This window comes from Elaeis guineensis, chromosome 3 (genome assembly GCF_000442705.2).
Source record: "Elaeis guineensis isolate ETL-2024a chromosome 3, EG11, whole genome shotgun sequence".
In the NCBI taxonomy this organism is placed as follows: domain Eukaryota; kingdom Viridiplantae; phylum Streptophyta; class Magnoliopsida; order Arecales; family Arecaceae; genus Elaeis; species Elaeis guineensis.
In genome coordinates, this window is record NC_025995.2 from 109,496,365 (window position 1) to 109,568,453 (window position 72,089).

Consider the following 72,089-nt stretch of genomic DNA (forward strand, 5'->3'; position numbering starts at 1 on the left):
AGATCTTGAGACCCAAGTAGAGCCTTCATTTGCAAGCATCAATTTTCATAGTTTATTTTGGTGACGCGAGAAAAAGAGGATTGGAGGAGACTATTGATGGATATTATAGCTCTGATACCACTTTGAAGTTGTCAATAGAAGAATGATGGGCTCAGAATAAAATAATATTATAATTTTTTGAAGGTACTCAGAGGTTCAAATGCTCATTGTTGCATTACAAAATGACCCCATGGGTATTTATAGCCACTAGAAAAACATACTAGACACAATACATCACTAAATAAGTATTTATAACATTTTTTTCCAAGGATCACATTCATATTCCGAGATTATTAACTCATAATTATTCATGCATCTTCTAGATAATGAGAGTTTCTATATGACTCTTAGACTCTCAAAACTCTTAGACTTTCAACACTAATAATAGTACAATTAAGTTTATTTACTAACAGGTCAACGGCGGAAACAGTGGTAGGGGAGGCGGAGGGAGGGTGTTCAGGGTTTGGGCTGGGGTGGAGATTTGGGGAAAGAGAGGGGAAATGTGAATTGGCTGAGGCGGCAGAAATGGACGACACAGTGGTCATACCCATTGGCCAAGTATACCACGGTCCCACGGATGATGTCCCTGGAGGTTGGTGGATGGCACAGGCTACCTTTTTGGTAGCTGGGACAGGATGAGTCGTGGCCAGACAACGCCCAGCAAAGACTGTCGCCATCCACTCCTCATTTTATAATTCCACCCAGAGGGGTATATGTATGGGAGCCAAGGGCATGACGCTCCTCACTCCTTGGTCTTCTTCCCTAAACAATTAAATCTTTAGTAACAGGTGCCCATCTCTCCATCTCCCTTCAACTTAGAATGGCCAGCATCCAGTCCATTCGCATGGCACAGAGGGCCAACGGCCCGGCCACGATCATGGCCATCAAAACCGCCAACCCTCCTCATGCCGTCGACCAGAGCACCTACCCCGACTTCTACTTCCGAATCACCAAAAATGAGCACAAGCTCGAGCTGAAAGAGAAGTTCAAGCGCATATGTAAGAGCTTAATTTTTGCATGCCTTGCTTCCTCGTATATTTTTGCTTATAATACATAAAACCAGTACTCGGGGACGTTCGCCTATCCCAGCATTCCTGCTTAGAATGCATGCATGATATGGAGGGAGCCGGAGCCTTCCCTAGTTCCCATCTTTCTTCTCAAAAGAAAAACGAAAAAAAAGAAGGGAATCTGGAGGGAGCTGTTCGTATATAATACATTTGTATCCCAATCATGCATGCATTCATATCCATACCCTCTCAGGCTGTTCCAGATTATCTGTCATAATTCCAGTATTTCTTCATCTTCCCGTTAGTGCTTGGCATCATCCAAGCTACGGCAAGACTTCGATTCTCTCTCTTAAACTAACCCCTATGTGCTCCTTGATGAGGAACAAAACGATCGATATTATTATTATTATCTAAATTAATGAATAAAAGATATTACACGAGTCTCCCATTTCTTGATGCTAGTTAATCTGTTGCATCGTTTTGAAGGGGAGAAATCTATGATCAAGAAGCTGTACATGTACCTCACCGAAGATGTCCTCGAGTAGAACCCGAACATGTGCGCCTACATGGCGTCCTCTCTGGATGCTCGACAGGACATCTTGATGGAGGAGATGCCGAAGCCAGGGAAGGAAGCCGCCATGAAGGCCATCAAGGAGTGGGGCCGCCACGAGTCCAACATCACCCACCTTGTTGTCTGCTCCACCAGTGGCGTCGACATGCTTGGGGCGACTACCAGCTTATCAGACTCCTCGATCTCAACCCATTCGTCAAGCGAGTCATGCTCTACCACCAGGGCTGCTTCGCTGGAGGGACCGTACTCCACATTGCCAAGGAACCTCACCGAGAACAACAAGGGTGCTCGTGTGCTTGTCGTATGCTCCGAGATCACTGCCGTTACCTTCCGAGGCACCAAGGACATTCACTTCGATAATCTCGTAGGACAGGCTCTCTTCACTGACGGTGCAGCGGCACTTATCATCGGAGCAGATCCAATGCAAGGTGTTGAGAGGCCGCTCTTTGAAATGGCTTCGGCAGCGTAGTTGATATTGCCAGACAGTGAGGGGGCCATCGAAGGGCACCTCAGAGAAGTAGGCCTCACCTTCCACCTCCTCAACCAAGTCCCCACCATTATCTCCAAGAACATCGAGAAAAGCTTGGAGGAGGCATTCCAACAGTTAGGTATCTCTGACTGGAATTCATTATTCTGAATTGCACACCCCGATGGCCCGACCATACTTGATGCGATTGAGTCGAAGCTAAAGTTTACGATAAAAATTAAATTCATTGCTAATAATAAAATATTTACGATAAAAATTATTTTTCATCGTCAATAGCTCCATATTTGCGATAAAAATTTTTTATTATAAATATTTATTATTTATGACAAAAATAATCATCGTAAATAATATAATATTTATTTTAATTTTATATTTTTAAATATTCATGATGAAAATAGTTTCATCATAAATTATATAAATATTTACGATAAAAACTCATTTTTTGTCACAAATACTTGTTAATTACGATAAAAAATTTTCATCACTAATATTTCAAAAAAAATTTAAAAATTTAAAAATTATAGATTATTTATGACGAAAATATTACGTCATAAATAATGGAGTATTGATGACAAAAACTAAACTTTCATCACAAATACCACATTATTTACGATGAAAATTTTTTATCACTAATATTTAAAAAATAAAAATATTAAAAATTTAAAAATTATAGATTATTTACGATGAAAATATTATGTCGTAAATACTTGAGTATTGATAATGAAAAATAATTTTTCATTATAAATACCTAATTATTTACGATAAAAATCTTTCATCGCTAATGCATGAAAAAAATTGAAACATATTAAAAATTCAAAAATTATAGATTATTAGCGATAAAAATTTTACGTTACAAATACTTGAGTATTTATGATAGAAAGTCATTTTCCATCACAAATACTCAACTATTTACGATAAAAACTTTTTATCGCTAATATTTCAAAAAAATAAAAAATTTTAAAAATTTAAAAATTATAAATTATTCATGATTAAAATATTACATCATAAATAGTGGAGTATTTATGATGAAAAATGACTTTGCATTGCTAATACGCAAGTATTTATGATGAAATATTTTCATCGCTAATAGATAAAAAATATTAAAAAATTTTAAAAATTTAAAAATTATAGATTATTAGCGATGAAAATATTACATCGTAAATACTTGAGTATTAGCGATGCAAAGTAATTTTTCATCGTCAATACTCTAGTATTTACGATGAAAAATTATCATCGCTAATATTTGAAAAAAAATAAAAAATTTTAAAAATTTAAAAATTATAAATTTTTTATGATTAAAATATTACATCATAAATACTAGAGTATTAGTGACATATAATAATTTTTCATCTTAAATATCTAATTATTTATGAGAAAAATTTTTCATTGCTCATATATGAAAAGAATTAAAAAATTTAAAAAATTTAAAAACTACAGATTATTAGCGATGAAAATGTTACATCACAAATACTTAATTATTTGCAATGAAAAGTCATTTTTCGTCGCAAATACTCTACTATTTACGATGAAAAATTTTCATCGCTAATATTTAAAAAAATAAAAAAATTTAAAAATTATAGATTATTTATGATGAAAATATTACATCGTAAATAATCAAATTTTTATGACGGATAAAGACTTTTCATCGCAAATACCTAATTATTTATGATAAAAATTTTTCTTCGCTAATAGATGAAAAAAATTAAAAAATTTTAAGAATTCAAAAACTATAGATTATTAGCAATAAAAATTTTTTTCCATCGTAAATAGTCAATTATTTATGACGAAAATATTTTCGTAGTCAATATTTTTAAAAAAATAAAAAATTTAAAAAATATAAAAAATTATAGATTATTTACGATAAAAATATTGCATCGTAAATAACTTAGTATTTACGATGAAAACATATTTTTTATCGTAAGTAGTCTATTATTTATAATAAAAAAATCAAAAGTTGATCATTATTTGCGATAATACTTTTCGTCTCTAAGTTGATCTGAATCTGTCTCATTGCTCAATTTTGCATAGGTTATTGGTTCTATGGACTGAGCAAAGGTCACAAAGTACAAATACCTTGTATCTGCCTAAAAATATAGAAAGGAGATGATACTGAATCTTTATTCGTTAAAACATGATCTACAAAAAATTTATTCACATAGTACTTGATCTTTATAAAGAACAAAATATTATCAACTTCCAATTATATAAAGAACAAAATTTTATCAACTGTTCGATGAACTAAATTGTATTATATACTTCTAAACTGTATGCGGAAGGCCTTTGCTGGGTCTTTCAGTATTATTTTTCTAGAGCACATTCATGGTCTTAATTAGTATGCGATGATTGTTTGTCGTAGATACTCTCTAACTAGTTGAACTCTTATTATTGCTATCCAATTCAAGATTTATCCTAAGATTGACATACCTTGAGCTGGTATTATTTTTTCTACTATGCTCTTTTTGCGTCGGATCTCAAGAGTTTTAACTACTCGCAGATTAAATTTGAGTTCAGATATCCATTCAAACCTTTTGATCAACACATAGCAGTGTTACCATCAAAAAAGTAAATCTAATTAGTTAGATTTTTTTAATTATAAATTAAGTTTGATTGTTAGTTAACATTTACAATGTATCAGTAGAAAAATGATTCTCATCCGATGGTACATGATTACGTAATTTTTTTATGTACGTAATTTTTTTTGAAGAAAAAATTATAAATTAACTATTTATATATATTTTTTATTAATATTTTATTTTTCATCATGAATATTTTTTTTGCTGTCATTTTTTATTGTTAAATTTTTTAGATTGAAAATTTTCTTAGTGAGAATCTAAAATTAAATTTTTATGAAATTAATATTGAAAATTTTTTTTATAGAAATTATTTTTGACGAAAACTATATTTACATTGCTAATAAGATTATTAACCACTACAATTTAGTTTTCATCACAAATAATTTTTTTTACAAAATTTTTTAAGGAAAAATTTTTTAGTGAAATTTTTTTTATTTTTTTGATAGAATTATTGACGATAAAATTTTAATTTTCGTTACTAATAACATTATTGATGATAAATTTTTTTCATTGTAAATAATTTTTTTATTTTTTGACAGAAATTATTAGCGATAAAAAATATTTTTCATTGCTAATAAGATAATTAATGATGAAATATTTCATTTTTATCGCAAATAATTTTTTAAAAAATGGGGATAATTTTTTTTAATAGAAATTATTAGCGATGAAAATTATTTTTTCGTTGCTAATAACTTACTTAACGATGAAATTTTTTTTTCATCGTAAATAATTTTTTTGGTAGGAAAAAATTTTTTTAGCTGAAAAATGGGAGAAATTTTTTTTTGACGAGAATTATTAGTGACGAAAATTATTTTTCCATCGCTAATAAGGTTATTAGTGATGAAATTTTTAACGACGAAATTTTTTTCATCGTAAAATTTTTTTTTATAATTTTTTTTTAAATTATTAACTATGAAAATTAATTTTCATCGCTAATAATATTATTAGCAAAGAAAAAATACATCGCTAATACTCCTGTATTCAATCAATATCAAATCAACGTCTCTTCGTGCGAAACCACGCGAAATCCTTATTTCCCCCTCTCCTCTTCTTTCCATGATCTCTCTCGCTCTCCTTAAGCTCTCCTCTCTCCGTGCTCTCCCCTCCACCACCGTCGTCCGCCATCCGACCGCATAGCCCACCGTTTGTCGTTCGCCGAAGGTAAAGTTTTCAACTTTTTTTTTTGTGTTGATCGGGCCACCGGGGGGCGGAGTCATCCGTCGGGGGGGGGGGGTTTCGTGGGCTGCCGACGGTGCCATGGGATCGGGGAGGGGTCGATCGGCGAGGAGGGGGTGGGATCCAAATGGGGGTGGGGCAGGATGGTGCCAGAGGGGGGATGGGGTCGGAAAGGGGGCGGTCGGTGGCGACGAGGTTGGGGAGGGGGTCGGCCGGCGGGGAGGTTGTCGGTCGGCGGGGAGGGTGTTTGGGGCATAGGCACGTGGGATGGGGTGGGAGGAGGGATGGGGCCGGGGATGGGCGGCCGACGGCGACGGGGATAGGGTCGGGGAGGGGGCGGTCGGCGGTCGGGGGAGACGAGGCCAGGGAGGGGGCGGCAGCGGGGCGGGGTTTGCACGGTGGGGAGGGAGGAAGGGAAGAGAGAGAGGAGGGGGAAAAAAAGAAAAAAAATTAAAAATAAAGAAAAAATAGAAAAAAATAAAAAAATAAAATATTAATCAAATATTTTATTATTTAATTAATAAAAATAAAATCTGAATCACGATCCGAATTGGATCGATGTCAGAATCCAGGTTGAGACCTCGATTCAGATTGAGATCCAGATCAAGATCTGATCCGGATGGTGCAGAGTCTGTGACAGTGTCAGCACCGAGGGAGTGGGGGCTGTGGGAGGCCAAGTTCGGGCGGCGCAAAGTGTGTGACGGCACCAGCACCAGTGCCGTGGGAGCGGGGGTCACGAGGGCCGAGTCCAAGCAGTACGGGGTGTGTGACGACGCCGGCATCATAGTAGGGACCATGGGAGGCCGAGTCCGAAGCTCGTTCAGAAAAAAAATTATTTTAAAAAAAAATATTTTTAAATAAAAAATATTTTAGAAAAAAATAAAAAATTTAAAAATAAAATTTAGATAAAAATATTTAAAAAAAATCATCGAGTCCTTGGGATTAGGTTTTATGTTATTATTTTACGTTAATATTATTTTGCATGCTCAACTACTTATAGTTTATTTTATATTTGTTGTATAAATTTATTTTATATTTATTGCTTGCTCAACTACTTATAGTTTTCATTATTATTATTTAATATTATATTCATTTATATATCAAAAGTTATAGGTATGGCACTAGGAGACAGACGATGATGTTCGTGTTTGCTGCCTACCTCGGAGGCTGAGGTACCTTCACCGATTTCTACTGCTGCACCAGTTCCATCATCAGAAGGTCCTGCACTAGTGGGTCCCAGTGAGGCAGGTCCGAGTGAGACGGATTCGAATGGTATTATTATATTTTTTATATAATAAAATTTAATTCTTTTATGCGGATAGCTATCATACTAATGATTTATTTATTATTGTTTCAGGCCAGTCTTCATCGGTAGTGAGGTGAGGGTGAGGTCCATCGAAGAACTTCGCTCTAGAGCATTAGAGATGCGAGCACCTGAAACAGCATCTCCGTATCGAGATACCACCCGACTACACCAGGCCCATTAGGAGATAGTGCGAGCCGTGGCAGACTAAGCTGGGCATTATATGCCGCAGCTATGCCCCCATGACGCTTTTCGATTGACACCATGTTCTACCGGCTCAGAGAGAGATTTTCTATACCCACTTATAGATAAAATAAATTATATTGTGAATATTTAATTTACATAATATTCTTCTAATATTTGTTATTGGCAGGGTGTATTCGACATCATTGATTTTTAGGAGGATCGTGTGCAGCGAGCCATGGACACTTATTTATCGTTGCATTTCAAGGATTATCGCCATCACATACATCAGCATTAGTACCATATGGTGTAGGATCGTGGAGAGGAGGCAGTGTGGCAGCAGCCCTATGGTAGCATCACTATGGATGATTGGACTGTCATATGCCGGCATTACGATGATTGGACATATCAGATTACACATCTAAACTTTTTCTTTTTTTTGAGTTTAATGATTGAATCATTTATTCTTAAATTAAATTTATTATTTACTAATTTGACTGATAACTATACAGAGAAGATGTGCTTAGAATGCTGTGAATCGGACGAGACAGACCGTACTGCATTGTGGGGGTTCGAGATTGTTTGCTCGTCATATGGAGCACATGGCAGGTAATTTTTAATTTTCAATTAACATATAATTCTCTAGTTATTTAAAAATTTTTTAATTAATTGTTCTCAAATTACAGAGAGATGCTGAGAGTGACGAGCTTCTTGGTAGGATCGATATCTACTAGTGGATCTACCAGCGACGATCAGGAGAGTGGACGACAGAGAGCCAGGAGCTCTTTATAAGTTTTTTCAATTATTTTTTCATTCGCAGTCTGATTTTTATTACAAAATTAAAATAGCTATAACTTTAATTTTCAGGACTGTATGACAGACATGAGATCCCAGCCTATCCCTGAGGATTCAACCACACCCACAGATGATGAGATCTGTGATCAGGTGCTTGGTACGAGATCCTGTTATATTAAGAATCTAGGGTATGAGATCACTACTCCTTCATCCTCACGCTCATCTAGGGCTAACATCCATTTTGTCTGTGAGGCTCGATTGACGGAGGTATAGAGACAGACTGTCGAGGATTGACAACGGACTGAGTAGCGAGCTCAAGAGTTGGGTGCATGCATCGACGAGTATCAGCAGTTTCAGATCCAGATGATGGAGTGGATGGCACAGATGGAACAGACGATACAGCTGATGAGGCAGCAGTAGGCCGATCCGAACTCTTTCAAGCGCTCTCTTTCCCCAGCTTGTTCTCCAAATGCCGATGCTTGACGGCTTCTTCATATAGTTTTTTATTTTTATTTCAAATCTCTTGTAATTTTAATTTAATATAATAAAATAATAAAATTTATTTATGAATTTATTATGTAAATTTTTTATTTTTATTTTTTTATTTTTAATTTATAAAAAATATTATAAATATAAATTAAAAATATATATTCATAAATTATTTTTTAAAAAAAATATATTTAAATTATTAGCGATGGAACTATTTTCGATGAAATATTGGTTGTCAAAAATATTTTAGTATGATAATTTAATTTTTTAATAAATATAAAATTATTAAAATTTTATATAAAATTAATAGCGACGAAAATTTATTCGTCGTAAATAATTATTAGCGACAAAAATTTTTGTCAAAAATTGTTGTATTTATGACGTAAATTTTATGTCACTAATATTATTTAAATTTGATTTTTAAAAAATTTATTATTAAATTAATAGTGATGAAAAATTTTTATTGCAAAAAATATTATTTGCGATGCAAAATTTTTCGTCGCTAAAAATTTTTAAAAATTTTATTTTAAAAAAATTTTAATTAAATTAATAACGATAAAAATATTTTCATCACTATTAATTTTTTATTTATTTACGACGTTATAATTCGTAGCAAATATTTTTTTTCTGATTAAAATTTTTTATCAAAAATTTTTTAACAATGAAAATTATTCATCGCAAATAACTGTTATTAGCGATGAAATATTTTTTTTATCGTAAAATAGTATCAACGATACGATTATTTATAACTAAATATTAATGATGAAATTTTTATCATTAATAATTATTAACAATAAAAATATATTATTGTCAGTCCATTTATTTTCACAGGAACTTTTTCTCTAATATCCTCCGAGCACTGTATATTACAGAGCGCTGAATCCGTAGGTTGTATCTGTATATGGGTGGAATTACCTAGCCAGCCATTATACGCAATCATGCAGGCAGGCCCCAATTGCTGCCTACACATAGATGGCAGGATTTACACTATTCCTTAAAATGGATCGAAGTTTCATGTCAAATCAGCAAATTGCAACATCATGGTCTTTCTCACCGGTGCCCAAACCCCAAGCTACAAGTTTCAATAGGTTCTGATTCAGTTGTTAATTTCCAACATCATATTCACCATTTATAAAGTTATCCATAGGATTAAATTACTTGAAATAATTGAGCATGCCTTTTGGATGATCATTTATATAATTTGTTTGGAAAAATATAATTTTACTGGCTAACATTTCATTTTGTAGATTACAGTAAATCCACAAAATAAACTTAACTGTTTCTTTAATTTACCTTTTATTTCCTTTGATTTTTTCCTAGCATATTGCAATTTTTTTAGTCATATGTACATATATTCCTATTTTAATCTATTTTTCAACATAATTCATCTAGAAACCGACACTTTACTAATTTTATGCAGTCCTCTGAGCATCTATGTATTGCAGTTGCCTGCTAAAACACTTTCATCACATAGTTACAACGTCAAATTACAAGTTACATTCACAAATAGCTAACACATATTGAGTGCACAGAACGTGGGGTTCACTGCACTAAAATAAAAATAACATCTAATAGCTTGAAAGCACCTAGTTTTTGCGAAAATGAGCTCTATGATGCTTAGTCCACAGAACTGAAAAAGCAATACGAAGCACTTAAACTAATTGAAAATTTGGTCTTTCTTTGCCTATTTTAGTTTTCTGAGAACAAAAGCAAATACCTTTCTTACTCTCTCTAGATATTCTTTTCTAATCCTTCAGGATATCTTTAATGACTTGACCAAACAAAATATTAAAATGAGAGACCGTCCATTTATCTAAACTTTTGATCACAATAGTTGATATCGGATCGGTTAATAAAATTCTAAAAGGTTGTTAAACAATTAATAATTGTTGCTACCCTTCTATGTAATTAATTCGGGGGATACAGAACTAAGCATGAGAACTTCGGGAAATAAATTAAAATGGTGAGACTCTGAGAGATAAATTTAGCCCCTATCAGTAGTGTATTTAGTTATCCAAGATTGGTGCAAAAATTATTTAACATCAATATCACAAAGAAAAGAGCCAGTATCTTTTAGTTGTCTTTATTGTTTCGGGAGAAATATCTCCTTGTGATTCACATATTTTCGGAAAAAGATAATTTTAACAGATGGGGAAATTTTCAAATGAACCAGTATGCTACATTGTAAGGTGTACCATTCTAAGTACTGGAAGAAGCACTGAAATGTGTAAAAGATACTAACTTGACAAAGCAGTCATGTACAGACAAAAGATATGTTGCATTATGTTAAACATTGTCAGATAAAAATAAAAATGAAGAGTTTTTTTGCACTAAAACAGTAAGGCAGCTTTGCTCGCTAGGTTGTTGATGATGAACCAACAGACGTTGAAGGCATCACTTTTGAAACATCAGTTCTTTGGTTCGCTATCTTTGGCAACTCAGTTAGCTCTTTATTTCTCTCTCTTTCAGCATCCTTTCTGATATCTTCCACAGTCTTCCCAGCAAGAAACAAAGGAACATGAAGTTCATAAGTTGCAATACCATAAAAAAGGGGGGGAAAAATGAAAATTGTACCCCACCAGAAAAGGCTCTCAAGAACCAATAGAGCTGTGATAGCTGATGACATGACTATCATGTGCTAAAGAGAACTTTTTGAGTGGGAGCTATAAAAAGATTTACCATAAATGAAAGAACAAGAAATCATCGAGAATCTTTTTTTCAAAAAGCTTTTCTGTACTATTATGTTAATAAGCAAGCCAATGGTTATTTGATCTAACTGAAATTTGGTTTGAGATCATGCTGAAGATGCTCATAAGTAGCAGCTAAAATTTCAGATTAAGTGGATCAATTTCATTAAAATCTTTGTCACATCTTATGTGCCTTTTACTTGATCTAACAGCAAATAGAGTCCTGTTGGAACAGATGGTACATTTCTCATGCTAGTGTTCTTTTTATTTGATCAGTTTGAATGATCACATTCCCCAATGAAGTGGAATGAAATTAAAAGAACATAATGAGACAGGTGATCTGTCCATCTTTAGCATGATGGTACCCAGTCATATGATCACGGACTGAACTACACAAGCAAGGTTTGTGGAACCGGTATCAGCGGCTAGATCGATCGGCCGGCGGTACGGTTCGGCACGCCTCCGTTCCGTTCTGAACCGAGACGAATCGACGAAGAAAAACGAGACCGAACCAGAGAAGAAAAAGAGAGAAAGAGAGAGAAATAGAGAAAGAGGGGGGAAAAAAGAAAAGGAGGGAGGGGCTTTTGCCGGAGGGGCTGTCGGAGGGCCTCCGGCGGACCACCGTGGCCCGCAGGCGGCGTTTACGCCCCCTGCAGCTCCGTGGTGTGAAACAGGGGCGATCCACCCCTATTTCTATTTTTTTTTAAATATTTATTTAAATGAAGCAGGTACTGGATTTGCCGGCATCACTTAAGTAAAGCCGGCAAACCCCATGCCGGCTTCATTTAAAAAAATATTTTTTAAAAAAAATATGAAAAATCGGGGCAGATCGTCCCTGTTTCACGTCGTGGAGCTATGGGAGGTGTTTATGCCACTCGACGGCCACAACGACCCATCGGAGGCCCTCCGACGGCCCTTCGGCGGACACCCTCCCTCTTTTTCTTCCTCTCTTTCTCTTCCTCTCTTTTCCTCTTTTTCTCTCTTTTCTTCCCCAGCACCGGCATGTGCCATTTTCCATGCTCGAACTGTCTCGGTTCTCCGCCGGTACGGTTCGGCATGCCCCGTACCGGGCGGTTCGGCATGGTACGGCATTCCTTATATACAAAATTTTTGATCTTATCCCTAATCTTGATTTGAATCCCACTTTGATTCTTGTTGGTGCAAAAATCCACCTACGTCGGAGAAGCTGGAGTCGAGGGAGTCGCGATCGCCGCCGGGACCTACAAAAGAAGTCTAAACCGGAGTTGGGGTTGCTCCGACAAGATCCTCCGATGCTCAAGTCAGTTCTCTGCCTCAACAAGAATGGAGTGCTCGAATGAAAATTTTAGCAGTTTTGGGATGGAAATTAGAGCTTCGTCGTTCGCCTGAGGATGGGCTACGGACGTGAAGTTGTGGGAGATATTTAGGTCCTCACAAAATTCGGCGAATCTCGCTCCCGCGAATTGCCGTCCATTATCAGTTATTAGGTTCTCGGCAGGCCGAACCTGCAGACGATTGACTTCCAGACGAAGTCTTGTACTTTAGCTTCTGTGATTTTCGCCAGCGGTTCGGCCTCGACCCACTTGGTGAAATAGTCAATCGCTACCAGGAGGAACTTCCTCTGCCCCGACGCCACGGGAAAGGGTCAAAGGATGTCCATCCCCCATTGCGCAAACGGCCATGGGGCACTCAAGGGTGTAAGCTCGGTGGCGGGCTGTCTCTAGATGTTGGCATATCTCTGACATCGATCGCACTTTCTGACGTATTCAATTGAGTCACGATGCATAGTCGGCCAGTAATATCCTTGACGGAGCAACTTGTGGGACAAGGATCTAGCCCCCAGATGGCTTCCGCAGATTCCTTCATGCACCTCCCACAAGGCGTAGTCAGCTTCCGAAGGTCGGAGACATTTTAAAAGGGACAAAGAGTATGATCTCTTGTACAACTTGCCCTCATAAAGGATGTATCGGGAGGCTTGATTTCTGAGCTTCCGAGCTTCTTTTGCATCATGAGGGAGAACCCCGTCTCTGAGGTATGCTATCAGTGGGTCGATCCAACTGGGCTCGTGGTCAATTTCCATCACGGGCCGCGATTCTTCCGTATTCGGGCACTTCCGAACTTCAAAGAGAACATCCTTGGGCAATTCGGCCGGGGCCAGCGTAGCTAGTTTGGAAAGAAGATCGGCCCTGGTATTTTTCATCCTTGGAATCTGCCTGATGTTGAAGCTACTGAAGGCGGGGACGAGCTCCTTTACCTTTTCAAGATACTTAGCCATGCTGTCTTCCCGTGCTTCGTAGTTTCCGCTGACTTGTCCCACTACCAGTTGGGAGTCGCTGTGAACTTGGAGCCGATCTACTCCCAACTCTTTGGCGATCTTCAATCCTGCGATCAGAGCTTCATATTCTGCTCCATTGTTTGTCATAGGAAACTCGAAGCGCAGAGCGTATTCCGCGACGATTCCCTCTGGACTGATCAAGATCAGGCCCGTGCCTGCTCCCGACACGTTGGAAGACCCGTCCACGTAGAGGGCCCAAAAGCAACCAGAGGGGTCTGCTTCTTCTTTGGGGGAGTTCGATCGGGGTTCCAGGCCGTCAATTTCGCCCTGTTCAGATTCGGCCTCCTCCGGGATAGTGCACTCCACTATAAAATCTGCCAATATCTGGGCTTTCACTGCTGGTCTAGGTCGATAGTTGATATCGAATTCTGTGAGCTCGATCGTCCATTTCGCCATCCTCCCGGAGGCATCCGCCCGGTGTAGAATCGCCTTGATCGATTGGTCGGTGAGCAGCGTTACGGTGTGCTCTTGAAAGTAGGGTCGGAGCCTCCGGGCTGCAATTAACAGGGCGTAAGTTAGTTTCTCTAATTTAGTATACCTAGTTTCGGCGTCTCTCAACATGCGACTGATGTAGTAGATCGGCCGCTGGACTTTTTCTTCTTCCTTGACAAGGACTGCTGCGAGAGCCATGGGGGAGATCGCCAGGTACAAAAATAGTTCCTCTTCAGGCTCGGGCTTCGCCAACAACGGAGGCGAGCCGAGGTAGCTCCTTAGCTCTTCAAACGTCTGTTGGCACTCAGCGGTCCAACAGAAGTTCTTCGGCCGCTTGAAGGTTTGGAAGAAGGGCAAGCACCGTTCGGCCGACCTCGCAACGAAGCGATTCAGGGCTGCCACCCTCCCTGTAAGGCACTGAACCTCTTTTATCGACTTCGGGGCGGCCATCTCCTGGATGGCGCGAATTTTCTCTGGGTTGGCTTCAATTCCACGTCCCGATACCATGAAGCCCAGGAACTTCCCCGAGGTTACTCCGAAAGCACATTTAGTCGGGTTCAGCTTCATCTTATATTTTCGGAGGGCGTCGAAGGTCTCCTCGAGGTCGGCGACATGGTTCATGGAAGATTTGCTTTTCACGAGCATGTCGTCCACGTAGACCTCTATATTGCGGCCGATCTGCTCCTTGAAGATTTTGTTCACCAGCCGTTGGTAGGTTGCGCTTGCATTTTTTAGGCCGAAAGGTATGACCCTGTAACAGTAAAGGCCACGGTTAGTGATGAAAGCAGTCTTTTCTTCGTCTTCCGGTGCCATCCTGATTTGGTTATAGCCGGAGAATGCATCCATAAAAGTGAGGAGCTCATGGCCCGAGGTTGCATCCACCAGTTGATCAATTCTGGACAGAGGATAGCTGTCCTTTGGGCAGGCTTTATTCAGCTTTTTGAAGTCTATACACATCCTCCACTTGCCGTTTACCTTTTTGACTAGGACGACGTTGGAAATCCAGTCAAGATACTTGACTTCTCTAATGAATCCGACTTTCAGGAGTTTGTCCACTTCCTCGGCTATCGCTTTCTGCCTCTCCGGTGCGTGACCCCGGATTTTTTCTTTCATCGGTCGATGCTTTAGATCAACGGCCAGACGGTGTTCCATGACTTCTGTGTCAATCCCTGGCATGTCTGCTGGAACCCAAGCGAAAACGTCCGCATTCTTTCGTAGAAAATCGATGAGACGCGTCCGCACCTCTTCCCCCAGGTTGGAGCCGATCTTCACCACATGCTCCGCATTCCCGTCGTTCAAAGGGATCGAAACCAGATCTTCGATTGGGCCGCCCCTCTCCTCAGCGAAGTCGTCGCGGGCGTCCAGCCCATCAACTAGACAGAGGTCGGATTGGTCACTTCTTTGCAAGGCTATGTTGTGGCAGTGTCTGGCCAGGGCTTGGTCTCCCCTGACTTCTCCGACCCTCTGATTGGTAGGAAATTTCAATTTCAAATGGTAGGTTGACACGACGGCTCGAAGAGCGTTGAGGCCAGGTCGGCCGAGGATTGCGTTGTAGGCTGACGGCGCCTTCACCACCAGGAAATTCACCAGAGCTCTGGATTGTTTTGGATATCGACCCGCAGCTACAGTTAAAGTTATTACTCCCTCCACCGGGACCGCATCGCCGGTAAACCCTACCAGAGGGGAGCTAATCGGCCCCAAATGGCCGTCAAGGATGGACATTCTTGAGAAGGCGTCGTAAAACAAAATGTCGGCCGAACTTTCATTGTCGACTAGAATGCGACGGACATCGTAATTAGCTATATTCAAGGAAACCACAACTACGTCGTTATGAGGAAATTGAACTCCCCGAGCATCTTCTTCAGTGAAAGTTATGGATTCCTCGATCTTTTGCCGCTTGGGAGGTCCGGCCAATACGCCGGCCGCTCCCTGCCGGGATTCTTCCGAGATAGTGTTGGCGAAATCCGTCGGAGGCCGATTGTCTGACCGCTCCATGCCGGCGGCCGTTGCCGGAGGAGCCTGAGAAACTGGAGGCGAGGTCGGAGCCTGAGATCTGACCGCAGAGGCCGTGGGTCGCTGTGCGGATGCTTTGCGGAGAGGCATCGGGCGAAGATCTGTGGGGGAAGGAGCGGAAAAGATGGCCGGAGGCGGTCCCGTTGAGCGCTCCTTTAAGAACAAGGGTACTGCGAAGACACAGCCCTTCCTCTAGCGCCAATCCTGTTGGTGCAAAAATCCGTCTGCGTCGGAGAAGCTGGAGTCGAGGGAGTCGCGGTCGCCGCCGGGACCTGCAAAAGAAGTCTAAACCGAAGTTGGGATTGCTCCGACAAGACCCTCCGATGCTCAAGTCAGTTCTCTGCCTCAACAAGAATGGAGTGCTCGAACGAAAATTTTAGCATAATTTTGGGATGGAAATTAGAGCTTAGAGAATAACGTATCTGGGATCCTCTTTTTATAGACGGAAGGAGCGACGGATTGATAGCGACGTTTATAACCGCCTAGTCGTGGGCCGCTCGTGGCCAGGACGAGTTTATTATGAAGAGTAATGGGGTGGAGTCGTGGCGGTCATCATGGCTCGCCACGTGGAGTCTGTTGCGGAAAGTGGAACGGCGTGGGATCCGTCGCAGGAAGTGGAGCAGAGTCGTGGCTGTTACTGAAGCCTGCCAGGGAGTGATGGAGCCGCGTGGGATCCGTCGCAGGAGGTGGAGCAGAGTCATGGCCGTTACTGGGGCCTGCCAGAGGATCCAGACCTTTCGGCCGAAGTTCGATTGGAGTCCGATCTCCGCAGAAGCTCGGATGGGGATCATTTGTCGAGGAATCTCGGCCAAGACCTGCAACAGGAGTTCAGGATGGAAGTCCGGCTCCCGTGGGAGTCCGGACGAAGTCTTCCTACAGTTGAAGTGGGGGACGAAGTCCGGCTCCCGTAGGAGTCCGGACGAAGTTTACCTGCAATCGGAGTCCGGGACGAAGTCCGGCTCCCGTAGGAGTACGGATGAAGTCTTCCTACAGTTGAAGTGGGGGACGAAGTCCGGCTCCCGTAGGAGTCCGGACGAAGTCTTCCTGCCGCTGAAGTCGGGGACGCAGTCCGGCTCCCGTAAGAGTCCGGACGAAGTCTTCCTGCCGCTGAAGTCGGAGACGCAGTCCGGCTCCCGTAGGAGTCCGGACGAAGTCTTCTTACCGCTGAAGTCAGGGACGAAGTCCGGCTCCCGTGGGAGTCCGGACGAAGTCTTCCTGCCGCTGAAGTCGGGGACGAAGTCCGGCTCCCGTGGGAGTCCGGACGAAGTCTTCCTGCCGCTGAAGTCGGGGACGAAGTCCGGCTCCCGTGGGAGCCCGGACGAAGTCTTCCTGCAGCCGAAACTGGGGACGGAGTCCGGCTCCCGTAGGAGTCCGAGTGGAGTCTTCTTGCTGCTGAAGTCGGGGACGAAGTCCAGCTCCCGTAGGAGTCCGGACGAAGTCTTCCTGCCGCTGAAGTCGGGGACGAAGTCCAGCTCCCGTAGGAGTCCGGACGAAGTCTTCCTGCCGCCGCAGATCGGACGCCGGTAGAATCTCCGAGGGGTCACTCCTGACACGAACTTCGGCTGGGGGGGTGTTTTATACCCAACAATTCTGATTTCATTCAAGATATTAACAATGATCTCAAATATTTACCAATTTCATTATGATCAAATGTATACACATTTATGTGCATATATCATTATGAATTATACAGGGTGTTGAAATGGTTAAAAGGAATCCATTGAAATAAAAATTATAGATGGAAGGTATGAAGAAATGATTTGTATCCAGTATTCCAAGTTTCTAGATGATAAATCATTTATTTCGAAGCAATATATACCTTGCATTAGAAGCAGTATTCATGCAGAATCCGTAGGATTAGACTTTGTTTAGCATAAAAATGTCTCTAATTTATATAGAAAGTACAATGAAATCTTCTAGGAAAAGTTAGATAAATCAGCATTGGTAGAAAAAAATTCAAGTGTTAAGCTTGCCAAAGCATATCAGATCACAAATAGAAGTCAACCTAAAGCACATTTCTCTCTCTCTCTCTCTCTCTCACTGTTGTATCAATTGATGTACATGTGCAGGTGTCTATATATGTAATTTTGTATGATGCGCACATATGACGTAGCATCTAGCTACTAAACCATTAGCGCATACAAGTGTGGAGGGTAAGAAAAGCATTCAGAAAAGGAAAAAGAAAAGAACAGAGGAAGTTCTTAGAAAGCAAGATTTCAGAGAGGAGGGCATCTTAGGTAAAGATTCCAGCTAGCAAGTTATAACTAAGAAAGTTTATTTTCATGCTATTTACAAAAACATATCATTTTAAAAGAAGGCCATTTTACAATATGAGCATAATAGATAGAAAATACTTAAAAAATTTCTATGTATTTTTAACCCATAATCAGTATGAGATGATGGTATTCCTAAACAAGAAATAATGCAGTATTGGATACGAATAAAATACATCTTATGGATTGGACAGACCTTACGATATGGCCACCTTATAATACCATTTTCACGGCATATCCTCTTCAATGCACTAGTACAAACACCTGCAAAAAGCACATTATTCAAACTCCATTATATATATGACACAGATGTCAACATTTAACATAACACAACAAGTCTCCTTCCCACCATTTTGGAATCTACAGTTAAATTACAGCATTTTGGAAAGAGAAATTTGCACAAAGAAATTCTACAACTTATTGTTGATTACCTACTAAACAAGTCCAGCAAGTTTCAAGAGACAAGGAAATTTGGCCAATTAACAGAATAGCATATTCAAATTTTTGATCCAGTAGCCACAAATTTCAGTCGTTTCAATTTGGCACTAAAAACTAATGAATATTTTTTTGCTCTTCTAAATTAGGATATTCACAAACAACATTTGAGTGGAGGGGCATTTTGACCTTATTAAGTTTCAGTTGCAAAATAGAGTCCATTCCTTCTATTCTCTATTTTATTTTTACATCCAACAATGGCACCCTCTTTGAATTCCATCTGACTTTAAGTTGGATCACTTCCCCTTCCAGAAACTTGCAAAACTCATTTTGCTTGGCCTTCCACACCTCTGGCTCCATCTAGGAGCATCCGACCAGTTTCCAGTCAACTTCTGGCCTTCCACATCTCCTTCCCCTCCACCCCCAACTTCCTCCTATCCCTCCCTGCCTCTCACTCCATCCTCTACCACACCAATCCATTCTCCTTCTCCCTTCCACTTCTGCTTCTTCTACCTACATACGGTCAATGTGATATGCAGTAACCTAAAGAACCATTTTTTTTTTAATAGCATCTGTCCTTCTATTTTGAATTCAGCATATTTCTGGAAGGGCATACTATAGTACCACATCATAGATGCCTAACCCTGAGCATACCTTCCCTACCTAAAAACAATCATCTAACGTGGATATCATTGATCAAGACGACAATAACCATGACCATTGGAACTGCAATAAATAACAATTTCAATCACATAAAAAGTCTAAGTAATTTATTATAATTTTTTTTTTTACGCCTTTTCATGACTATGCAAATGTTCTACAGTCAGCGTGATATGTCATTAAGGTTGTTTAACAAGAATAACAATTGGCTGTGTTACACAATTCTGAATTGCAGTTGAAGGTTCTATAATTCTGAATTGTAATTGAGGGATAACTTCCTCAGCTTCACATACCAGAAGTTTTCAAAAATACATCTATGACTAAGTTTTTCAATTATATAGCTATCATAATGGGCAGTGTTAAGTGAGGTAGCTTAGAAAATTAAACTGAGGCTCCACACTACTATATGACTTGAGAATCCATCTGATTATCCATCTGACTGACCATAGAATGGGAAGAATTGAAAATTTGTGGCCCGAGTTCCTATGTAAACATCAAAGCAATAAACGTGTCTCCTCTTCAACTTCTGCTCCCCCTTTATTAATTTGAGTTAATTCATAAATGTTATGAAACTAGTCTGATCTAAAACATATATTAAAAATCCTATTTTCAACTCTTATATGCATTCAAATCATTCCTCAATATGTCAAAAGATTCAAACTGATTTCCAACACATGAAAACCACAAAGCCCAAAAATTGCCTCCTTCCTTTTTCAGTTATTGATTTGTGGTCAATTTTGTTCTGAAAATGATGGGATAGCAAACCTTCAAAAAGTCTCAAACATAACAAAAGCTTGTCTCAACTAGAGTTGCACGAAGCACGAGCAGGAACGAAGTGTGAACCTAGAAAGTGAGAGGAAGCAAGATGGAGCATTTGAAATAATTAGGATCATACTTATTAAAAACAAAGAAACCTGAAAACAGCAATTTTTAAACAAAATAAAAATGATGTAGATCAAATCAGGCACTCAAAAAGGGAAACAAAAGATTAATCCAAAATCTACATAGTTCTAAGATGGTTCTGCTTAGTTTTCCTCCTTTCTCTTTCCTATTCATTTCTGGGCATTAATCGAGAAGCAATGAGGTTAAAATTTTCATTTGTTTAATATGTTTCTATCTCTCAGCCAACTGAAAAACCATACAATAGAGAATCTAATAAAAAGAATAAACGAGACTTTAAAAAAAAAAAGATATTCGAATCAAAGAAAAAAGATAAATTAAAATAGCATCCTATGCCCTAGAACATAATGGGGGCAAATATGATTTGGTATCTCTATGGTGGAAAACAAATTCTTAGGACTCGTTTGGTTCATGGGAAGAGACGGGGAAAATATGGTCAACAAGAAAATGAAGGAACCCCTCTTGTTTGGTTGGAGTTTTCGGAAGAGACAGAGAGATTAGAAAGTGGCATTCCCATGGGTTTATACTTCTCATATTTCGCAGGAAAGAAAAACCCATGTCCACAAGAAGAAAATTCGGATCCTTTTTTTACCAAACGTGCCCTTAAAACCATGAATAGAATCGGGTAAGATTTTTTCTTTTATTAAGGATATAATATGTATTTTATATAGCTTTTCTAAGAACATAGATGCTCAACCAAATATAAGGCACTTTGCAATGTGCCACTTTCCAATGGTCAATCAAGCATGCCAAAACCACTTTCCTAGACATCATATTCCTAGAAATCAGCTTTCTAGGAAAAACATTCTAGTGAGGAATAATTCTCCCCACGAACCAAACAAGCCCTTAAGTTTAACTCTTAGGACTAAGCTAAATAGGTCAATGGACCTTAGTCACAGTTAAGATCTGAACCATGTGAGTAACTTTGAAGTCATACATATCATCCATAGCAATATCATATTTGCACTTTAACATGTCATTTAATGAATACCAGGATGCTTTCAGCCTTTCACGATGTTCTCTTGACAAAAGTGGCATTTCACTAGTATGACTAAAAACATGCTCTTGAACACTACAATCAGTTATCATCATTAACAATCTTGCCTATGATTTAAATAGAAATCTCATATATTTAATTGGGTCTAAGAAAAACAAGAAACCGTCTTTAACATTGCCAAGCACAAATGTTTCGCTTTCCTCCAGCAAAAGAACAATGAAGCATTCTGACAACAATGATAATGAAAGCAAACAGAATGGAGCAAGAAAAGGGGGGAAATCAAGTTGTACACCTTCAATTTTTAGTTCAAGAAATGCCTCAAGCCATCTCCCACAACAAGAAGGAATTTTGAAGCTAATGATCTGCCAAAGATCAAATAAAACAGATCTGAGAAATTCTAGAAGACAAAAAAAAGGACATAAGCAAGCCATTACATGCCAATGGAAGAAAAATCCAAGTTTGTCCACCTCAGAAGATTAGATCTTTCGTCAGCCAAAGAATCAAGAAAAACCAATCCAAGAACTTCTCGAAGACAAAAAAGACATGATCAGGACACTACATGTCAACACGAGAAAAATCCAAGCTTCTCAACGTCAAAAGAAGAGATCTTCGCTCGAACACATCAAACCAAAAAAGAAACACCCTAAAATTGAATTCTTGCAACAGAAATCATGAGGCAAAATAGGAAGAAAGAAGTACCGAGGCTAGATGCGGCCTCCGCGATGGGGAGAGAGAAGTACTTGGAGATCTCCTCAAAGGAGAGCTTCCCGCTGGGCGGCGGTGGGGCAGCAACCGGCGACGCGGTGGCGCTTCCGCCCGGCTGCAGATGGTGATCGATCTGCTGCTGTTGTTGGGGGTTTTCTGACTGGGACGCGGACGTCATTTACAAACATCCAATCGTAATCCAACAGATACTAAATCCAGCGTGAGGAGCGTGTCGGAGGAGCAGCAGCCGCAAGAAGGGTTGGATACCGTTTCTTTGGCTGGATTTGGGATTTCGTAGCAAAGGGGCTTAAATCGAAATAGGCTACAGAAAAGTTGCGCAGAAAAGTTCTACATCCATCTAGCCTAGATCCTTAGCGGCTCCGACTGACCAAGGGACGAAGATAAGAACAAGTTGGTCTTATGGGAGAGCGACTCCTTGCCTCAAGGAGCAACCTAACAAGACAAACTCAAGAGGTTGGTGGATAGCACGGGCTACTTTTTTGGTAGCTGGGACAGGACGAGCCGTGGCCAGTCAACGGCCATCGAAGACTGTTGCCATCCACTCATTTTATAATGATCCACCCAGAGGGCTATATATATGGGAGCCAACGGCATACCACTCCTCACTCCTCAGCCTTCTTCCCTAAACAATTAAACCTTCAATAACCACTGCCCATCTCTCATCTCTCTTCCACATAGAATGGCCAACATCCAGTCCATCCGCAAGGCACAGAGGGCCAACGGCCCAGCAACGATCATGGCCATCGGAACCGCCAACCCTCCTCATGCCGTCGACCAGAGCACCTACCCCGACTTCTACTTTCGAATCACCAAAAATGAGCACAAGGTCGAGCTGAAAGAGAAGTTCAAGCGCATATGTAAGAGCTTATATAATTGTTGCATGCCTTGCTTCCTCGTATATTTTTGCTTATTATGTACACAAACCCAGCACTCAGGGACGTTTGCCCATCTCATCACTCCTTAGCATGCATCCATGATATGGAGGGAGCCGGAGCCTTCCTAGCTTCCATCTTTCTTCTCAAAAGAAAAACGAAAAAAAAGAGAATCCGAAGGGAGCTGTTCGTAATACATTTTTATCCAAATCATGCTTGCATACATATCCATACTCTCTCGGGCAGTTCCAGATTAACCCTGTCATAATCTCAGTATCTCTTCATCTTCTCATTAGTGATTGACATCATCCTAGCTACGACAAGATTTTTTCTCTATTAAACTAACTATGCTTCTTGATGAGAAACAAAATGATCAATATTATTATTATCTAAATTAATGAAGAAAAGATATTAATTGCACGCGTCTCCCATTTCCTGACACTGGTTAATTTGTTGCATCATTTTGAAGGTGAGAAATCCATGATCAAGAAACGGTACATGTACCTCACCGAGGATGTTCTCAAGGAGAACCCAAATATGTGTGCCTACATGGCATCCTCTCTCGATGCCCGTCAGGACATCCTGGTGGAGGAGGTGCCGAAGCTGGGGAAGGAGGCAGCCGTGAAGGCTCTCAAGGAGTGGGGTCGTCCCAAGTCCAACATCACCCACCTTGTTGTTTGCTCCACTAGTGGCGTCGACATGCCTGGAGCAGACTACCAGCTCATTAGGCTCCTCGGTCTCAACCCATCTGTCAAACGAGTCATGCTCTATCACCAGGGTTGCTTTGCCGGAGGAACCGTGCTCCGCATTGCTAAGGACCTTGCTGAGAACAACAAGGGTGCTCGTGTGCTTGTCGTATGCTCCGAGATCACTGTCGTCACCTTCCGAGGCACCGACGACATCCACTTCGACAATCTCGTAGGCCAGGCTCTCTTCGCCGATGGTGCAGCAGCACTCATCGTCGGAGCTGATCCAATGCCAGATGTTGAGAGGCCACTCTTTGAAATGGCTTCAGCGGCACAATTAATATTGCCAGACAGTGAAGGGGCCATCGAAGGGCACCTTAGGGAAGTGGGCCTCACCTTCCACCTTCTCAACCAAGTCCCCACCATTATCTCTAAGAACATCGAGAAGAGCCTGGAGGAGGCATTCCAGCCATTGGGTATCTCCGACTGGAATTCTTTGTTCTGGATTGCGCACCCTGGTGGTCCGGCCATACTTGATGCATTTGAGTCGAAATTGAAGCTGAAGCCAGAGAAGCTACGAGCAACACGGCACGTGCTTAGTGAGTATGGAAATATGTCGAGCGCTTGTGTGTTCTTCATAATGGACGAGATGAGGAAGTGGTCTGCGGAGGAAGGAAAAGGAACCACCGGAGAGGGGCTTGATTGGGGAGTGCTCTATGGATTCGGTCCAGGGCTCACTATGGAGACTGTTGTCCTCAAAAGTATGGCTATCTAGGGTTTTCATGCTACATTTTTTCCCGTCGGTTCATTTGATCCAATGTTCTACCAATCAACATTTTAAAAAACTATATATGTATGAGATATTCAATGAATAAATGGGCAAATAAAAAGCCTGATAGATTGTGATAATACTGAATTAGTAAGTGTATTTTCCTCCGAGATTTATTGAAGTGTTTGCCCACAGGAAAAAAAATTGCATACTGAAGTGGGAGATGTTGGTGTAAGATCCTATATAAGTTAATTCCTCCTGTGGTCAATTCCTATATAACGTAAACGAACATTTCTCCCTTGTACTGAAGTTCTTCTTCCTCGTGCGGTCAATTCCTACTTTAAACGCGCGTGCTTGCGGTTAAATTAAATGAGGTATTTCTATTTCACTTCTTCTGAAATCAATTGCGACTTTTGCTTGCATCAGAAACGTATAAATCAGAAAATTTAGAGGGAAACCATTAGTTGTATTGCATTTTTTGCTGCCGAACATGCGTGCTTACAGGAACTTTTCCATCACCAGTCAAGCCAGGGATTTTTGACTGCCATGCTCAGTAGCCATTTTCAGAACGCCAAGAATACATAACCATTGCTGGAACGGTGTTTTTGTTTAATAATAAAATATTTTGGGATGTAAAATATCAAAATCTTTAAATAAAATATAAAATGTTTAAAATATGTCATTATTTCACTCTCGTTTGTTGATACGAGCCATCATAACGGCTGCTGTGAGGACATGGGCGATAGTATGTTTCAAAACTGATGATATTTGTGGGCCAAATAACAACCCGTTATAATTTTGAGGTAGTCTATCATCCAAAAAAAAAAGGAGAGAAGGGGGGCCAAATAAAATTTTTTTATCATTAATATTTAATTTTTTTTAAAAAAAATTAAAAATTATATTTTATTTATGATGAAAATATTACATCATAAATAATAGAGTATTGATGATGAAAACTAAACTTTCATTGCAAATACTGTATTATTTATGATAAAAAAATTTTATCGCTAATATTTAAAAAATAAAAAATATTAAAAATATTAAAAATTATAGATTATTTATGATAAAAATATTACATCATAAATATTTGAGTATTGATGATGAAAAATAATTTTTCATCATAAATATCTAATTATTTATGATAAAATTTTTTCTTCGCTAATACATGAAAAAAATTGAAACATATTAAAAATTGAAAAACTATAAATTATTAGCGATAAAAATTTTACGTTGCAAATACTTAAGTATTTACGATAGAAAGTCATTTTTCATCGTAAATACTTAACTATTTATGATGAAAAATTTTCATCGCTAATATTTAAAAAAAATAAAAAAATTTAAAAATTTAAAAATTATAGATTATTTATGATAAAAATATTATGTTGTACATAGTGAAGTATTTACAATGAAAAATAACTTTGCATCGCTAATACGTAAGTATTTGTGATGAAATATTTTCATCGCTAATAGATAAAAAATGTTAAAGAATTTTAAAAATTTAAAAACTATAGATTATTAATGATAAAAATATTACGTCATAAATACTTGAGTATTAGTGATGCAAAGTAATTTTTCATCATCAATACTCTAGTATTTACGATACAAAATTATCATCGCTAATATTTGAAAGAAAATAAAAAATTTTAAAAATTTAAAAATTATAGATTATTTATGATTAAAATATTACATCATAAATACTAGAGTATTAGTGATAGAAAATAATTTTTCTTCATAAATATCTAATTATTTATGATAAAAATTTTTCATCGCTAATACATAAAAAAATTAAAAATTTAAAAAATTTAAAAACTATAGATTATTAGCGATAAAAATATTATATCACCATTACTTGAGTATTTACGATGAAAAGTCATTTTCTATCGTAAATACTCAACTATTTACGATGAAAAATTTTCATCGCTAATATTTAAAAAAATAAAAATTTTTAAAAATTTAAAAATTATAGATTATTTATGATGAAAATATTACATCATAAATAATCGAGTATTTACAATGGATAGTGGCTTTTCATCATAAATACCTAATTATTTATGATAAAAATTTTTCATAGCTAATAGATGAAAAAAATTAAAAAATTTAAAAAATTAAAAACTATAGATTATTAGTGATAAAATTTTTTTTTTTATAAATAATCAATTATTTATGATAAAAATATTTTTATTATCAATATTTTGAAAAAAATAAAAAATTTAAAAAATATAAAAATTATAGATTATTTGTGATGAAAATATTATGTCGTAAATAACTTAGTGTTTGCGATGAAAATATATTTTTCATCATAAATAGTCTATTATTTACGATGAAAAAAAATAAAAGTTGATCATTATTTGCGACAATACTTTTCATCTTTAAGTTTCTCTGATTTGTGTCATTGCTCAATTTTGCATAGGTTGTTAGTTTTATGGACTGCCCAAAGATCACAAAGTACAAAGACCTTATAACTGCCCAAGAACATAGAAAGGAGATGATACTGAATCTTTATACGTTAAAACATAATCTACAAAAAAGTTATTCATATAGTATTTGATCTTTATAAAGAACAAAACTTTATTAACTTTCAACTGTATAAAGAATAAAACTTTATCAACTGTTCGATGGATTAAATTGTATTATATACTTCTAAACTATATACAGAAGGCCTTTGTTGGGTCCTTCAGTATTATTTTTCAAGAGTGCATTTATGATCTTAATTAGTATGCGATGATTGTTTATCGCAGATACTCTCTAACTAGCTGAACTCTTATTATTGCTATCCAGTTCAAGATTTATCCTAAGATTGACATACTCTTGAGCAGGTATTATCCTTTCTACTATACTCCTTTTGCGTCAGATCTCAAGGATCTTAGCTGCTCGCAGATTAAATTTGAGTTTAGATATCTATTCAAATCTTTCGATCAACTCATAGCAGTATTATCATCAAAAAAATAAATCTAATTAGTTAAATTTTTTTAATTATAAATTATGTTTGATTGTTAGTTAACATCTGCAATGTATCAGTAGAAAAGCAATTCTCATCCGATGGTATATGATTACATAATTTTTTTGCGTACATAATTTTTTATGTATGTAATTTTTTTTGAAAAAAAATTATAAATTAATTATTTATATAAATTTTTATTAATATTTTATTTTTTATCATGAATATTTTTTTACTATCATTTTTTGTTGTTAAATTTTTTGGATAGAAAATTTTTTTAGTGAGAAAAATCTAAAATTAATTTTTTATAAAATTATTATTGAAAACTATATTTACATTGCTAATAAAATTATTAACGACTAAAATTTAGTTTTCATAGCAAATAAATTTTTTTACAAAAATTTTTTAAGAAGAAAAATTTTTTTAGTGGGGAATTTTTTATTTTTTTGGTAGAATTATTGGTGATGAAATTTTAATTTTCATTGCTAATAACATTATTGACGATGAATCTTTTTTATCATAAATAATTTTTTTATTTTTTGACAAAAATTATTAGTGATAAAAATTATTTTTTACTGCTAATAAGGTAATTAATGATGTAATATTTTATTTTCATCACAAATAATTTTTTAAAAAATGAGAGTAACTTTTTTCGATGGAAATTATTAGTGACAAAAATTACTTTTTCATCGCTAATAACTTACTTAACGATGAAAATTTTTTTCATCGTAAATAATTTTTTTGGTAGGAAGAAAATTTTTTTTGCTGAAAAATGAGAGAAATTTTTTTTGGTGAGAATTATTAGTGATGAAAATTATTTTTTCATCGCTAATAAGGTTATTAGAGATGAAATTTTTAGCGAAAATTTTTTTTTCATCGCAAATAATTTTTTTACAAATTTTTGTTTAAAATTATTAACGATGAAAATTAATTTTTATCGCTAATAATGTTATTAGCAATGAAAAAATACGTCGCTAATACTTCTGCTTTCAATCAATATCAAATCGACGTCTCTTCGTGCGAAATCGCGTGAAACCCTTTTTTTCCCCCTCCTCTTCTTTCCATGATCTCTCTCCCTCTCTCCTTGCTCTCCCTCCGTCTCTTCCCACCGACGTGCCCTTCTCCACCACCGTCGTCTGCCATCCGCCGTCCGACCGCATTGCCCACCATCCACCATTCATCGGAGGTAAAGTTTTCAACTTTTTTTTGTGTTGATCAGGCCACTGGGGGGCGGAGCCATCCGCGAGGGGGGAGGGGTTTTGTGGGCCACCGACGGCACCATGGGGCCGGGGAGGGGTCGGCCGGCGGGGAAGGGGTGGGATCCAAATGGGGGCGGGGCGGGATGGGGCCAGAAAGTGGGTGGCCAATGACGACGGAGATGGGGCCGAGGAGGGGGTCAGCCGGTGGGGAGGTTGTCAGCCGGCGGGGAGGGGGTCTTGGGTGTAGGCATGTGGGATGGGGTGGGGGGCGGGATGGGGCTCGGGATGGGCGGCCGGTGGCAACGGGGTCAGGGCCGGGGAGGGGGCGGTCGGCGGCCGGGGGAGATGGAGTCGGAGACGGGGTGGTAGTGGGGAGGGGTTTGCACGGTGGGGAGGGAGGAAGGGAAGAGAGAAAGGAGGGAGAAAAAAGAAAAAAAGAAAAGAAAAAAATAAAAAAATAAAAAAAATAAAATAAAGAAGAAAAAAGTAAAAATAATAAAATATTAATTAAATATTTTATTATTTAATTAATAAAAATAAAATCTAAATCACGATCCGAATTGGATCGAGGTCGGGATCCTGGTCGAGACCTCGATTCAGATTGGGATTTAGATCAGGATCTGATCCGGACGGTGCAGGTTTTGTGATAGTGTCAGTACCCTGGGAGTGGGGGCCGTGGGAGGCCAAGTTTGGACGGCACGAGGTGTGTGACGGCACCGACGTCGGTGCCGTGGGAACGGGGGTCGCAGGGGCTGAGTTTGGACGGTATGGGGTGTGTGACGGCACCGACATCGTGGGAGTAGGGGCCATGGAAGGCCGAGTTTGAAGCTCGTTCAGAAAAAAATTATTTAAAAAAAATATTTTTAAGTAAAAAATATTTTAAAAAAATAAAAAATTATAAAATAAAATTTAGATAAAAAAATATTTAAAAAAATAAAAAATATCGAGTCTTCGAGATTAGGTTTCATGTTATTATTTTGTATTAATATTATTTTGCATGCTCAACTGCTTATAGTTTATTTTATATTTATTATATAAATTTATTTTATATTTATTGCTTGCTCAACTACTTATAATTTTCATTATTATTATTTAATATTATATTCATTTATATATCAAAAATTATAGATATGACATCAGGAGACAGACAACGATGTTCGTGTTCGCTGTCTACCATAGAGGCTGAGGCGCCTTCATCGATTTCTACTGTCGCACCAGTTTTATCATCAGAAGGTCCTACACTGGTGGGTCCCAGTGAGGTGGGTCCGAGTGAGACGGGTCCGAGTGATATTATTATATTTTTTATATAATAAAATTAGATTCTTTTATTTAGATAGCTATCATACTAATGATTTATTTATTGTTGTTTCAGCCAGTCTTCATCGGTAGTGAGGCGAAGGTGAGGTCCATCGAAGAACCTCGCTTTAGAGCATTGAAGACATGAGCATCTGAGATAGCATCTCCGTATCGAGATACCATCCGACTACACCAGGCTCATTAGGAGATAGTGCGAGCCATGGCAGACTGAGCTGGGCATCATATGCCGCAACTATGCCCCCGTGATGCTTTTCGATTGACGTCATATTCTACCGGCTCAGAGAGTATTTTCTACATTCACTTACAGGTAAAATAAATTATATTATGAATATTTAATTTGTATAGTATTCTTCTAATATTTGTTATTGACAGGATGTATTCGACATCATTAATTTTGAGGAGGATCGTGTGCGGTGAGTTGCGGACATTCATTTATCATTGCGTTTCAAGGATTATCGCCATTACATGCATCAGCATTGGTACCATATAGTGTAGGATCATGGAGAGAAGACAGCATGGTAGCAACCCTATGACAACATCACTATGGATGATTAGACTGTCATATGCCGGCATTATAAGGATCCGGCATATCAGGTTACACATCCAAACTTCTTTTTTTTTAGAGTTTAATGATTGAATCATTTATTCTTAAATTAAATTTGTTATCTACTAATTTGACTGGTAACTGTACAGAGAAGATATGCTCAGAATGATGCGAATCGAACGAGACAGACGTACCGCATTGTGGGGGTTCGAGGTCGTTCGCTCATCACATAGAGCGCATGGTAGGTAATTTTTAATTTTTAATTAACATATAATTTTTTAGTTATTTAAAAATTTTTTAATTAATTATTCTCAAATTATAGAGAGATACTGAGAGTGGCGAGCTTCTTAGTAGGATCGATATCTACCAGCTGACCCACCAGCGACGGTCAGAAGAGTGGACGATGGGGAGTCAGGAGCTCTTTGTAAGTTTTTTCAATTATTTGTTTATTCACAGTCTGATTTTTATTACAAAAATGAAATAACTATAACTTTAATTTTCAGGACCGTATGATAGATCTGAGATCCTAATTTATCTTTGAGGGCTCAACCGCACCCATAGATGATGAGATCTGTGATCAGGTGCTTGGTATGAGATCCTATTATATTAGGGGTCTAGGGTATCGGATCACTGCTTCCTCATCCTCATGCTCGTCTAAGGCTGACATCTATTTTACCTGCGAGGCTTGATTGATGGAGGTGCAGAGGTAGGCTGTCGAGGATCGACAGCGGACTGAGTAGCGAGCTCAGGAGTTGGGTGTATACGTCGACGAGCATCAGCAGCTCCAGATCCAAATGATGGAGCGGATGGCATAGATGGAGTAGACGATACAGCTGATGAGGCAGCAGCAGATTGGTCTGAGCTCTTTCGAGCGCTCTCCTTCTCCAGTTCGTTCTTCAGATGCCGACACTTGACGGCTTCTTCATGTAGTTTGTTATTTTTATTTCAAACTTCTTGTAATTTTAATTTAATATAATAAAATAATAAAATTTATTTATGAGTTTATTATATAAATTTTTTATTTTTATTTTATCAAAAATATTATAAATATAAATTAAAAATATATATTCATAAATTATTTTTTAAAAAATATGTTTAAATTATTAGCAATGGAACTATTTCTGATGAAATATTGATCATCAAAAATATTTTAGTATGATCATTTAATTTTTTAATAAATATAAAATTATTAAAATTTTATATAAAATTAATAATGATAAAAATTTATTCATCATAAATAATTATTAGTGACAAAAATTTTTATCAAAAATTATTATATTTACGACGTAAATTTTATGTCACTAATATTATTTAAATTTGATTTTCAAAAAAATTATTATTAAATTAATAGTGATGAAAAAATTTTATTATAAAAAATATTATTTGCGATGCAAAATTTTTCATCGCTAAAAGTTTTAAAAAATTTTATTTTAAAATAATTTTAATTAAATTAATAGCGATGAAAATATTTTTATCGCTATTAATTTTTAATTTATTAGCGATGTTATAATTCATCATAATTTTTTTTTTACGATTAAAATTTTTGTCAAAAATCTTTTAACGACTAAAATTTTTCATCGTAAATAACTGTTGTTAGTGATGAAATATTTTTTTGTCATAAAATATTATCAACGACGTGATTATTTGTAACCAAATATTAGCGGTAAAATTTTCATCGCTAATAACTATTAGCGACGAAAATAGATTATTAGAGCGACGAAAATTTTTTGCCGCTAATAACCTATTTTGTTGTAGTGCTATCTGCTAAGGAAGGACAATCCAAGCTGGATGATGAAAATTAGCTCACATCTAGATAAGGCAACCAAATGCCAATTAATTAATTTTTTGCAGGAAAATATAGATCTTTATGCCTGATGATCAACTTTGATCAGGTGATCTGATGCTGCGATGAGCTAAAGTTTCGCTGCCTATCGAGCAGATGTTAGAAGGAAGGCTATCGCCCAACTGAAAAGGTCCTTATCGAGTGGATGAAATGGTACGCTCAGAAATCTATAGGCTAAAGCAGCTCAACAGGACTCCAATATCAAGGCCATGGAGCACAGCGAACCTTCGTATATACTACTAATGATGTAACTATTTTTCATGAAAATAAAATTTACAGGGTCATTAATTTGCGATGGACACCTGAATTCTCCAAAAGTTGCCTCCTCCTTCCACTCAAGACCCCGAACTATAACTACGGTCAATTAACATGAGGGCTAACTTACCAGATCCTCAAGAAAACCTCAGCGACTTTGAGGTGGGGCTAACTTACCAGATCTCTGCAGAGCCCGAGTCATATGAGAAGCGAAGGGAGACCCTTAGGGAACCTCTGGAGAGATATCTAATCAGATCCTTAGAATGCCGTCGAGAGTACAAGATACTATGGGCACAAGCTCACTGTTGGCACACATTGGATCTTGTGTGAAGATGAGAAGTGCTAGATGTCGTAGGCACAAGATCACTGCAGGCACACAATGACACTCGTGAGGGCTAACTAATCAGACCCTCGAGAAGACCTCGACGACTTCGAGGTGGGGTTAACTTACCAGACCCCTGCAGAGCCCGAGTCATACGAGAAGTGGAGGAAAATTCTTAGGAAACCTCTAGAGGGATAATTAATCGGACCCTCAGAATGATGCCGAGTGTGCAAGATGTCTTGGACACAAGCTCGCCGCTGGCACACACTGCATCTTGCATGAAGATAAGAAGTACTAGATGCCGTAGGCACAAGATCACCGCAGGCACATAACACTGCTCGTGAGAACTAACTTACCAGATCCTTGAGAAGATCTCGATGACTTCGAGGTGGGGCTAACTTACCAGACTCCTGCAAAGCCCGAGTTGCATGAGAAGTGGAGGGAGACCCTTAGGGAATCTCTAGAGGGATAACTAATCAGACCCTAAGAATACCATCAAGAGTGCAAGATGCCGTGGGCACAAGCTCACCACTGGCACACACTGCATCTCATGTGAAGACGAGAAGTACTATATGCCATAGACACAAGATCGCCGCAGGCACACAACGCCACTCGTGAGGGCTAATATACTGGACCTTCGAGAAGACTTCGGTGACTTCGAGGCGGGGCTAACTTACCAGACCCCTGTAGAGTTCGAGTCACACAAGAAGTGGAGGGAGATCCTTAGAAAATCTTCAGAGGGATTACTAATCAGACCCTCAGAATACCGTCAAGAGTGCAAGATGCCGTGGGCACAAGCTCACCGTTGGCACACACTATATCTTACACGAAGATGAGAAGTGTTAGATACTGTAAGCACAAGATCACCACAGACACACAATGCCACTCATGAGGGCTAACTTGGCAGGCCTTTGAGATGATCTCGGTGACTTCGAGACAGGGTTAACTTACCAGACCCCTGCAGAGCCCGAGTCGCACGAGAAGCAAAGGGAGATCCTTAGAAAACTTTCGAAGGGATAACTAACTAGACTCTCAGAATGCCATTGAGAGTGCAAGATGCTGTGGGCACAAGCTCACCACTGGCATACACTGCATCTCGTACGAAGATGAGAAGTGCTAGATGCCGTAGACATAAAATCATCGCAGGCACATAATGCCACTCGTGAGGGCTAACTTACTAGAATTTTGAGAAGATCTCGACGACTTCGAGATGGGGCTAACTTACCAAATCTCTGCAGAGTTCGAGTCACACGAGAAGCGGAGGGAGGCCCTTAAAGAACTTCTGGAGGGATGACTAATCTGACCCTTAAAATATCATCGAGAGTGCAAGATGCTATAGGCACAATCTCGCCCCTAGTACACACTGCATCTCGCATGAAGACAAAAAATACTAGATGCCTAGGCACAAGATTGCCGTAGGCACATAATACCATTCATAAGGGTTAACTAATCAGACCCTCGAGAAGATCTCGATAACTTCGATGTGGGGCTAACTTTTCAGATCCCTGCAGAGCTCGAGTCATACGAGAAGTGAAGGGATGCCCTTAGAGAATCTCCAGAGAGATAATTAATCAAACCCTCAAAATATCATCGAGAGTGCAAGATGCCGTAGGCACAAGATCACCGCAGGTACACAACGCTACTCGTGAGGGCTAACTAATCAGACTCTCGAAAAAATCTTGATGACTTTGAGGTGGGGCTAACTTATCAGAACCCTACAGAGCCTGAGTCGCACGAGAAGAGGAGGGAGACCCTTAGAAAACCTCTGGAGGGCTAACTTACCAAACCCTCGAGAAGATCTTGATGACTTCGAGGTGGGGCTTACTTATCAGACCCTTGTGGAATCTGAGTCGCACGAAAAGCAGAGGGAGATCCTTAGGGAACCTCCAGAGGGATAACTAATCAGACCCTCAGAATATCATCGAGAGTGCAAGATGCCGTGGGCACAAGCTCGCCGCTAACACACATTATATCTCACACGAAGACGAGAAGTGCTAGATGTCGTAGGTACAAGATAGCTGCTGACACATAACGCCACTCGTGAGGGCTAACTAATTAGATCCTCGAGAAGACCTTGACAACTTCGAGGTAGGGCTAACTTATCAGACCCTGCGGAGCCTGAGTTGCATAAGAAGTGGAGGAAGACCTTTAGGGAACCTCTGGAGGGAAAACTAATCAGATCCTCGGAACATCATTGAAGAGCCCTAGATGCCATAGATACAAGCTCGCCGCCAGCACACACAGCCTCTTCAGAAGAAGGATAAAAGATGGATAACGTACGACCAGGGTATTACCTCAACAGTACTCCTTCTGCCTAAGGCATTGTCTCAGACTTAAGAGTAGGAGGGTAGTGTTGAGATAATTATTATAATGCCTCAGATTCATGAATAGCTGGATTACATTCAAGTTATTCTGAATTACTCTAAATATGTTCACTTCAATCGAAGTTGTCCTAAGCATATCTATGCTAAAACTGAACAACCTAGAATCTTACTCATGCTGAGCTGAGCATTGAGCATTTTCTTACACTAATCTGAGCGCCTATTTGTGCTGCTCTCTACGAGCCATGTAAAATTCAAAGTTCACAGGTATAAATATAAAGTTGGAAATGAAGCAATGACTTCCAAAACAAAGCTTTTCATTTTATTCATTAAAGCCTTTATAAAAAAAAGCCGATGCTGCAAGCACTTTACAAAGAAAAAGCTGATGTTTCAAACACTTTAGAGGACAATTTCACACACCGTCTTGCGAATAAGAGAAGAAAATAAGGTAAGAGGAAGAAAAGGAGGATAGCAGAAGAAGAAAGGAAGGACAATTGGATCCGAGGATAGCAGGAGGGCGCGATCATACCAGCACTAATGCATTGGATCTGAGGTACTTTTGGAGTACTCCTTTTGTCTGATTTTTAGACTCAGGGGTAGGAGGGTAGTGTTACGGTGGTTATCGTAAGCGCCTTGGATCAGCGCTATGTCACAAAAAATCTCAAGTTCTCAGATCATCAACACAGCCGCTGACTACCGTATGAGCTGAGGAGTCTGTCTCCATATTGAGCTGAGGCGACCCCGATATCTAATCTGTGTATGAGCTGCTCAGCCGACTTATCTCTTTAACATGCGCAACAGCTGTTTATCTTGAATAGATAAGATTTGGTGCAACCGCCTTCTCTGATCTTGTGGGAGTGATTGAGGGCTGAATTGTCTTGTCCAGTTTGGAATGTCCAATGACTTGGCAATCTCGAGATCATGCAATCTCACAGCTAACAACTCAGCTATCCGGTATTCTTCTATATAAATAATCAGAGCTCCGAGGACCCAGGTAAGTTCGATCAAATCTCTCTCAGAGAATTCGTTGCTGCTCCTTTTATTCTCTGTTTTTCTGACTTGAGCATCGGAGGATCTTCATCGGAGCCATAACTTCCAGTTTGGGACTTATTTTGCAGGTCACTCCAGCACCATCGCCTCCGCACGAAGATCAGGTATCCATCTTCCGATCCCGACTGATTTCAGCAGCAATAATATATGTAATTGTTATTTATAAATAAAATTATTTTATATCATAAATTATCATTATAATACATAAAAGAATATTTTTAACTATATATGATGCAGAATAGCGCGAGGAATGTATGTAGAGGTTTTTAGGGATTTTGGTTTCTCTTGATTTTCATAGATGATCAGTTGTTCAAGAGTAGCTCAAGTCCAGCTTAAAATGGCTTAAGTTGAAATGCAGCGAGTGGGCTATGCTTGGTGTGTTTGAACCGGTCTTCTTTACACCCTCATTAGCCATAACAACTCTGGCACTCTTCACATGCGAAATGATAACAGCTTAAGTTTGTGGATCACACAACAAAGTCAGACCAATGGAGTCAGGGCCACTACTAAATATACGGGATGAGTCAAGAAAGGTATAAAACAACCATGCATATTGTCTTGTCCCACTTTTGATTTTCTGAACCCTAAAAGCTGTTCAAGTCATGGAAAGCCTGATATATATATATTTTTTTCCAGCTTTGTCACTTTCATTTTGGAAACTTTGTGGTTCGAACCTACTCCCATATGGAGTTTGTTTGGTGCAATGAGAGTTTAATATGGATCTTGCTTCGAAAAACTGTCCTTGCTTGCACCTACTACCAAATAACCCGCCAAACACACGCAAAATTATATTTTCTTTAAAAGAATCAAATTAAGACCAAACTACCTCAAGATGGAACAGAAACCGAGTTGCATCACGCCATGTCATCACCGGCGTGCCGACTCGGAAGTCATCTCTTCCAATAAGGAAGTCAGTTACCATGAAGACACCTTAATCTTAGTAAGCAAATAATTATTGAAAATGTTTGTAATGTTTGCTTATTCCCGTTGGAAACATCTAATTAATGAGAGTATTTCTCCCAGTACGTTTTCAGTATGTTATCTCCGTTCACCTCTTTTCTTTTTTTTTTTTCTTTTTTTTTTTAATCCAACTACATTCACTTTGTATCGACATTCTGGGAAATTTGGATATCAACTAAGTTGAATTGGCTCCCGGAATGGAGATAGCTAGACGATCGTGCGTGGAATTCTTAGCTACCAACTACAATGGAAAAGGAGTGCGAGGTTAAGATGACTCGCGATGTACGAAAAGCTACATGGCTTCGTCTGGATGACCTGACGTAAAGAAGTTGCTAAAAAGTCAGGTCAAAGGGAAAATGGAAAAGAGACCACAAGGATGAAGTAGAAGTAGGGACAAATTTATGTTATACCTGACTCGCATTGAGGTAATTCATGACGCAAATCAGAAACAAAGTTGGTTTCGAATTGGCTTATGACCAGGTCGGTCAATTTTTGCGATCCCCAGAAAAAGGCACAGAAATTGAACGGTCTGAATTCCCTAATTCCTTACCACATGTGTGGGGATACAAAATGGGCCAGGGCAGGGTCGAAGATTTGCAAAATGTTCCACAGGATCAGCCCGACAACCCAACCTAGAAAATTTGTCTTCTAGCTTGAAGCCTTTAGAATTAATGATACAAAAGCATCACTCCAGAATACACAGTCAAGTACAAGTATCGTCCAAACCAAATCTAGCCGGCTGAATTTGGCCAGTAACGAATTTGCTCGTTGATGTCTTGCAATGGTTCATAGGACGCGAACCAACGGACCAGTGGGGTTGACCATTACATTGGCCTGAGTGTCGGCCCAAGTAGCCCAATATCACATCAATCTGCTATCAAGCTTGTATTCAAGCAGTGCATTACATTTAAGTGGGGCCAAGTATCATCTTAAAATTAATGATTTATATATTTAGAAATTTTGAATTATCCTATTATTTTTCTGCATTCAAACTACTCTTCGCCGTCACTTCCAACCACCACACAACCAGATGCGTTAGTTACATCAATCACTAGCTACCCACTAGTTCCACGTGACTTTGTGTGTCGCATGAATCCTTGGCTACCACCGGTGCAAACTATGTACGATAACGACTAGGATGGGGTGGTGTGGTAGGTATGATGATTTTTGGGAAAAGTTCACCTTTGTTTTCGCGGGGTGATTTTTTGGAACAGTTCAACAACGTGTGCTCCATAATGCATTTAAATGACATAACCAAGAACAGGCACGAAGCCAACGTATTTCAACCAGAGAGCGTCACGGAGTTGAAAGTTGGTTTCCTCTTTGGACCGCGCAGCAGAGTTAATGTCCGTAGAGGAATGTTCGTCATTTATTTTAATACATTGGATAAATGAGAAGTCATCCTTTCTTTTGATAATATTTCAATGTTTCCCTAAGGTAAAAGTGGCTGCTTGGCACGTTCGGTGAACACAATCACCAACATTGAAAGAATTTAGGCTGAAGGGGAACAACAGATCAGAGACCATCACCCCTGAAGAAATAAAATGGAATCCATGCAGCGCACGCCGGAGTTGAGGTATTCCTAGTTTGGCAAATTATATATATTAATTCACCTGGCCAACGATGTACGTGCTAGTTTTTCTATTATTTTTTCAATTTTGATAGTACATGTGTATCATCTCTAGCAACAATATTTCTTGATCCTTCCTGATGATCACATACAAATTGTTGGCCAATTTTTGGCCTATATAACAAACTTAGATGCCCTACAAAGAATCCCTAAATCATGGAAAACTCAAAACTTAGATACACGTTAAAAGAATTCAAAGGTTATGCTTCCAATCTAATCAAAAAGAAAAAAAATTTCCTTCAACTCGCTCAATTCGAATCTTTAATATAAAAAAAAAATAAAAAATAATAAAATTAAGATTTGCATCTTTTTTTCTATTATTTATAATCTAAAATAGAGTTACTCAACCTTTATTTATAATAGTAAGATCCATTCTTATACAATTCGGGTCGGATTTTCTTTTTATTTCAAATAGCAATCTCTTTCTAAAAATAGACATGACCAAAATGAATAAACTTAAAAAAAAAATTCTTCCAAATATAGAATTCAATTTCTATATCAACTCTATTTTCTATCATTTCAGCTAATTTTTTTTGGTTAAAAGATAAGTCCAGTCAAAATGCTATGGGAAAAAGAATTTTCGATTTGATGGGCCGATTTTAGATGTTAAATAATGGAGTTTAGACTTGATCGTTGGGGTGTCACCCCTAAAGAGCATGGAGTCATATTGTAAGTATTGAATAATTATCTGATTTTAAAAAAAAATTATTTGAATTGGATATCATGTAATTAAGTTATAGCTTCTGAAAATTTAATTTATGATAGAGTTTTCTAATATATCAGATCTTGCATCCAGACCTTGTCTAATCCTATTTATAGTAGTTAAAGTAGTCCACATTAAATCTAAAGATTCTTTTGGATCAGTCTCATTTAATTAGGAATTGATTAAAATAGTACAAAACTATGGGTCTGAGCATTAAATAGCAATCCACTACCAAGGAACCAATTTGTTATTTTCACTCTATGAAACCAACAAATCTTCTATGCATATTCTCACAATAACAAGTTCCAATGGATGCACAAACAATAATATTTACAAAAGCAAATTACAAGATATGCACTTCTAATTAAATTATGGCATTGGCCATTTACGATGAAATCGTTTTTGCTCGTAGGGCCGAGGATAATGGGGTGGGGGATGTTAAGAAAGATACTTCGGGTCCATTTAGTTGAAGTATGTCATATCATAGAATAATCTAATGATTTTTGAGAATCATTTATTTAGAAAATAATTATAAAAAAAGTAATTTATAATGAAAATGATATCAAAAAGAAGATTATTGTGTTTGATTAGAGATAATTTTATACAAGAATATTATGAAATTTGTAATAATATTTTTAAATAAATAATTCAACTAATAGTATTTTTTTCTCAATTCATTTGTTACCCATTTATGGCCTACTATTAATATTTGTTATTTCAAATATTAATATATATTTAAGTGAATTAATGAATTTTTAAAATTTATTGTATAAATTAGAAAATATCTTTCTCATTATAAATAAATTTAAAATATTTTAGCATATAAATAAATATATTAAGCATTAATAAATCCTATGTTAATAATTAATATTTATTAATGAATATATTCATATGTTAAAAATACTATTGTCTATAAATATTATTAGTCAATATAATAATAATTCTTTGGCTGTCGTGTCTTCCACTCCACCATATGACGTCAGCATCCTCATGCAAACTTGCGGCCCCCCTCTCTGCCTCGAAAAAATATTCGTTGCAATGGTGATATCATATCAAATTTGTAACAAACCAATGAAAGCCTTTATATTTAATTGATTGCCATATATTTTACCAATTTTCATGGATAATACTCCACATTACCCCCCTGTATTTCATTTTTTCTCGACTGTTGATTAATTTATTACAACAGTGATATGGTATCACCATTGCAACGAAAATTTACTTGCCTCTGCCTGATCTCGAGTGGAACTGCTGGCATCCTCCACCTCCCTTCTTCCTCCTCTTCCTCTCCCAAATGGCATCCTCCACTATCATCACCTTTGCCGCCACCCACCACCACCTCACCGCCGCACCCACCACCTCCTTCGCCCTCTTCTCCCTCCTTTGCCCGCACCCTCATGCCCAAACCCTCCTTCCTCAAATGGCCTCACTCACCACCAATTTCTTTGACCTCTCCCCCTCATGTTCCCATTGGTTCACCACCTTCCGTGGCTCCCTCCTCGCCTTCCTTCCCTTCCGCCTCTGCCACCGCCACCATTGTTGCCTCCACCAAGGATCTCCTCGCACGCTTCACCACCCTCCAGACCAAGATTCTCGAGGCCATCATAAAGTTCTACAACACCTGGATGCCTAGCTCACGCTCCCCCATAAGATCCATGCCAAGGACAATAGCATCCTCTCCACCATAAAGATCCATGAAATTTGAGTAGGATGATGTATGCGTAGGCAAAGACATCACTCACCATCGAGAGAGGACCGATCGACCATCGAGAGAAGTGGGGGCGGAGTGTGAGAATTTTTTTGATTATGGGCTATCATTAATTAATTATTTTATTTTATTAAAAATGAGCTGATTATATGATTTAGGTTGATAGACATACATGTAAGCTCAATATAGTTGGTGATCCATGTGTTTTGGGCAATATGGGCTTTATATTAGATGGTGTGGCTGGGGCAGCATAGTGTATGCCTAAACCTAACTTAAGCCCATGATGAAAGAGTCTATTAGAGTTTGTTTCAGATGTGACTAGATCTCCTCTCTACTTTCTATAAATACCATAAGATTAGTTCTCAGGCTTGCCCCATCAAATAATCGCCTGTTGAGAGGAAGCTGTTGAGAAGAATTTGACTTTCGATGTTCGTGTGAGCATCTGTGATTGATCAGACTTTGAAAATCAATGATGAATACAGGTACGTACATATGATTATGTGTTCTAATTCTCTGCATATGATCTTGAAAAAATCTTTACAATTGGTATCAGAGCACGGTATTTTTGTAGGAGATTAGAATAAAAAAAGAAGGGAAGGAGAAAGAGGGCCGATTCTTCCCTGCCATGCTCCCTATCCTTTTGAATGGTTGGCCACCTCCTCTTTCCATGCGTGGTTGTCCGACATAGCACCACCGACGGTGACCGACAATGTTTGATCCCTGTTGAGCCCAATTTTTCCCTTTTCTCCCATCATCAAAAAAAAAAAAAAAGAAAAAAGGGAGGGCCGACAGTTCCCACTGCCGTGCCCTTCTCCTCCTCTTTTGCTGCCACTGCAAGCAGCCATCCAGCTAGGGAGCATTGTGAATAGGACTGATGATGATGGTGAATGCAGCTCGTCGGTCGCTCGATCGTCCAAACTAAAAAAAATAAACAAATAAAATATAATGGAGATCGTTAGATTTCAATAGATCGATGGTTTCTCCTTGATTGCGGCGGCTACCGATGGCTAGCGTCAAGGAGACAGCGGTGGCCCACTGATCAGCTAGTTTTCAACCATCATCGGTCAGATTTTGTGAAGGAGGGTGTCGGTTATGGTCCACCTTTTCGCTGCCCATTATGAGGAAGAAGGGATCCTCAACGGGTTTCGGGTTTCAACTCAAAATCCGAACCCGATTTGCTTGATTTTATTTTATGACATCTTTTGCATTTTAGTCCTTGTAGAATAAAAATTTGATTTCAATCCCAACAAAATTAAAGTTTAGTCCTTGTTATGAAATTTATTTTATAAAGTTCGTGTATTACTGTTTAGCCCTGCTAAAGCTTTTAATTTCAAAATTTTACTTCAAAGCTTCAGTTTAATCCTTGAAAAAGGTTAATTTTTGATGATAGTCCTCATAAATTAATTTTTGATATTTTTTTAATTATATGATGTAATTTGCCATTTTTTGAAATAATTTTTGAGGTATAATAGTTTGAAATTATTGTGGCATGTGATAGACCATCTGGTAGCATGTACTTTCTTTGATTGCATGTATATTTTATATACTTTCAATTTTTCTTGAGGGGGTTAAATAGCTTAAAATCTAAATTATTTATTTGAGCGGTATAAATTTTTTATGGTGGCTTTGGAATGTAATATTACATTATAATATGATCAGTGGGGTACATATTGTTAAGTATTCTATTCTGAACTTGATCATTTATGGGCATACATATGGTTAAAGTATGCCGAATTATATTTGTTTGGATATTTATTTTTTTATATAGATAATTTTATGGGTTGGCATAAATATTTATCATCAAAATAGTTTATTAATATCAGTTCATAGGATTTTTTATCATGAGAGAGATATTTTCAAGTTTTGGTGTACAATCGCCTCCCAAAGGGGGTTATTGTGTATTTTAACTGAAAATTATATGGAACTTTGTATCGTGAGGGTGCTTTAGTTTTCGGGGTCTGTCTATACAAAGATGATAGGCTTCTAAATTCTAGGATATTTCTTCTTGTGGCTTCATATGAAGAGCACTTATGTATATTGCATGTTCTGCCCAAAGGAGAATTTGTGAGATTGTATTTGGGCTCTTATTTATACCTTATGTTGTTTATGCATGTGCCCATTGATAAATATTTTATATTTTTGCTATTTGATTGTACAGTTTCATTTGGTGTGAACAATAATAATATTATTGTTGAGGTCTTGACTGGATCAAATTATAAGAAGTGAAAGTAAGATATGGTATTTGCTCTTGGAATTACTGATATTGACCTGACGTTACGTGAGGATAAACATGATGATCTGAATGACCAGAGTACACTTGAACAAAAAGATTATTTTATCAAATGAAAAAAGTCTAATAGGCGTAGCCTGATAGCTATTAAGAGGTCTGTTTCTGAATATCTATTGAGTGGTCTATTAGAGATCAATAATGCTAAAAAACTATTTGATGCCATAGGACAGAGATACCTTGTGTCTGAAAATGCTAAATCTAAATGCCTAATGAGAGAACTAGTGATCATGCATGAGTTATGATAATGTTTGGGGTGTTAGAGAATATATTTTGAAAATGGTTCATCTCCCAACCAAGCTTAAGGGTCTCAAAATTGATCTGCTTGATTTTTTTTATGTCTTATACTTTGAATTCCTTATCTGTTGAATTCTCCCAGATCAAAACTGCCTATAATACTCTGAATAAAATCTGGAGTGTTAATGAAGAAAAGCTTAAGAAAAAGAGTGAGAGTGCCCTTCTTTCCATCCAACCTAAACCCCATTCTGACAAGAGTTCTGTGAATTAGAAAAGACATAAACCTACCGCTCCTAGATAGTCTGAGGGTGCTAAGGGACATGGTAATAACCTTGGTTAGAATCATTTTGTAGGAGGTCCTAAAGCTATCCTTGAAAAAAATTTCAAATGTTTTCACTATAAAAAGAAAGCCCATATAAGGAGTCAATGCCAAAAGTTTAAGTCGTGGATAGAAAAAAAAGAAAACAGGAAGGTAAGCCCCTAGCTCTTGTTTGTTATGAATCAAATATAGTCAATGTCCTTATTGATTCCTGATGGATTGATAGTGGAGCCTCAACTCATGTTGCCATTTCTTTACAAGGGTTCATAAGCAAGTGAAAATCAAGTTTGAAGAGGCCAGGCTGAAAGTAGAAAATGATCTAGAAGTTGAAGTTGAATATATAGGAGTCGTCAAATTATCTTTAGAGTCTGATTTTGAAATTTCTTTGGAGAACACCTTTAATGTACCTTCTTTTAGAAAAAAATTGATTTCTATTTTCTCTTTAAATAGGCTTGGATTTGATTTTGATTTTTATGATGGAAAAGTTAATTTGATGTTTAACTCTCAAATTATTAGTTATGGTATTTTGAATGATGGATTATATAAGTTATATTTAGCTTGTGATAATCTCTATGCTTCTTTAAATGTTGAGAATGTAGCTGCAAAGTATTTTAGGATTAAAAATAGATCCTCTATATTGTGGTATAAGCATTTAGGACATATATTTAAAGAAAAAATTGATAAATTAATAAAGGATGATATTCTACCCTCCTTAGATTTTGGGGACATGGAGACAGTGTTGATTGTATTAGGGGTAAATTGACTAAGACTAAAATTAAAGAAAGGACAATTCATAGTTCAAGCCTTTTGAAAATCATTTACATTGACATTAGTGGATCGTATTCTTCTATAATTTATGATAATAAATACTTCATCATATTTATTGATAATTTTTCTTGATATGGTTATCTTTATTTAATTAAAAAAATCAAATGCTCTTGAAAAATTTAAAATCTTCAAAACAGAAGTCGAAATACAATTGGGAAAGGTCATCAAGATTGTAAGTTTTGATCATGGAGGTGAGTATTATGACAAACATGATATGGCAGAGTAGCATATGTGTTCGTTTGTCAAATATTTACAGAATTATGGGATTGTTATCCAATATACTATACATGATAGCTCTGAGTAGCATGGTGTGGTCGAGAGGCATAATCGCACTCTTAAGGATATGATGAGGAGCATATTGAGTAGGTCTAACTTATCAGAATATTTGTGCGGTGAGGCTCTTAAAACTATCTTATATATTTTTAATAAAGTTCTCAGTAAATCTATGCCTAAAATACCTTTCAAACTTTAGATTGGTAGGAAACCTAGCTTAAACTATCTTTGGATTTGAGGTTGTCCTATAGAAGTAAGAATATATAATTCGATGGAGAAAAAGACTGACCCCAAAATCAGTTGTTGTTATTTCATTAGATATCTAAAATATGCTAAAGGATATAGGTTCTATAGTCCTAAGAGAGGTAATAGAATTGTAGAGTTACAGACTGTAAAATTTTTAGAACTTGATGTGGCTGATGTTGAATCTTCTCTGACTGTTGATATTGACAGTAGTCAGATTGAGACTGTCTCTATTCTTGTGTCTGCTCATATGAAAATATTGTTTCTGTACCCATTGATAGAGTAGATATTCATGCCTCTGATCCTCCTGCTCCTGTTGAGAATCTTCAATCAGTTTAGTCTGTTGAGAAGGTACCATTAAGGAGATCCGCTAGACATAGGTGGCCTACCATTCCTGATGATTTTTTTATCTTAGGGAATGTGACTATAATATTGAGCATGTGGTTGATCCCGTAACCTACCATGATGCTGTGAGCTGTCCCTAGTCTGATTTGTGGATAAATGCTATAAAGGAGGAAATGTAATCTATGGCTTGAAATAAGCATCTTGGCAATGGTACTTGAAATTTGATGAGGTGATAATCTCTCTTGATTTTGAGAAAAATAAAGTTGATCAGTGCATCTATCTCAAAATCAGTGGGAGCAAGTTTATTTTTTTTATTTTATATGTTGATGACATCTTGCTTGCTAGTAATGATTTTGATTTACTTAGTGAGACTAAACAAATACTATCTCGAACTTTTGATATGAAATATCTTAGGAAGGCAACCTTTGTCCGAGGTATTGAAATTCATAAGCACAGATCACATTATCTGTTGGATTTGCATAGAAGGTATACATTAATAAGGTTCTTGAAAGATTTAATATACATAATTGCAAATCATATGATTCGCCTGTCACCAAGGGTGATAGTAAAGATCAATACCCCAAAAATGAGCTTGAGAAAGATTAAATGAAACATATGCCTTATGCCAGTGTTATAAGTAGTCTAATGTATGCTCAAATTTACACCAGATCTAACATTGCCTTCATAGTGGGAGTTCTTGATAGGTATCTATTGAACCCAGGCTTCCAATATTAAGTTGCTACAAGGAGAATGATAAGGTACTTACAGAAAATTAAAGACTACATGCTTGTGTATAGAAGATCTAATAACCTAGATTTGGTGGTCTACTCAGATTCAAATCTTGCTGGGTGCCCTGATGATTTTAAGTCAACTTCAGAATATATTTTTATATTGGTTGGAGGTGAGTATCCTGAAGGAGTGTTAATCAGACCCTGACTGCTTGTTACACTATACAAACTAAATTTATTGCCTGCTATGAGGTTGCTACTCCGGCTATTTGACTGAAAAATCTTATTATAGGGCTTCGGATTGTTCATTCTACCACCAAATCACTGATAATCTATTATAATAATAGAGCTATTGTATTCTTTACAAAGAACAATAAATCTTTCAGTGGATCTAAATATTTAAAACTGAAGTACCTGACAGTAAGAGATCTTGTGAAGAAAGAGGATATAACTGTTGAGCACATAGATACAGAGTCCATGTTGGTTGATTCTTTGACCAAGGGTTTGAGGTCCATATACTTTATAAAGCATGTTAAAAATATGGGCATATTGAGTTCTTTTGATGTACTTGGTTAGTGAGAATGATTTTGTATATATATTTTATTGATGTTTTATTGTTGCACATATTTTTCATCTCATACTCTTATAATGAATATTGATATATATTGTTGATATGATAAATTGATGGTACATTTATATTAATTTTTTTGGTTATGTGTATATATTTGTTTTAGCACATAGATACAGGTTCATGTTGGCTGATCCTCTGACCAAGGGTCCGAGGCCCATATGTTTTATAAGGCATGTTGAAAATATGGGCATATTGAGCTCTTTTGATGTACTTGATTAGGAGTGACTTTGTATATATATTTTGTTGATGTTTTATTGTTATATATATTTTTCATCTCATCTCTTATGGTGAATATTGATATACATTGTTGACATGATAAATTGATGGTATACTTATATTAATTCTTTTGGTTATATGTATATATTTGTTTTAGTACACTTGGAGATTTTTTTTTATGTACCTATTATATGAAATATGAGACCAGGTGTCCAGTCTCAGATTTGTTGTGCTGTTTCATCATTAATACCATGTTGAGTATGTGAGATAGAATGGCTTGTTGTTGAATCCATTAAATTTTTTTTTGCTTATTTTGTATCCAAGCATGTTGAAGAGAAATTGGAGGACTGACAATAAAAATTGCATATGTTTGGATCACTTTTGCATGATATTTTTCTTGCTACACTACCATACTAGGACTCATGTCGATAGTGTTAGTGATGTTCGTAACCATAGATAGGTCCTGTGTCAAATAAAAGATGTAATGACTTCCATGATTCAATATAATTGATACTACTGGATCGAGTCAGTTCCAAGGTACTATCTATGGATCATATGTTTTCAAAAATCGTAACTACGTACTGTCTTTTCTATTGTTCAATCCGAGAGTAATTTTTCAAATAAAATATTTTCAAAATTTTAAAATTATACTTAATATTATCCAAGTGGGAGAATGTGAGAATTTTTCTGATTATGGGCTGTTATTAATTAATTATTTTATTTTATTAAAGACAAGCTGATTATATGATCCAGAATTAATAGACATGCATGTAAGCCTAATATAGTTTGTGATCTATGTGTTTTGACTATACGGGCCTTATATTGGATGGTATGATTGGGATAGCACAGTGTAGGCCTAAACCTAACTTAAGTTCGTGATGGGAGGGCCTATTAGAGTTTGTTTCGGATTTGACTAGGTTCCCTCTCCACTTCCTATAAATACTATGAGATTAGTTCTCAGATTTGCCCCATCGAATAGCCACCTGTTGAGAGAAAGTTGGAGAGAAGGATTTGGCCTTTGGTGTTCGTGTGAGCATCCATGATTGATCGGGCTTTGGAAATCAATGATGAACATAGGTATGCATCTATGATTTTATGTTCTAATCTTCTGCATATGATCTTGAAAAAATCCCTACAGTAAGTGGCATGGTGGTGGGGGGCAACGGCGGACACAATGGTAGGGAAGGTGGAGGGAGTGGGTTTAGGGTTTGGGTTGGGGCAGAGATTTGGAGAAAGAGCAGGGGAATGTGAATTGGCTGAGGCAGCCGAAATGGATGACACGGTGGTTACCCATTGAACAAGTATACCACGGTCCAACAGATGATGTCCCTGGAGGTTGGTGGATAGCACGGGCTACCTTTCGGGTAGGTGGGACAGGACGAGCCGTGGCCAGATCGATGCTCAGCAAAGACTGGTTCCATCAACTCATTTTAGAATTCCACCCAGAGGGCTATATATATGGGAGCCGAGCGCATGCCACTTCTCACTCCTCAGCATTCTTCCCTAAATAATTAATTAAACCCTCCGTAACCGCTGCCCATCTCTCCATCTCCCTTCCACTTAGAATGGCTAGCATCCAGTCCATCCGCAAGGCATAGAGGGCCGACGGCCCGGCCACGATCATGGCCATCGGAACCGCCAACCCTCCTCATGCCGTCGACCAGAGCACCTACCCTGACTTCTACTTCCAAATCACCAAAAACGAGCACAAGCTCGAGCTCAAAGAGAAGTTCAAGCGCATGTGTAAGAGCTTAATTGTTGCATTCCTCGCTTCCTCCTATATTTTTGCTTAGAATACATAAAATCAGTACTCAGGAACGTTCGCCTATCTCATCACTCCTACTTAGCATGCATGCATGATATGGAGGGAGCCGGAGCCTTCCGACTTCCCATCTTTATTCTCAAAAAGAAAAAAGGAATGTGGAGGGAGCTGTCTGTAATAGTAAATTTTTATCCGGATCATACATGCATGCATATCCATACTCTATCAGGCTGTTTCAAGATTATCACTGTCATAATTCAAGTATCTTTTCATCTACCCATCAGTGGTTGACGTCATCCTACGACAGGACTTCGATTCTGTCTCTCATAAACTATTCCATGCTCCTTGATGAGAAACAAAATGATCCATTTTATTATCTAAACTGTTGAATGAAAGATACACGAGTCCCTTGTTTCTTGATGCTAGTTTGTTGCATCGTTTTGAAGGTGAGAAGTCCATGATCAAGAAGCGGTATATGTACCTCACCGAGGATATCCTCAAGCAGAATCCGAATATGTGCGCCTATATGGCATCCTCTCTGGATGCCCGACAAGACATCCTGGTGGAGGAGGTGCCGAAGCTGGGTAAGGAAGCCACCGTGAAGGCCATCAAGGAGTGGGGCCGCCCTAAGTACAACATCACCCATCTTGTTGCTGCTCTACCAGTGGCGTCGACATGCCCGGGGCCGACTACCAACTCATTTGGCTCCTAGGTCTCAACCCATCCGTCAAACGAGTCATGCTCTACCACCAGGGCTGCATCACTGGTGGGACTGTGCTTCGCATCGCTAAGGACCTTGCCGAAAATAATAAGGGTGCTCGCATGCTTGTCGTGTGCTCCGAGATTACTGTCGTCACCTTCCAAGGAATCGATGACATCCACTTCGATAACCTTGTAGGTCAAGCTCTCTTCGTCGATGGTGCAGCGGCACTCATCGTCGGAGCGGATCCAATACAAGGTATTGAGAGGCCGCTCTTTGAAATGGCTTCGACGGCACAGCCGATACTACCGGATAGTGAGGGGGCCATCGAAGGGCACCTCAGGGAAGTGGGCCTCACCTTCCACCTCCTCAATCAAGTCCCCACAATTATCTCTAAAATCATTGACAAGAGCCTCGAGGAGGCATTCTAGCCACTAGGCATCTCCGATTGGAACTCATTATTTTGGATTGCGCACCCCGATGGCCCGACCATACTTGACGCGATTGAGTTGAAGCTGAAGTTGAAGCCAGAAAAGGTTCGAGCAATGTGGCACATACTTAGTGAGTATGGAAATATGTCCAGTGCTTGCGTGTTCTTCATAATGGACGAGATGAGGAAGTGGTCCTCGAAGGAAGGAAAAAAGACCACTGGAGGGGCTCGACTGGGGAGTGCTCTATGGATTTGGGCCAGGGCTCACCATGGAGACTGTTGTCCTCAAAAGTATGGCTATCTAGGTTTTCATGCTACTTTTTTTCTTGTTGGTTCATTTGATGCAGTGTTCGACCAAACAATATTTTGAAAAAACTATATATGTATGAGATATACAATGAATAAAATGGGCAAATAAAAAGCCTGATGGATTGTGATAATACTAATTGGTAAGTGTATTTTCCTCCAAGATTTACTGAATTGTTTGCCCACAAAGGAAAAAAAATTGCGTATTGAGGCGGGCAATCTTGATGTAAGATCCTATATAAGTTAATTCCTCGTGTGGTCAATTCCTATATAACGTAAATTAACGAACAATATTTCTCCATTGTACTGAAGTTCTTCTTCCTGGTGTAGTCAATTAATTCCTACTTTAGACGCGCATGCTTGCGGTTAAATTAAATGAGGTATTTCTATTTCACATCTCCTGAAATCAAGTGCGTCTTTTGCTTGCATCAGAAACGTATAAATCAGGAAATTTAGACAGACACCATTAGTTGTATTCCACTTTTAACTGCCAAACATACATGCGTACACGAAATTTTCCATCACTAGTCAAGCCGACGATGTTTGACTGCTATTCTCAGTAGCCATTTTCAGAACGTCAAGAGTACATAACCATTGCTTGAATGGTGTTTTCGTTTAATTTTCTTTTTTTAAATAAAAGGCACAATGAGATTTCAAATATCTTATTCCGTAACCATCCTTTAATCTAATTTTAAATGGTTGGCACCTCTCTTCACATGGTGAGATCTAGGATTCAAATATCTTATTCCGTAACCATCCTTTAATCTAATTTGTCCGTTCCATTCCAGCATAATAAAGATATTTTGGGATGTAAAATACCAAAATCTTCAAATAAAATATAAAATGTTTAAAAAAATGTCATTTTTTCACCGTCGTTTGTTGATGCAAGCCATTATAATGGCTGCTGTGAGGACATGGGCGATGGTATGATTCAAAATTGATGACATTTGTGGGCCAAATAACAACCCATTATAATTTTAAGGTAGTCTATCATCACAAAAAAAAAAAAAAGAAAGAAAAAAGAAAGTGGTATTCATGACATGCCCCTGCTGTGGTTGTTTTATGATCTCATAGCACCATCACTACTTTTTTACATCAATTTAAGTATTTAAATTGATTTTATTTTTCTTTGGATAGAAGGAGGGGAAATTACCCAACTTTATTATAATTATCTAGGTTGCTATAAGGACCAATGCAAGCATGTTTTTAGTCCGATATATATTACTTATGCACTATGAAGATTTACGATATCTATATAGGACCAAGAAATCTAATTAATATTGTTTGGCTAGATTTTTTTGGATAAGATCCTAGATTGTTACAAAAGTATCAAAATGAGATCCAGTCTATGTCTATATGGACTAGGGTCACTGTACCATGCACCGCTTTATTTGGGTCATTGTGTTTGCAATTAGATTTATAGTACATATAAGTATACCTAAATGGATGTAGACCGTTAGACTAGCAAGGATTGATGTTAGGATTTAAATGGAGTATATTTGGACATATGTGGGTGTGTGTTTTGTCCTACATCAATTACGTAATAAATAGATCTTCAAATATATACAAAGCCAAAGGATCCAAATAATATATTCTGGTTAGCTTTTAGTGAGAGATTGCATGATTATGTTATAGTCCTAGTATTTGGATGCATCCTTGAATCAACCAAAAATTCTTGGTTGCAAAGTTGAGGAGCATGACCATTAGCATAAGCCTCAGCTTGAACATAAGTGCATGATTGCTTTTCAAATCATTTAATTAATACTGCATGACGTTCCTTAGTAGTTAAATCTATTGCCTTGTAGAGAAAACAAAGAAAGAGAAGAAGAAGAAGATTGAAGATACGCCAAAAAAGATATCTCATGGGAGCAAGGATCATAGGTCTGACTTCAACGAATGAATAGTAGACAGATTGCATAAAAGTCTATGTCAAACCTTCTCTACAAGACTAAGTATATGGTAATTAATTTTTTATCACATGCCTTTTGTATCTTAGTGTACTAGCTTAGAGTACTTGCTTGGTGCAAATGATGAGGATATCCAATATGTGAAAATTAGCTCATTTTGAAAATTTGAGAAAAGCTATTTTACTTTTATAAATTTGGGGTAGTTTTTGGCCTTCCAGGCGGATAAAACTATGTAGACTTTGTAAAAAACACTACTATACCTTCTGGAGACAGGTTGGATATTATTCGCTCCTTATTAGTCTTGTTTAGATAGGTCACATCATATATATAAATGAATAAATGATCCGTATGTGCATATTGAATTTGATTAATGAGTAGTTAAAGATTTAATGGCAAATATAATTGCTCAGCTGGTTAGTAGGCTATTAGAGTTGCCGAACCATCTTTTCAAAGGGCAGCTTGAGTTCCAGTTGGAAATTTGGCTCAGATATGGCTCATTTAATTGCTAAAGAAGACAACTTAAGATTGGACAAACTTGCTTCATTAAACTTGGAACAATTTTATATATATATATATATATATATATATATATATATAATTGTTTTGGTCCTTTGAAATGTGAATATATATATATATATATATATATATATATATATATATATATATATATATATATATATATATATATATATATAATTGTTTTGGTCCTTTGAAATGTGAACTCCTTTGCCTCTGTATCCGTGCAACATTAGTTGCTATACCCACTTTTTAGGCCAATGATTTTGCCAAATGCTGGCAAGCCCTCATCATCAATGTTGGGACCAAAAACGAGCTCATGACTTGTAAGTACTAAATTTATTTTATAATAAATTGCCGGGTGGATCATCCTCCCTTTCTCATCAAAAAAAAAAAAAAAAAGGTTGCCATAGTTGTCGTCCTAGTTATTATTGTTCAGTTAGTTGGGATTGCTGATTTATGTGCTTGCGGTTTTCAGCTTGTTATGCCGCGGTCTGCTAACAACCGAGTACTTAGTTTGGCTGTTAGAATTTTCTTTTCATGTAAAAGATTGCTCTGCCTATATTCTGAAACATATGGTTTATGTGAAAAACGCCACAGTCATCTGTTCATGAGATTGAACAGATGAGTCAAGAAAGGTATAAAACAACCATATTGTCTTGTCCGACTATTGATTTTTCTGAACCCTAAAAGCTGTTCAAGTCATGGAAAGTCTGATATATGTTGTTTTTTCTAGCTTGTCACTTTCATTTTGGAAACTTTGTGGTTCGAACCTACTCCCATATGGAGTTTGTTTGGTGCAATGAGAGTTTAATATTGATCTTGTCTTCGAAAAACTGTCCTTGCTTCCAATGAATTCCGAGACCTACTACCAAATAACACGCCAAACGCATGCAAAATTATATTTTCTTTAAAAGAATCAAATTAAGACCAACCTACCTCAGGATGGAACAGAAACCGAGTTGCATCACGCCATGTCATCACAGGCATGCCGACTGGAAAGTCATCTCTTCTAATCAGGAAGTCAGTTACCATGAAGACACCTTAATCTTAGTATAAAAATAATTATTGAAAATGTTTGTAATGTTTGCTTATTCCCGTTGGAAACATCTAATTAATGAGAGTATTTCTCCCGGTACGTTTTCAGTGTGTTATCTACATTCGCTTCTTTTTTATTTTTTTAAATGCAACTACATTCACTTTGTACCGACGTTCTGGGAAATTTGGATATCAACTAAGTTGAATTGGCTCCCAGAATGGAGGTAGCTAGACGATCGTGCGTGGAATTCTTAGCTACTAACTAGAATGTAAAAGGAGTGCGAGGTTAAGGTGACTCGCGATGTACGAAAAGCTACATGGCTTCGTCTGGGTGACCTGACGTAAAGAAGTTGTTAAAAAGTCAGGTCAAAGGGAAAAATGGAAAAGAGACCACAAGGAAGAAGTAGAAGTAGAGACAAATTTCTGTTATACCTGACTTGCATTGAGGTAATTCATGATGCAAATCAGAAACAAAGTTGGTTTCGAATTGGCTTATGACCAGGTCGGTCAATTTTTGCGATCGCTAGAAAAAGGCACAGAAATTGAACGGTCTGAATTCCCTAATTTCTTATCACGTGTGTGGGAATACAAAATGGGCCAGGCCAGGTCCGAGGACTTGCAAAATGTTCCACAGGGCCGGGCCGACAACCCAGCATAGAAAATTTTCTTCTAGCTTGAAGCTTTTAGAATTAGAATTAATGACAGAAGAGCATTACTCCAGAATGCAGACTCAAATACAAGTATCGTCCAAATCAAATCTAGCCGGCTGAATTTGGCCAGTAACGAATTTACCCGTTGATGTCTTGCAATGGTTCATAGGACGCGAAACTAGGGATGGCAATGGGTAGGATTTGGGTCGGGTAGTATACTATCCATCCCCAAACCCGAACTTAATATTCTATACCCAAACCCTACCCGATACCCAATCGGATAAGAAAAGAGATACCCATCCCCATACCCAACGGGTTCGGAGATACCCGTGGGTAACCCATTTTCCCATACCCAATCCATACCCGCCCCATACCCAACCCATACCCATCCATTCTATACCAAAAAAAAAAGTAAAATAATTTTATGCATATTATCAATCAAAAATAGAATTACCAATTATATATATATACATACATACATACGCACATACACACTTCTAACACACACACATACATATATGCATACATATATGCATGCATACATATACATACATACATATATATAATTATATATATATAGAGAGAGAGAGAGAGAAAGAGAGAGAGATCATATATATGTGTGTGTATATGTGTGCGTGCGTGCGTGCGTGTGTGTGTATATATATATATATGTATATGTATATGTATATGTATATATATATTCGGATATGCATATATGTATATGTATATGTATATATATATTCGGATATGCATATATGTATATGTATATGTATATATATATTCGGATATGCATATATATATATATATATATATATATATATATATATATATATACATATGTATATATATATATACATATGTATATGTATATATATATACATATGTATATATATATATACATATACATATGTATATATATATATATATATATATTCGGATATGGGTTCGGATATTACCCATATCCATAGGTTCGGGTCGGGTTCGGGTAGAAAATAGCACTACCCATATCCTACCCATATCCGTACTATAGTTTTCGGGTTTTATCCAAACCCGAACCCGAACCCAGTCAAACCCTATTTTTCGGGTTTGACTGGGTTCGGGTAGAGTGTATACCCATCGGGTCGGATTAATTTTGCCATCCCTGCGCGAAACAACGGACCAGTAGGGTTGACCATTACATCGGCCTAAGTGTCGGCCCAAGTAGCCCAATATCACATCAATCTGCTATCAAGCTTGTATTCAAGCAGTGCATTACATTTAAGTGGGCCCAAGTATCATCCTAAAATTAATGATTTATATATTTAGAAATTTTGAATTATCCTATTATTTTTCTGCATGCAAACTACTCTTTGGCCGTCACTTCCAACTACTACACAACCAGGTGCGTTACATTAATCACTAGCAACCCACTAGGTCCACGTGACTTTGTGTGTCACATGAATCCTTGGCTACCACCGGTGCAAACAATGTACGATAAGGACTAGAATTGGGGGGGGGGGGGGTGTGGTGGGTATGGTGATTTTTAGGTAAAGTTCACCTTTGTTTTTGCGGGGTGATTTTTTTGGAACAGTTCAACAACACGTGCTCCATAATGCATTTAAATGATATAACCAAGAACGGTACGAAGCCCACGTATTTCAACCCGAGAGCGTCGCAGAGTTGAAAGTTGGTTTCCTCTTTGGACCGCGCGGCAGACTTACCGTCCGTAGAGGTATGTTCGTCATTTACTTTAATACTTTGGATAAGTGAAAAGTCATCCTTTCTTTTGATAATATTTTAATGTTTTCCTAAGGTAAAAGTGGCTGCTTGGCACGTCCGGTGAACACAATCACCAACATTGAAAGAATTTAGGCTGAAGGGGAATAAGACCATCGGCCCGGAAGAAAAAAAACGGAATCCACGTAGCGCATGCCGGAGTTAGGTATTCCTAGTTTGACAAATTATATATATTAATTCATTAAGCCAACGGTGTGCTAGATTTTTTATTATTTTTTTAATTTTGATAGTACATGCATATCATCTCTAGCAACAATATTTCTCGATCCTTCCTGATCATCACATACAAATTATTGGCCAATTTTTGGCCTATGTAGCTGTTGCAGCCAGCTCCCTGTCGTCTGTCATCATTGATGAGCATCTGCAAAACAACGTCCTCACAAATCAAAGTTGTGTCCGGCAGAGACCCTCCAATACTTAAGTTAGAGAGGGAATTAGTGAACAGTAGATTTGAATGTCGAGAGTAGCAGAGCTCTAGCTCAAAGTGTCTTACCGATGCTATTCACTTACCCTCCTTTTATAGGTGATTCTGATGTAACCGTCGAACACGTGGTCCCACCTTTTATGGTGCTAAATTATCGGACCATAATTATGGAGTTAGTAGATCATTAATTTTTACTAATTGTCATGACACGTAGTCGATAACCATTCATAACGGTTACAGTATGTTGAGCAGATTGACCGACTATATGTCCGTAATATTGATATGTCGGTAGAACATTCGAGTGACCATCAGTTAGTAACTATGATATGCCGATGGTCTTAGATCGGAGGTTGATTAAGTCGTTTGCTTATTGATCGATGTTGCCGATTGCAGGTCAGAATTATCGATTGTGAGTAGGTACGATATGTTCAGTCGGCCGATGTAGAGTCAGAGTCGGTGAATACATTCAGTCGGCATTCGGTCATAGAGTCAGAGTCGAGGGTCGGCTGATTTGTCCCAACAGTTACCCCCCACTCCCAAGTCCAAGGTGATCCGACGTGTATATCATCACGTGGTCTGTTACGTTGGACGAAGGGAGTCATCATGCGTCGAATCGAGTCCCGACTTAACTGCTAGTCTTTTTGGAGTATGAGAGTCGGCTATTTTGTCGTTTTGGTGGCTCAATCGATGAGCCGAACATTCGATAGTAGTTATAGGATCATTCGTTAGTCGTATATTCGTTTGACGTACTTTAAGTATTAGGATAAATGGTAATAAGCCATACCCTCCATCCGACCTTAGTCGGATTAGTAACTCAGGTTATTTGATAATCGATGGCAAGTCGAATATCCTTCGACCGACCGTAGTCGAGTCGATATGATTCCAATGCGCCCTTGGTCACATTGGCATAGCATTTTGCTTAGTTAAGATTAAGTCGGCATAATTGGCTTTTATAGTGGAAAACCGAAATATGTTTGGTACCGAGGCATAGTCGGTATTATGGCTTTTACAGTGAAAGCCAAAGTATAGTTGAAGTCGATTTTTACAGTAGAAAATCAAGGTATGTTCTACACCGAGACACAGTCGATAGTTTGGCTTTTACAGTGAAAGCCGAAATATATTCTGTACCGAGATAAAGTCGATTCTTGGATTTTTACAGTGAAAGCTGAAATATAGTCGATGCCGAGATAAAGTCGATCTTCTGGCTTTTACAGTGAAAGTCGAAATATATTCTCTATATCGATTTTTACAATAAAAATCCAAATATTGATGTCAATAGGAATTGACCATCCATCACTTAATAGTTGGCCGAATTTAGTGATTCTGAAATTCAGTATTTTATTAACAGACGTGGGTGATGCAGTATATTGAATTTACCGAGTAGTCACATTCGGAAGAAAATCGAGTAGAATAAAATATCCATCGAGCTTTTATTAGCTAATTATTGCCGAAACAATGACAGTGTCGTCATAAAGAGTTTGAATTCTCCGAACATCTTCTTTCGAAAAAATTATTACATCATCAAATTATCACTTTTTTATCGACTTTTTTCAGAAGTTGCCCCCCCCAGTTTGGTCGTCCAGAGATCATATTAATGGCTTCTGCGGTCGGTCGATTGTTGATATTCTCTTCAGGTTGTGGCTGAGATTGTCGATCAGCAGGAGGTTAAGTTGGTTGATCTTTTCAAAATTTTTTGTGGTAGCCTCATCAGATCAGGGCCTCTATCTCGTCCCTGAATTGGATGCATTGTTCGGTATCATGATCGTGATCATGATGGAACCGATAGTACTTCCTTCGATCATGGTTCCTCAATGGTGCTTTCATTGGTGGGGGGTGCCATAGGTACTCTGCTCCTTCGATCTCTATGAGAATCCACGCACAAGGAGCAGAGAGAGAAGTATAGGAGTTATACTTACCGTAATTCGGCTTTAGACTCCATCGTCGGAATGAAGCTCGCTTATTGGAAGGTGGCCGACTTGATTCAATCGGAGCTCCACCTTTCTTCTGTTTCTTCTTCTGACTCTTGTCTTCTGTCTGACGTCGGTCAGAAGCAGCCTCGTCCGCATGGATGTACTTATACGCATGTTTGAGAAGTTCAGCATAGGTCTGGGAGAGAGTTTTGTCCAATGAGTAGGAGAATCTGGATCTTCTCAAATCCCTCTTCATGGCCGATATGGCCATGTCTTCGTTGAGGTCCCTGACCTTAAGTGTGGCCGTATTGAAACGGGCCACAAAGTCTCTTAATGTCTCAATTTCTCCTTATTTGATCGAGAAGAGACTGTCGGATGTTCATAACAACCTTCGGCTAGTGCTGAAGTGGGTCACGAAAGAATGTTCGAGCTGCTCGAAAGAATAGATGCTTTTCGACTGAAGCCCAGAGTATCAAACTCGAGCAGCTTTCTAAAGAGTTGTCGGGAAGCCAATGCATAAGAGGGCATCGGTTGCCCTCTGAATCATCATGAGAGCTTTATAGCTCTCCAGATGATCGATTGGGTCAGTGGAGCCATCGTATGGCTCCACTTGCGGCATTTTGAATCGAGACGGGATCGGCTCGTCCAAGATGTACTGAGACAGAGGCTGGGTGGTATGGAAGTCGTAGTCACTAGAGGACTTCCAACCTTCCACCTAAAATCAGGCAAGTCGGTGATCAATTTTTTGAAACTGCGTTCATAGTCGTCCAACCATCATTACCGGAAGACTCCAGGGGTGGAACCTCCTGACAAACTTGAAGGAGAAGCAGAAGGTGTCCGCGGCCATTTTCCCTTCCTAATACTATGGAGATGGGAAGGAGAGGAGGAACGCCACGAGTGGTGGGTGGCACGGTGAGAATGTCGAGCATGTGGTTGTTCGTCTCGATGGGAGTGTCAAGTCAGCCACTCCAGGGAGGAAGAAGGTGATCGTCATGGAGGACAGCGACTGTACCTGGATGGCATCGACTATGCCATCAATTGTTTCACCGGCGGCTGCTGCTGCTGCTGGATTTGCTGTTGTTGGAGGCTTTTGACTGCCTCCGTCAGAACATTCATCTGCTGCACAAGTGCAGCGATCTGGGCATCCATGGTGATCACAGGATGCGAGGAACTACGCTCTGCTATCGGAGGTGGGGGAAGAGGACCTTGTCGACGGAAAGAGTACCTCGTCAAGCCAGTCGAATGTTGGGCTCTGATTTTTGGTATGATCGAATGCAGATCTCCCGCCATCTGACGCATCAATCTGTTGCGGCCAACTCTCTATCGCCTATCACCAGTGATGAGCACCTACAAAATAACATCCTCATAGATCGTAATTGTGTCCGATGGAGACCCTCCGATGCTTAAGTCAAAGAAAAAATTGATGAACCGTAGATTTAAATGTCGAGAGTAATAGAGCTCTGGCTCAAAAGTATCTTACCAGTACTGTTCACTTGCCCTCCTTTTATAGGTGATTTTGATGTAACCGACGAGCACATGGTCCTGCTTTTTATGATGCTAAATTATCGGACCATAATTGTGAAGTTAGTGGGTCATTAATTCTCACTAATTATCATGACACATAGTCGATAACCGTTCATAACGGTTACAGTATATTAAGTAGATTGACCGACTATATGTTGGCAATATTGATATGTCAATGAATGTCCGAGTGACCATCGGCTAGTAACTCTGATATGCCGATGGTCTTAGGTCGGAGGTTGATCAAGTCATTTGCTTGTTGATCGATAGTTGCCGACTGTAGGTTGAAATTATCGATTGTAAGTAGGTGCGATATATTCAGTCGACTGATGTAGAGTCGGAGTCGGTGAAATTCATTCAGTCGGCATTCGGTCATAGAGTCGGAGTCGGCCGTCGTAGAGTCGGAGTCGGCCGTTGTAGAGTCGGAGTCAGGGGGCGGTTGATTTACCCCAACAGTAGCTAACTTAGATACCCTACAAAGAATCCTTAAATCATGAAAAACTCAAAACTTAGATACATGTTAAAAGAATTCGATGCTTACGCCCCTAATCTAGTAAAAATGAAGAAAGATTTTCTTCAACTCACTTAATTCGAACCTCTAATATCAAAAAAAAGAGAGAGAGAGAAAGATAGAAAAATAATAAAACTAAGCTTTACATCTTTTTTCTATTATTTATAATCTAAAAAGAGTTATACAACTTCTATTTATAATAGTAAGATCCGTTTTTACACAATTCAGGTCAGATTTTTTTTTTTATTTCAAATAGCAATCTCTTTCTAAAAATAGACATAACCAAAAGGAATAAACTTTAAAAAAGTAAAATTCTTTCAAATATAGAATTCAATTTCTACATCGATCAACTCTATTTTCTATCATTTCGGCTAATTTTTCTCGAGTTAAAAGATAAGTCCAATCAAAATGCTATGGAAAAAAGAATTTTTGGTTTGATTGGTCCATTTTAAATGTTACATAATGGAGTTTAGACTTGATCGCCGGGGTGCCACTCCTAAAGAGCACAGCGTCACATTGTAGGTATTGAATAATTATCCGATTTAAAAAAAAAGATTATCTGAATTAGATATCGTGTAATCAAGTTATAGCTTCTGAAAGTGTAATTTATAATATATTTTTCTAATATAGCAGATCTTGCATCCAGACCTTGTCTAATCCTATTCATAGTGATAAATAATCTACATCAAATTTGAAGATTCTTTTGGATCAGCCTCATTTAATTAGGAATTGATTAAAATAGTACAAAACTATGGGTCTGAGCACTAAATAGCAATCCGCTACCAAGGAACCAATTCGTTATTTTCACTCTATGAAACCAACAAATCTTCTATGCATATTCTCACAATAACAAGTTCCAGTGGATGCACAAACAATAATTTTTACAAAAGCAAGTTACAAGATATCCACTTCTAATTAAATTATGGAATTGGCCATCTATGATGAAATCTTTTTTCCTAACAGGGTCGAGGATAATGTGGTGGGGGATGTTAAGAAAGATATATTTTGGGTTCATTTAGTTGAAGCATGTGATATCAAAGAATAATCTAATGATTCTTGAGAATCATTTATTTAGAAAATAATTGTAAGAAAAGAAAATTTATCATGTTTGGTGAAAAAATTATTCTAGAAAATGGCATCCAAAAGAAGATTATTATATTTGGTTAGAGATAATTTATATAGAAATATTATCAAATTTTCAACAATATTTTTAAATAAACAATTCAATTAATGGTATTCTTCCTCAGTCCATTTATATATAAATTTTAATATATTTTGGTGTATAAATAAATATATTAAGTATTAATAAATCCTATGTTAGACTTATTGATAATGGATAAATATTTATTATTATTTATTAATAATTAATATTTATTAATGAATATATTCATATATTAGAAATACTATAATCGATAAATATTATTAGTCAATATAATAATAATTCTTTGGCTGCAGTGCCTTCTACTCCACCATATGATGTTAGCATCCTCATGCGAGCCCGCGGTCCCCCTCTCTGCCTGATCTTGAGCAGATCTGCCAGCATCCTCCAACCCCCACCTCCCTTCTTCCCCCTCTTCCTCTCCCAAATGGCGTCCTCCACTGTCATCGCCTCTGCCACTGCCCACCACCACCTCACCACCGCATCCACCACCTCCTCCGCCCTCTTCTCTCTCCTTTATTGAAATGTAATGTTTGTTCTTTTTAATTTTTAGGTTATACAAGTTTTGACTTAGTTGTATGTTGGGTTCATATATGGGCTTATATATAGTTAAACTCATATTGTCGTAGTGGTTTATATATTAATGTATGAACTTTTGTAAAATATGGTAGCCTCATACATAAGAGGCCTTATGTACTAAGAAAAAAAAAAAACCTTAGATCTATATTCTCCCCCAATTTTTCATCTCATTCTCATAATCTCCTCCCAAATTTCATCAAGCCAATAAAAATGGTATCAGAGCAAGGAAGATCAATAAAAATTTAATTTTGAAGACAACAAGTAGGAAAGAGAGTACCATTCAAAAAGATCTTCATGGCAAGCTCAAGCAACATGGGTATGAGTATCAATCAACTCTCTATTCTTATTTTTGATAGAGAAAACTATGATTATTGTAGCATCAAGATGAAGATCCTCTTCATTTCATAAGAGATTTAGGATTTGATGGAGAGTGGATATGAAGAGTCATATCCACTCCACCCAACCAATAAAGAGAGCAAATGAAGAACTACAAAAAGAAAGATGCCAAAGCCCTCTTCTTTAACAAATAAGCAGTGTTCGACAAGATTTTTCTAAGAATCATTAGAGCCACCAAATCAAAAGAGGCATGGGAAATCTTACAAGAGAAAATTCAAGGAAACACCAAGGTGAGAACTATCAAACTTTAAACACTAAGAAGAGAGTTAAAAAATTTGAGAATGCAAGAAAATGAGAGGTTGAAGAATTACTTCTCTAAAATTATAGAGATTATTAATCAAATGAAGAGCTATGGTAAAACCATCACCGAGCAAAGAATATGTGAAAAAATTATGGCTAGTTTACCTCTAAAATTTGATACTATAGTTACTATTATTGAAGAATCTAAAGATCTTTCTACTTTAAATGTTCATAAGCTGATGGGATCTCTTGAAGCACATGAGCAAAGATTGGTTAGACACGAACAATCATCGTTAGAAAATACCTTTCAATCTAAGCTCAAGGTGTCTGATAAAAGTCTTCAAAGAGAACCATCTAGTCATGCACAAGTTAAAGAAGAGTTATCTAGAGGTGGAAACCAAAGTAGAGGAAAAGAAAGAAATATGAGAGAACGAGGAAGAAATAACTTTCCAAAAAGTCAAAATGATGAGAGCTACTACAACAAAATAGGTTATTAGCGATGCAAAATTTTCATCGCTAATAATCAATTTTCATCGCTAATAGTTATTAGCGATGAAAAATTCATCGCTAATTTTTTTATCACAAATAATCACATCGTTGATAATATTTTATGAAAAAAAAATTATCGCTAATAAAAGGTATTTACGATAAAAAAAATTTATTGTTAAAAAATCAATGATAAAAAATTTTAATCATAAAAAATATATTTACGATGAATTAGAATGTCGCTAATAAATAAAAAATTAATAGCGATGAAAATAATTTTATCGCTATTAATTTAATTAAACTTTTTTTAAAATAAAATTTTTAAAAACCTTTTAGCAATGAAATATTTTCATCGCAATAAAGTTTTTTTATAACAAAAATATTTCATCGCTATTAATTTAATAAAAAAATTTAAAAATAAAATTAAATAATATTAGTGACAAAAAAATTATCATAAATAAGATAATTTTTGATGAAACTTTCCATCATTAATAATTATTTATGATGAATAATTATTTATCACTATTAATTATATATAAAATTTTAATATTTTTATATTTATAGATATTTTTGACGATTAATCTTTCATCAAAAATAATTTTATCGCTAATAATTTAATCATATTTTTTTTAAAAAATTTATGAATATATATTTTTAATTTATATGTATAATATTTTTATAAATTAAAAATAAAAAATTAGAATAAAAATTTTACACAATAAAAAATTTATATAAAAATTTATTTTATTATATTAAATTAAAATTACAAGAGATTTGAAAAAAAAAGTACATGAAAAAATCATCAAATATCGACATCTAGAGAATGAGTTAGAGAAGGAGAGTGCTCGACGGAGCTCGGACCGATGATGGAGCTCGAACCGGCCTGCTGCTGCCTTATCAGCTGTATCGTTTACTTTATCTGCGTCATCTGCTCCATCATCTGGATCTGAAGATACTGATACTCATCAACGCATGCAGCCAACTCCTGAGCTCGTTGCTCAACCTGCTATCGATTCATAGTAGCCTATTGTCGATCCTCAGCAGCCTTCCACTGCACCTCCGTCAGTCGAGCCTCGCAAGCAGAATGGATGTCAGTGCTAGATGAGCGTGAGGATGAGGGAGCAGTGATTCCATATCTTGATCCCTAACATAACAGAGACTCGTACCGAGCACTCGATCATAGATCTCATCATCTATGGGTGCGATCGAGCCCTCAAGGTAGGCTGGGATCTCATGTCTGTCATACAGCCTTGAAAATTAAAGTTATAGTTATTTTAATTTTATAATAAAAATTAGACTGTGAATGAAAAAATAATTGAAAAAACTTATAAAGTGCTCCTAGCTCTCTGTCGTCCACTCTCCTAACCGTCGCTGGTGGGTCCGCTGGTAGATATCGATCCTACCAGGAAGCTCGTCACTTTCAGCATCTCTCTATAATTTGAAAATTAATTAAAAAAATTTTAAATAACTAAAGAATTATATGCTAATTAAAAATTTAAAATTACCTATCATCTGCTTCATGTGATGAGCGAACGACCTCGAATCCCCACAATGCGGTACAATCTATCTCATCCGATTCATGATGTTCTGGGCACATCGACTCTGTACAGTTATCAGTCCAATTAGTAGATAATAAATTTAATTTAAAAATAAATGATTCAGTCATTAAACTCTAAAAAAAAGAAGAAGTTTAGATGTGTAACCTGATATGTCGGATCCTCATAATGCCGGCATATAGTAGTCCAATCATCCATAATGATGCTGTCATAGGGTTGCTGCCGCACTGCCTTCTCCCTATGATCTTGCACCACACGGTACCAATGCTGATGCATGTGATGGCGATAATCTTTGAAATGCAATGATAAATGAGTGTCCATGGCTCGCCTCACACGATCCTTCTCAAAATCAATGATGTCGAATACACCCTGTCAATAACAAATATTAAAAGAATACTATACAAATAAAATATTCATAATATAATTTATTTTACCTATAAGTGGGTGTAGAAAATCTCTCTCTGAGCTGGTAGAATGTGACGTCAATCGAAGAGCATCACGGGGGCATAACTGCGGCATATGATATCCAGCTCAGTCTGCCATGGCTCTCACCATCCCCTAATGGGCCTGGTGTAGCCGGCTGGTATCTCGATACGGAGATGCTGTCTTGGATGCTCGCATCTCCAATGCTTTAGAGCAAGGTTCTTCGATGGACCTCATCCTCGCCTAACTACCGATGAAGACTGGCCTGAAATAATAATAAATAAATCATTAGTATGATCCAAATAAAAGAATCAAATTTTATTATATAAAAAATATAATAATATCACTTGGACCCGTCTAACTAGGACCCACCTCATTGAGACCTGCCAATGCAGGACCCTCTGACAATGGAGCCGGTGCAGCAACAGAGATCGGTGAAGGTGCCTCAACCTCCTTCATAGATTGTGAATGCGAACGTCGTCGTCTGTCTCCTGATGCCATATCTGCAATAATTGATATATAAATAAATATAATATTGAATAATAATAATAATAATAAATAAATAATATTCTAATAAATATAATTATATCGCATACTATTATTGTAAGAGAAGATTAAATGAAGAATATAGATCTACTCATCAATATTCGTATCTTTCTCGATGTGTAGATCCTCATCCGAATCACAATAATCGATATATGTGTCATCTTCTATCTCATCGTTATTTATGAATTGATCGTCGCCCTCCAACTCATCAAGATTAAATACAAAATCAGCTTCAACTTCGTTGGACGGCAGATCAGCCCTATTCATAGGTACCGTTACAAGTTTTTCATCAACTAAAAGCTCAGCTAATGTTTGTTTTTCTTGCTGAAAAGCTTTCTCTTCATGTAAATCTGAATTTTCATCTATCTCTAATCGGATTGGTATGTCATATAAGCCTCTAGGTGTTATTTTTTATACAACATGCCAATTACCTCGATATTTTAGATCCTTCAAATATATTACTTGTTTCACTTGAGTTGCTCATATATACGGCTCATTTTGGTACCATATTCGTGCAAAATTTATAATGATAAAGTATGAATCAATATGAATACCAATCTTTTTATTACTAATATCCCATCATTCATACTGAAATAAGAATATAAAATTACTGGATCCATACTTCAGTTCTATGATATCTGCCAGTACACCATAATAATGAATCTCTTCTTCTCCTTCACATCCTATTGTAGTAATCCCACTATTCTGAGTCTATCGTTGCATCTTATGCTCTCTTATGTGATATCTCATTTCTCTAATGATACAGGATGCGTAGTGATTAACCCTTCGATCGGGATCATATGCTAAATCATACAACTCATCGATCGCACCCACTTCTTTATTGCAATACTTATGTTTCATCTGCACCATAATATAAAAAATTATATTGATTCAAATATTATTATTTATAATTAAATAAATAATATATCACTAATGTAACTTACAAGATCACCAAATTATTTTATAAATTCTCTCCTATATCGATCATCGACATCCATATTATTCTTTCTACATAGTATACTCTTGTGCTCACTGCAATAAGTTATGATTTTTAATTTTATATCGACATAAAAAATTTACTTAAAATATTAAACAGTATGCTAAGATAGTACTTACTCAATAAAATCTTCAATTTCTTTACAATTATTTAGAACGTAAAAGTATACCTTAGATAACTCATTCACGTCCATAAATTTATATCTCCTTGCACCAATAGGTCGAATCATTTGTTTAAATATAGACAACGTCGGTTTATTGTCACCCCATTCACGGTGACCCCATTCATGGTCTGCGTTACGATCTGTACAATTGAATCTTGTTTCGATATCGTCCTGTACAATTGAATCTTATTTTGATATCGTTAAGATACATCGAGCAGAATGTGACATACTCTGTAGCTACATATGCTTCCGCTATAGACCCTTCAGGCCTTACTTTATTACGCACATACTTTTTTAAGATACACAAGAATCTGTAAATAAAAATAAATTTAAATTTTAAAAATATATTTATATCTTATAATTGATATGACAAAATACGTATAATTTTTTACCTTTTAATAGGATACATCCATCGATAATGTATCAGTTCGGTCAAAAGAGTTTTTTTTGAAAGATGAACAGCCAGATGCACCGTAACATCAAAAAATGATGATAAAAAAATTATTTTTAACTTACAAAGAATGAGTACGATATCTTTCTCTGATTTTTCAAGTAAGTTAATTTTTAATTTTCGACAACACAGTTCTCGGAAGAACACTCCCAGCTCAATCAATGCAGTTTAAACATCACCATCCAAATAGTCATGCATGACCACAGGAAGAAAATATTGCATCATCACATGAGAGTCATGATTTTTCATATCAAAGATATTATCGTCGTTGTTCCCAATACACCGCGATACGTTTGAAGCGTATGTATCAAAAAATTTTATGATTTTGAACCATCCACAAAAATTTTTTTTTTCTCACCAAACAGCGATAACATACATGTGACATAAAAAATCTCTTATCTCGATGAACTAAATACAACTCTGCCCGGATTCTCATTTTCTGTAAACCAAAATGAGCTTTTATACCATCTTTTGGTTTTTCTGGAATATTCAATACAGTATCGATGAAATTATCACAAATAGTCTTTTCAATGTGTATTATATCTAGATTATGATGAAGTAGTAGCTGCTTCCAATACAGTAGTTTGAAAAAAATACTTCGCTTCGTCCAATTCAGCTCAGCTTCAGTACGCTTTCGCTTGCGAGTTCCCGATATTTTTCCAAATTGGATGTTTTCAATGACTTCAAGCTGTTCTAAAATTTTTGCTCCACTTAACTCCTTAGGTGGTGGACGTCGGTCAAACTTACCATCAAAATATTAGTTATAACGGATCCTCCAAAAATGATTAGCAGAGAGAAACCGTCAATGACCCATAAAACATAATTTTCGTCCGTACTTTAAATGTAAGGAGGATGCATCCCTATTGTATATTAGACATGCAAGATATCCTTTGGTGCTCCATCCAAATAAATTTTTATATGTAGAAAAATTATTTATGGTCCATAGAATTGAAGCATACAACTTAACATTACTTCGACTCACAGAATCATATGTCTGTACCTCATTTTTTCATAGCTCCTTCAGATCATCGATTAAAGATCGTAGATATATATCAATTTTATTACCTAATGCTTTCGGATCCGGAATCAACAGTAACATAAAAATAAATGATTCTTTCATGCACTTCCAAAGTGACACAATATATACAACTAGCATCACAGGTCATATGCTGCAAGAGGTATTTAGATTGTCAAAGAAATTAAATCCATCTGTTGCTAGACCAAGCTGGATATTGCGCTGGTCACTCGCAAAGTGCGGATGCTTTGCATCGAAGTCTTTTCACACTAAAGAGTCGGTCGGATGGCTAAGTATATTCTCCTCTAGAACTCGCTGCTCATAATGCCATCTCATTTCTTCAGTTATATTTGTGGACATATACAATCTTTGAAGTCTTGAAATCAATGAAAAATATCCCATCCCCATCGGCCCTGGAGCTCATCCCTGCTGGCCCAGCCAGACCCCATCCCCACCGGCCCTGGAGCTCACCCCATCGGCCCGACCCGGCCCGGCCCCATCCCCGTCGGCCTCGGAGAAAACACCAAAAAAAAAACTTACCAGCGATGGATGCAGCCGCCGCCCTCCCGGCCCGACCCGACCCCATCCCCGTCGGCCCCGACCTCATCCCCGCCGGCCCGGCCTGGCCCCATCCCCATCGGCCCTGGCTTGCACCGCCGGAGTCCCCACCCCATCCTCGCAGGCCCCAGCCCCATCCCCACCGACTTGGCCCCATCCCTGCCGACCTCGCCCGATCCCCGCCGGCCCCCTGATGGCCCGAAAAAACACCAAAAAAAAGAAAAAAAAACTTAACGATGGTGGATGCAGGCACCGCCAGCCCGGCCTGACCTGGCCCCATCCCCGTCGACCCCGACCCCATCCCCACCTGCCCGGCTCAGCCCCATCCCCGCCGACCCCAGCCCCGTCCCCGTCGGCCCGACCCGGCCCCATCCCCATCGGCCCCCCGATGGCCCGAGAAAACACCAAAAAAAAATATTTACCGACGATGGATGCAGGCGCTGCCGGCCCAGCTCGACCCGACCCCATCCCTGCTGGCCCAGGCCCCATCCCCGCCAGCCTTGCCTGGCCCCATCCCCGCTGGCCCCGGCCTAGTCCCTACAGAACCGGCCCGGCCCCATCCCCACTGGCCTGGCCCCATCCCTGCCGACCCCACGGTGGCTCGACAAAATACAAAAAAAAAAATTTATCGATGGATGCAGGCACCGTCGACCGGCCTGACCCAACCCGGCCCGGCCCCATCCCTGCTAGCCCGACCCAGTCACATCCCCGCCAGCCCCCCGGTGGTTCGAGAAAACACCAAAAAAAATATTTACAAACGGTGGATGCAGGCACCGCCGGCTCGACCCGACCCCATCCCTGCTGGCCTCAATCACATCCCCGCCGACACGGCCCGACCTCATCCCCACCGGCATCTCCCCCATCCCCGACGGCCCATCAGTGGCCCGAAAAAACATAAAAAAAAACCCTTACCTTACTGGTGGACGGTGACAAATGACGACAGTGGACGGCAGACGACGACGGCGGACAATGATGGTGGTGGATGCGACGGCAGTCGGACGGCGGACGTAGTGGGGAGAGCGGAGAGGGGGGACTACTTTCGCACGAAACCAGGGAGAGGGCAAGAAAATGGGTTTCGAGATGGGACTTGACGGGATGCGACCTATTAGCGATGAAAATTTTCATCACTAATAATTTATTTTTGTTGCTAATAATTTTATTAAAAATATTATTTATGATGAAAAATATTTTCGTCGCTAATAGTTTCCGTCAAAAAAAAAATTCGTTAAAAAAGTTTTCCCACAAAAAAAAATTTATTTGCGATGAAAAGCTTTGCATCGTTAATTATGTTATTAGCAACGAAAAAATATTTTCATCGCTAATAATTCCTAAAATAAATTCTTCATTTTTTTAAAAAATTTGTGACGAAAATAAACATGAGCCATGTGATACAATTTAACTTCTTGATTGGTGGGTCTTCCATAGAAAGTTTATATATATATATATATATATATATATATATATATATATATATATATATATATAGCTAAGTTAGAATCAGAAAATAAACATGAGTCATGTGATGCAACTTAACTCCTTGGTTGGTGGGTCTTCCATAGAAAGTTTATATATATATATATATATATATATATATATATATATATATATATATATATGTATATATATATATATATGTATATATATATATGTATATATATATATATGTATATATATAGATATATATATGTGTATATATATATATGTATATATATATATGTATATATATATATGTATATATATATATATGTATATATATATATATATGTATATATATATATATGTATATCTATATATATATATGTATATATATATATATGTATATATATATATATAGTCAAGTTAGGATCAGATCGACAGTATTTGGACTCAGATATGATCATATCAAAATTTTGTAATAGAAGTTCTAAATTAATGATTCAAGCCGTTGAATGTGATCTAATATCTCAAAGCTGCTTGCACATAAAAAATCATATGATTTCTAATCCTTAACTTATGTATCTACAAGTCAAAAATTGAATCATCTAAATAAAATTAAATTAGATATATTTTTTTTATCATTTGATGCATAGGTTAGGGATCTTCAAATCATATAATATTTTTGTAGACAAGCAGTTTTAAAATAGTAGATTACATCCAATGATTTGGATTATTGATATAGGATTTTTATTGTCCAGTTTTGATTTAATCGGATCTAAACATGTATATATTGCTTTGAAAGGATAGACACTTCGTAATCCTTACTAGCCTCTAAAGGTTTCACGATAAATACCTCAAGTATTCATGCATGGTACTTGCCTCCAAAGATCCCATCATAGGTACCTCAACGATTCATACGTTATTTTATCATGTCAGAATCTACTTATATTTTAGACTATGATTGTGAAGTTATAATATAAGATGGGCAACCAATATAAACGTAAAAAAAAGATTTAGAGATATAAGTTTGATTTTGTTTAGAATTGAATGAACAGTACTATTTGATATTTATATGAGAATAGGTTTAGAATTGGGATCCAAATCTTTCAATAAAAAATTATTTAAACTGGATCACGTTGTCTAGGATGCATATCAAGTGACTTTGTTTCAATTTGCTTATGTAATCTATTATTTTTATCGTAAATATATATTATTTACGATGCAATATTTTTATCGCAACTAATCTGTTATTTTTAAATTTTTAAAATTTTTAAATATTAGTGATGAAATTTTTTTTCATCACTAATAGTTGAGTTTTTGAAATTTTAAATTTTTTTATTTTTCACATATTAGCGACGAAAAATATTCA

The 72,089-nt window shown here is 37.5% G+C and overlaps 2 protein-coding genes and 2 pseudogenes across 2 annotated transcripts; 3 read left to right on the top strand and 1 right to left on the bottom strand.

Moving 5' to 3' along the window:
• Positions 1-859: 859 nt before the first annotated feature.
• Positions 860-2,380, top strand: LOC105041537 (chalcone synthase-like; annotated as a pseudogene).
• Positions 2,381-10,847: 8,467 nt separating this feature from the next.
• Positions 10,848-22,435, bottom strand: LOC140856583 (uncharacterized). Its single transcript, XM_073254345.1, has 3 exons — positions 22,034-22,435; positions 18,539-18,606; positions 10,848-11,117 (listed from the first exon to the last, which is right to left on the bottom strand). The coding sequence occupies exons 1-3, from the start codon at positions 22,215-22,217 to the stop codon at positions 10,980-10,982; spliced, it is 390 nt and encodes a 129-aa protein (XP_073110446.1). The 5' UTR covers positions 22,218-22,435; the 3' UTR covers positions 10,848-10,979.
• Positions 22,436-22,657: 222 nt separating this feature from the next.
• On the top strand, positions 22,658-24,527 carry LOC140856584 (chalcone synthase-like). Its single transcript, XM_073254346.1, has 2 exons — positions 22,658-22,917; positions 23,402-24,527. Exons 1-2 carry the CDS (start codon positions 22,740-22,742, stop codon positions 24,391-24,393), a joined length of 1,170 nt encoding a protein of 389 aa, XP_073110447.1. The 5' UTR covers positions 22,658-22,739; the 3' UTR covers positions 24,394-24,527.
• Positions 24,528-48,849: 24,322 nt separating this feature from the next.
• LOC105041006 (chalcone synthase 2-like) lies at positions 48,850-50,616 on the top strand (annotated as a pseudogene).
• The last annotated feature ends 21,473 nt before the right edge of the window (positions 50,617-72,089 follow it).

What these genes read in the sequence shown, in the direction of transcription:
- LOC140856583 (XM_073254345.1), bottom strand. Translation starts at nt 22,217, where the DNA reads ATGACGTCCGCGTCCCAGTCAGAAAACCCCCAACAACAGCAGCAGATC. An exon ending in GGAGGCCGCATCTAGCCTCG is followed by an intron (nt 18,607 to 22,033) that starts GTACTTCTTTCT and finishes TGCTTTTTGCAG; the next exon opens with GTGTTTGTACTAGTGCATTG. An exon ending in TAAGGTGGCCATATCGTAAG is followed by an intron (nt 11,118 to 18,538) that starts GTCTGTCCAATC and finishes CTTGCTGGGAAG; the next exon opens with ACTGTGGAAGATATCAGAAA.
- LOC140856584 (XM_073254346.1), top strand. Translation starts at nt 22,740, where the DNA reads ATGGCCAACATCCAGTCCATCCGCAAGGCACAGAGGGCCAACGGCCCA. An exon ending in AGAGAAGTTCAAGCGCATAT is followed by an intron (nt 22,918 to 23,401) that starts GTAAGAGCTTAT and finishes ATCATTTTGAAG; the next exon opens with GTGAGAAATCCATGATCAAG.